Here is a 72,089-nt window from a genome sequence, read left to right as displayed (position 1 = left end):
AACCCTCTTCCTTTCTCTTCCTTTCTTCTTATTAATATTTATTTGAGAGGCAGGCATATAGACAGAACAGGTACACCACGGCCTCCAGACACATGTGCCCCCTTGTGCATTTGGCTTACGTGGGTCCTGGGGAATCGAACCTGGGTCCTTTGGCTTTGCAGGCAAGCGCTTTAACCACTAAGCCATCTCTCCAGCCCAGTTCTGTTTCTGTCTACTGTATCTACATAAAAGATATATTCTTCACAGCTGCTCTTGCCGCCTGAGTTGCCAGGCTCCCATCATTTCCCAAGCGCCGGCCTGTTCCTTCCACCCACTGACGCTGCTCCTAGAGAAGTCTGAATCCAGCAGCTTCGTGGAAGTTTGAGCTAAAGGCATTGGCTTCCGGTGGTCAAGGCCAAGGACCCTGACTGGCTTCGAGCCAGGCAAGATTATTTTGAGACTTAAGCTGTGTGGGTTTTGTCTGGATGATTTTGGGAGTTTTGCTTTTGTTTTTAAATTTGCAGGGGATTTTGCAATCCTCTCAAGAAGCAAGGGTTACCCTTGCATGATTTCTTCTTACTGACATTCCTGTGGTACCAGGAAAAGAGGTCTTTTTTTTTTTTCCTTTTTTGACAACCATGTTTCTATTTATACTTAGCATTATTTATTGAGGCGAGTTTGGTAATAGTGGATTTCTAGCAAGAAACTTTAAAAATATCATCACATGTGCAGGTAAGCACAGCCCCCGTGAGCAGTAGCCAGGCCCTGTATAACATCAGGCCCATAAACCTTCTATTACGGATGGTGAAGGGGGACCTTATCCCTTCCTGAGGAGTTATTGGCAGTTATAGGTTGTTGGGGGATGGTGGTGTAGTCACTGGCATGTTGCATGTACTTTGGTTGTTCATGTGGGAAACCCTAATTAAACTCAGTCAGGGACACGCGCGCACACACACACACACACACACACACACACACACATATACGGGATTCAGTGATTCAGTGAGAAGAGGACAAGAGAAGGTAATGGGAAGTAATTAAGATCAAAATAAATTAAATACAAGTAAAACTTATCAACCCGATTTTGAAAGAAATTACCACATAGTTGCACATGCCTATAGTACCAGCTCCTGCCCCCCCCCCCCACCGAAAGGCTGATTTACAAAGACTGCCAAGAATTCAAGACCAGGGCTGGAGAGATGGCTTAGTGGCTAAGGCGCTTGCTTGCGAAGCCTAAGGATCCATGTTCTACTCTCCAGATCCCACATTAGCCAGATGCACAAAGGTGAGGCAAGCATAAGGCTGCACATGTCCACTAGGTGGCGCAAGCATCTGGAGTTCAATTGCGATGGCTGAGGCCCTGGAACGCCAATTGTCTGTCTTCTCCTCTCTCTCTCTCTCTCTCTCTCTCTCTTGCTCTCTCTCAAAAAAATTCAAGAACAGCTTGGGTCAGTCTGGATTATATATAGAGCGAGATCCTGTTTCAAAATATCAAAGGGAAAGATATTAGGGCATTGAGTAAAGCGATTCCCACACAAGTATGAAGACATGCGTTCAATCCCCAGAACTCATATCAGAATGCCAGGCACGGTGGCATGCACCTGTAATCTTAGCACTGGGGAGGTGGGCACAGGGAATCCACAGTGCTTACTGCTAGTCTAGCCAAGTTGGTGAGTTCTAGGTTCAACAATAGACCCAATCTCAAAAAAAATTAGGTCAAAAGCAATTGAAGAAGACACCTAAAACCAACCTCTGCTTTACATGCATGTATACACTGCACAACACCCACATCACACCTGTGCCCACGTGCATGAGAATACATGTAAGTACATGCATACACATGCAAATGCATCACATGTATGACATGCCAAAGAAACTCAAAGGGGCAAAACAATCACCATATGGACAGTGAATAAAAAATGTGGGATGGAGAGATGGCTTAGAGGTTAAGGCACTTGCCTACAAAACCTAAGGAACCAGGTTCGACTCCCCAGGACCCATGTAAGTCAGATGCACAAGGTGGCACATGCACTTGGAGTTTGTTTGCAGTGGCCAGAGGCCCTGGCATGCCCAAACTCTGTTTCTCTCAGATAGGTAAGTAAATAAATAAAAAAATATTTTTTTAAAAAATCTATCATACCTGTCTTCAATCACATCCATCTTCATAGGTAGCAATGTCATCATGACCGATTTCTTTTATTTGCAAGCAGAGAGAGAGAGAGAGAGAGGGAGAGAGGAGACAGACAGAAGGAGAATGGGTGGGCCAAGGCCTCCAGACATTGCAAACTAATTCCAGATGTATGCACCCCTTGTGCATCTGGCTTATGTGGGTCCTGGGGAAATCAAACTTGGGTCATTTGGCTTCGCAGGCAAGTGCCTTAACCACTAAGCCATCTCTTCAGTCCCCATCATGACCAATTTTAATCTATTTTATTTATATCAGAGAGAGAGAGAGAGAGAGAGAGAGAGAGAGAGAGGATGGGCATTCCAGGGCCTACAACCACTGTAAAGGGACTCCAGATGCATGTGCCACCTTGTGCATCTGGCTTACGTAGGTCCTGGGGAATTGAACCTGGGTCCTTTGGCTTGGTAGGCAAATGCCTTAACCACTAAGCCATCTCTCTAGCCCTCATCATGACCAATTTTAACACCACTTGGTAACAGAGTTGAGGCTAATAGAATGGTTGGCAAGGATATATGTTGCCGGGGGGCAGTGTGGGGGGGAGCATGGTGGTGCTCAAAGGTTGTTTAGTTCAGTGGTTGGTTACATCTGTGGTAATGCTTTGCCTTCAACCCTTAACCGATTCTAACTGAGCACGGGGCATTCTGTCAGAGATGTTTGAATGTGGGTCTAGGTATCATGTGACAGTCTTCATTCCACTCCCCTGGATCTGTCATTAGCTGGAGGATAATGGTCCCCTTAGCCGAAGACACAGATGATTCATCTCTGTGGGCGGGGCTGAACAGACATGCATGATGAATGTTTCTTTCCACTTGAGACCACAGAGAGATGACGTTTTAAAAATTCGTGATTGGAATACATGCTGTTTTAGATTATGATTGATTGCTTGTGATTTCAAACCTGGCCCCGATTCTGTCCCTCCAGCTTCCCTGCTGTCCAGCAGCTCTAATCAAGAGCTGGGGGGTTCTATTTCCTACCCTTGCAATCCAGGCTGGCCTCTGCCTTGCTCTGGCCACTCGAATGCACCGGAAGTCACCGCTGAATCCAAGCCTGAGCCTCAAGTGTGTATTTCCACTTTCCCTCTTGAACCGACGCTGCTAGCTGAGAGCCGGTCAGCATGTGGGAGGATGAGAGATTGTACAGTCAGGAGGAAGTGTCCCAGGGGAGGCCATCCTAGGCCACCCATCCCAGACCAGCCGTCGCTCGGCTCGCTTGCACACTCACGGTAAATGGTAGCCTTTTGAAGAGACTACACCTCGAGGGAGTTTATTGTGAAACAAATAGCAATACAGAGCAATAGCTCCATCCTCGTGTTTGTTTCTGACAGCAAGCAGCTCAGAGTCGTCAGATTTGAAAGCCAGTTCCAACATGGACGCTCATTGCTTTCTTTACGCTAACTGCATACTTTATGGCTAATGTATCTGTCACATTATTTAACTCTTTCTCTCTCTCCTCTTTATTTATTTATTTGCTTATTTGAAACAGGTTTTTTTTTTTTTTGCAGTCAGGTTAGCATTACTGGCAGAAATCACCCAACCAAGAGCAGCTTTCGGGGGGGAAAAAGGATGTGTTTTAGCTTACAGATTCTAGGGGAAGTTCCACGATGGCAGGGGAAAATGGTGGTATGACACCTGGCTTTTCTTTCTCTTTAATGGTAGTTTTATTTTTATTTTCCTTGAGACAGGCTGTTGCTATATAGCTCAGATTGGCCCTGGATTCAAAGTCCTCATGTCTTAGCCTCCTGAGTGCTGGGATTACAAACATATACCACTATGCCCTGCTTCTTAATGGTAAATTAAAAAACAGTAATCAACAACCTATGCTGGGCATGCTGGCACATGTCTATAGTCCCAACACTTGGGAGGCAGAGGTAGGAGTATCACTGTGAGTTCAAGGCCACTCTGAGAGTACATAGTAAACTCCAGATCAGCCTGGGCTAGAGCCAGACCCTACCTCATAAAACAAAACAAAACAAAAAATCAACAACCTATCATTTGCCATATTGGCTCTCAACCTACCCAAGCTCTTTGTTAAATAGGTATTTTTTTAAATTTATTTTTATTTTTATTTATTTATTTGAGAGTGACAGACAGAGAGAGAGAGAGGCAGAGAGAGAGAGAGAGAGAGAGAGAGAGAGAGAGAGAGAGAGAGAGAGGGAGGGAGAGAGAGAGAGAGAGAGAGAGAGAGAGAGAGAGAGAGAGAGAGAATGGGCGTGCCAGGGCTTCCAGCCACTGCAAACGAACTCCAGATGCGTGTGCCCCCTTGTGCATCTGGTTAATGTGGGACCTGGGGAACCGAGCCTCGAACCAGGGTCCTTAGGCTTCACAGGCAAGCGCTTAACCACTAAGTCATTTCTCCAGCCCAAATAGGTAGTTTTTAGTATCTCATTTTTATTTATTTACTAGAGGGAGAGAGAGGAAAAAAAAATGGGCACAGCGGGGCCTCTAGCCACTGCAAAGGAGCTCTAGACACATGCACCACCATGTGAAGCTGGTTTACATCGGTTCTGGGGAATTGAACCTGGGTCCTTAGGCTTCACAGGCAAGTGCCTTAAGCACTAAGCCATCTCTCCAGGCCCCCAAGCTCGTTTTGAAAGCATCAATTGTTCCTTGTTAGATTAGAAAAGGTGAATTCAGAGGAAGGATTGGCAAACACTGACTGCAAAGGCCCAGCTAGGAAACATAGCACGTCGGGCTCTGCAGGCCACAGCCCCTTTGACAACTAGTCAGCTCTGCTGTGGGACCGCTGAAGCAGCCACGGACAACATGTCAACAAATGAGTGTGGCCGTGTTCCAGTGAAAATTAATTACAAAAACAGGCAGTGGACTGGATTCAGCCCACAGGCCGCAGCTTGCTGACCTCTGATCTAGAGCAATATGTAACTATGCAAAAATCTCTTCACCATACCGCAACTTGATTATAATTCATCTCCATCTCTCTGGGGGGGGGGTAGGGAGAGAAAGCACATTGATATTCTGGAGCAGAAGAAAAGGGAGGGGGATGTGGCTCAGGTGGTAGGGTGCCTGCCTACCATATGCAAAGCCCTGGGTTTGATCCCCAACCCTGCAGGAAGCCAGGCATGACTATGGTCCGAGCACCAGGGACATGGACACAGGAAGATCAGAAGTTCAAGGTTATCTTCAGCTACATAGTGAGTTCAAAGCCAGGCTGGGCTATGTGAGACCCTGTCTCAAACACAGCAAAGGGGCTAGGGATGTAGCTTAATTGCTACAGGGCATGCCTGACGTTCAGAAACCCTGGCCCTGTGTACAGAACCAGGCTGGGGCTAGAGAGACGGGGTCCGTGGCTTAAAGTACTTCCTGCATCAGCATGGGGATCCGAGGGGACCTAAAACTCTTAACACGGCCTGATTTCAAATCTCCAGATCCCAGGTTGCTGGGGCACACCTAGAAACCTGGTTGCTACCTAGCATGTTGGAGGACAGCCTGGGCTACTGTCTAAAACAAGCAAACACAGCAACAACAAAACCCAGAAATGCTGGGTAGGGAATTGCTCAAAATGAGCATAACTAAGCAAGTTACATCCCCTCTAACCATTCTCTTCCTCGGCTGCTTGTTTAGCTAATGCCAGAGGCCGCACGACATAAGCAACGTCTCATTGGTTTGGTTTCATTTTCCAGCCTCTAATCTCTAATACTCATTTAGCAGATCCACACTATATGTCACAGTCAGGATGGGGTTCCACTTGTACTTTGCCTGCTTGGAGTTCCCTGAGTGTATTGTGTTATTTCACGCCTCCCTAACTCTGCACACAATGTTCCTTTTGCCTGGAACACTCTTAAGGCCTCTCTTCTCACTGGCTAACGCCTACTCACTGATCAGAGCTGAGCACACGGATACTGCCTCTTGGAAGACTTCTCCCCAAAGCACCTCCACCTCCGGCCACATGCTCTGTCTCTCAGCGTTCATTCTGCCAACCCAACAATTAAAGCGGCACATGCCCTTATGGGACCGGGCACTTACTAAGTGCCCGACACTGTTACACGCTGTCATTGAGCTGAAATTATCGCTCTACTTGTGTCTCAAGCATACATTTAGAAATACTTATTGCCTGCAAAGCCAAAGGACCCAGGTTCGATTCCCCAGGACCCACGTTAGCCAGATGCACAAGAGGGCGCATGCTTCTGGAGTTTGTTTGCAGTGGCTGGAGACCCTGGAGTGCCCATTCTCTCTCTCACCTTCTCTCTCTTACTTTCTCTGTCAAATAAAGAAATTAGTATTTTAAAAAGAAATACTTATTGAGCACTTTGGAACCGTTGAGCAAAAAAAATAACCCCCCCCCCAAAAAAAGATGGACAAAACAGTAATTTGTCATATAGACTGTATGCCCACTGAGGGTTCATACTACAAATTCTTTCTGCAGTGTCCAGAGCAGAGTTTACATGAATGAATGAAAATAGCCAGCGCTCTCAGCCCTTTATATGCCTCAACTCATTAAGCAACAATGTAGGGTAGCCGGTCTAATTATCACCACGTCACATATCAAGAACGGAAGGTGCCAAGAATTCTTTGGTAACTTTCCCAAGGTCACACAGCTAGTATGCAATAGGGCTGGTCCCACCAGCTACTTTTATAAGCACTGGATGAAGGGAAAGCTGGCGTGATTCAGCCTAAATCCATTTCCATCCTGAGAGAAGCATTCAAAGGATGCAGCTTTGAGGATGGGCTGGGCCCAGTGTTGGTGGCTGAGTTCTTGGACTTCATGAGTCTGTTGACGAGAATGCACTCGAGCGCTCAGTGCAGTGAGTTGCCTGCGGGACCTCCGGGATTTGTTCTGTTGTTCACATTTACTCTCATAAAAAAGGTGGGGGAGCTGGAGAGATGGCTTAGCGGTTAAGGCATTTGCCTGCAAAACCAAAGGATCCTGGTTCGATTCTTCAGGACCCACGTAAGTCAGATGCACGAGGGGGCGCATACAACTGGAGTCCCTTTGCAGTGGCTGGAGGCCCTGGCGTGCCCATTCTCTCCTCCTCCTCTCTTTCTCACTCTCCAATAAATAAATACATAAAATTATATATATATTTTTAAATGGCTGTGATGGTAGCAGGGTGCCTGCTAGCCTGGGTGCACTGATCGGTCCTCCCTGTCAGCAGGCAGGATCATGTGACAGAAGTCCATGCTTGCCTAGTCCGATGGACATCTCAGCAAGTGAGCGTTTGGAACCAGACTTCCTAAGACTTTCCATGCAGATGCTGAGCCTGGCTGGGCATACGTGCTTTTTGTAAAAACTGAGACCAGCCAATCACGGTGTGTGTGTGGAGGGGCTGATGAGTAGGAAGAAGCTCTGGAAATTTCTATGGAGCTTTCCTGGGCAGAACACCTCAGTGAGGGAGACAAGGGCAGGGACAGACAAGGACTGGTGTGCAGCCGTCTCAGCCCAGACCTCCTGTTCTGTCGAAAGACAAAGAGCAGATATTTGGAATAGAATTTTGTTTCTGAAACAAATACCGGCTTGGAAAATATTAAAGTTTTGAGCATTAGGACATTTAGGAAAATAAAATGATTGCAGAGCTGCAGGTCTTTAATATTTGTAGTCCCTTTGAATACAAAACAAGCCAGTCTGTTCTCCTTCCCATTACAAATTAGGCAAAGAGGAGGAAGTGATGAGGCATTTCTTGGGAGCGTCCACTGATGGCTAGAGGCGCCCACGGTAGGGCGGGTCTCACAGGTGCGGTGGTTTGACTGTAGAATGAATTCCACAGCCTCGTGTGTTTGTGATCTCCCAGCTGGTGGAGCCTTTGGGAGGTGAAGGCTTGCGGCTTGCAGCATGTCACTGGGGATGGGGGCGGCTGGGATTTTATAGTCAAGGCCACTTGCCAGTGCTTAGAGCTCACTGTCTCCACTGTGTCCCTGCTGATAGGTGACAATATGAGCCAGCTCCCTGCTGGTGCCATGCTTCTTGTGCCATTGTGAAACTTCTCCTCGAAAATAGAAGCTGAGGGGGCTGGGGAGATGACTTAGCGGTTAAGGCATTTGCCTGCAAAGCCAAAGGATCCCAGCTCGATTCTCCAGGACCCATGTAAGCCAGATGCCCATGGCGGGGGGGGCGCATGCTTCTGGAGTTCATTTGCAGTAGCTGGAGGCCCTGGCGCACCCATTTTCTCCCTTTCTCTCTCTATATCTCTCTGCCTCTTTCTCTCTTAAATAAATAAATAAATAAATAAATAGAATATATTTTTTTTAAAAAAAAGAAAATGTAAGCTGAAACACTTCCATAAGCTACTATGGTCAAGTGTTTTAATTTTGTAAATTAAAATATTTTATTATTTATTTGAGAGAAAGAAGAGAGAGAAGAATGAGTTAGGATCTCTAGCCACTGCAAACAAACTCCAAAGGCATGTGCCACCTTGTGTACCTGGCTTACCTGGGTACTAGGGAATCGAACCTGGATCCTTAGGCTTCCCAGGCAAGTGCCTTAACTGTTAAGTTATCTCTCCAGCCATGGTTGGATGGTTTGTCTCAGCCATAAGAAGGTAACTGTGACAGCAGGTTTCCTATTTTCAGTCAAGAGGCATAACCGAGGCCAGATAGAAACCAAGGACTCAAGGACTGGCTTCTCTGAGAAACCATGAGCCCATGCTGAGCTGTACAAGAGTTTCTTCCTGGCCAAGAACCAATCCCTGGACTTCCCCTTCTCCAACAAAACACTGATTGCCTGCCGAGCAAACATCAGAAACGTCCATTTGACCTGTATTCATTTAAAGGCATCTTTGACACATACATTTTTCAGGGAACTGGGTAGAATTCATTGCACCTTACTCTCCAGTTAAAATGATGCAGTTGGGCTGGAGAGATGGCTTAGTGGTTAAGGCATATGACTGCAAAGCCTGAGGACCCAGGTTCAATTCCCCAGGTCCCATGTAAGCCAGATGTACATGGTGGCACATGAGTCTGGAGTTCATTTGCAGTGGCTGGAGGCCCTGGCGTGCCCGTTATCACTCTATCTTTCTCTCTCTCCCTCTCTTTGTCTCAAATAAACAAATAAAATAGATAAATAATTTTTTCTAAAAAGATGCAGTCATTGCATTTATGTACTTTAATACATTAATTTCCACTTGTATCCTTGTGAAAACTTTGCATTTTCCCACCTAGACCGTAAACTCCCTGAGGGTCAAGACCATTTTGTACTTGTTGGACTCTTCCATAAACCAAACATGGCACAGTGCCAGGTGGCAGAGGGGGATGGGCACAGGACCCAGAGAGTTTTGGTTTCTCTCTGCCCCTCCCCCCGCTGCCCCCGTCTCGGGAGAGCTGGTCGGCAGCACTTCGGTCTGAGATACAATTTCTCCGTCCTTAGATCGCCTCACTTGCCTCCCGGTTGTTGGGGAGGATCAAAGATAATGCACGTGAAAGTATTTTGTAAACCAAGGTTTGCTAGAGACTGAAATGTAAGGAATCCTCAGAGAGGTGCTTAGTAAATATCTGATTGATTTTTTTAAAATATTTTTATTTTTTATTTATTTATTTGAGAGCGACAGACAGAGAAAGAGGCAGATAGAGGGAGAGAGAATGGGCGCGCCAGGGCTTCCAACCTCTGCAAACGAACTCCAGACGCGTGCGCCCCCTTGTGCATCTGGCTAACGTGGGACCTGGGGAACCGAGCCTCGAACCTGGGTCCTTAGGCTTCACAGGCAAGCGCTTAACCGCTAAGCCATCTCTCCAGCCCCTGATTGATTTTTAATGATAAAGTATTGTCCTCCCTTTTCTCCTCTGCATCTAGTTCCTTTAAGGTTTTCATTTCTTCGGATTTAATTTTATCTGAGTAGCGAGGCCACTTTGCATCTTCCTGATAGTGTGTGTGTTTTTACCCCATAGTCATCCTGAAATTTAAGCAAAAAAAAGTCACAAAGCCACAGCAATACACACAGACTTGCGGGAGTTGATGCGATCCTACCTGACTGTGGTCTTAGGGGTTTTCTTTTTTTTTTTTTTTAATTTTTTAAAATTTATTTATTTGAGAGCGACAGACACAGAGAGAAAGACAGATAGAGGGAGAGAGAGAGAATGGGCGTGCCAGGGCTTCCAGCCTCTGCAAACGAACTCCAGACGTGTGCGCCCCCTTGTGCATCTGGCTAACGTGGGACCCGGGGAACCGAGCCTTGAACCGGGGTCCTTAGGCTTCACAGGCAAGTGCTTAACCACTAAGCCATCTCTCCAGCCCCTTAGGGGTTTTCTTGTTCTCCTACACTGCTAATGTTGTACCCCAGGCAAGCGTGATGCATGTGTCTTACTGTAGCATAGTTGATACGTGAGAGTGGTTAGAGATGGTTGTTCTAAGTCCAGGCCAGTTGAGAGAGGGAGAAACGTGGTACCTTACGTGGGAGATTTCACAGAGGTGAAACTCTAACAGCCTCTTAGACTGATTCATTCATTTATCGTTTTTGTTCTATACTTATTCTCGGCAAGGAAGACAATCTTGACTGTAATAGAGCTCTACATGCTACATAGAGAATTGCATATAGAATATACATGCAGAAAAATATCTCAAACATCGCCATTTCTCTAAGTGCTTCTGGAAAGTATAAAATTTAGTTCCTGGGCTGGAGAGATGGCTTAGTGGTTAAGGCATATGCCTGCAAAGCCTGAGGACCCAGGTTCGATTCCCCAGGTCCCATGTAAGCCAGATGCACATGGTAGCACATGAGTCTGGAGTTCGTTTGCAGTGGCTGGAGGCCCTGGCGTGCCCATTCTATCTCTCCCTCCCTCCCCCTCTCTCTCTTTCTCTCTTTGTCTGTTGCTCTCAAATAAATAAGTAAATAAAATAAACAAAAAAATTTTAAATTTAGTTCCTTCTAGAGTCCATTCTCTCCTAACGAGAAGAAAAGCAAACAGAAATGCAAAGAAATGAAATAACTTGCATATTCTAGAGATGAGTTTATATTTGATTCCTCCCCTAGTCCTCTGGGCCAAATGTCGTGAAAGTGAAAATAACTAGATTTTGTAGAACTGACAAAAACCAAACAACCAGGAAACCAGCTTGAGTTCTGGTAGGAAACAGCGTCTCTCCCTGAAGCCGTCCAATATTGGTGTATTCAGATGCTATCTATGAAACTTCCGTGGGCCTGTTTCTTCCAAGGTCAGTCATAACGTGAGAGCTATAGGACTTACGTACAGGTTCAAAGCAGACTGTCAACATACCAAACTTGGGCCAGTTGTGAGCTCCACCGAGGACCATATTTCTGAAGTCCCTTTTAAGAGGCAATACTCCACACAGGAATTAGCTGACTTGACACAGTGCATTTTTCTTTTAAAATTTTTCTTACGTACACGTGTACGCTGTGTGTGTCTGGGTGTGCATGCTTATATGTGTGGAGAGCCCACATGGAAGTGCATGAGTGTATAGTCTCCCACTACTTCTCAGAACGTGATTTATTGAGACAAATTCTCTCACGAGACCCAAAGCTCACTAGCCAGGGAGCCCTGGGGATGCCCTCTCTCCTCCTCAAGCCAAGGTGCAAACTGCAATGCCGGGCATTTATGCAGGTGACATGAGTGGGACCCGAACTCAGGTCCTCATGTTTGTGTGCCAGTTTTCAGGGGGCTGGAGAGATGGCTGAGCAGTTAAGGCATTTTGCCTGCAAAGCCAAAGGTCCCCAGTTCGATTCCCCAGGACCCATGTAAGCCAGATGCATAAGGTGGCGCATGCATCTGGAGTTCATTTGCAGTGGCTGGAGGCCCTGGCGTGCCCATTCTCTCTCTCTCTCTGTCTCTTTCTTTCTTTCTCTCTTTCTTTCAAAAAAAAAGTTTTCAGAAGCCTCGGAACCTATTTTCTTGTAGTAACTTGTTATAAAAAGGGTTAAACGTGCACAAAAACAGAAATCATAATAAAAACAAACTCAATTCCCCTTGTTATGAAGCCATCATCCAGCTTTATTTATTTATTTGTTGATTTTTTTTTTAATTTATTTGAGAGAGGGAGAGAGAATGGGCGCGCCAGGGCCTCCGGCCACTGCAAACGAACTCCAGATGCATGCGACCCCTTGTGCATCTGGCTAACATGGGTCCTGGGGAGTCAAGCCTCGAACCGGGGTCCTTAGGCTTCACAGGCAAGTGCTTAACCGCAAAGCCACCTCTCCAGCCCTCCAGCTTTAACTGGCAGCAGCCAGCTGATCTTATAAACCTCTTCTTCCTTTGATGGTAGTGCCATGGGTGAAGCCCACAGCCTCTTTACATTGACCAGGCACACTACCACTTAGTGACACCCGCCAACTCCCAAAGTTTCATTTTAAACAATGTTAGTATTGGGATTTTTTTTTTTTAAAGATTTTTATTGATTTATTTGAGAGTGACAGAGAGAGAAAGAGGCAGATAGAGAGTGAGAGAGAGAATGGGCGCGCCAAGGCTAACAGCCACTGCAAAGGAACTCCAGATGCGTGCGCCCGCTTGTGCATCTGGCTAACATGGGTCCTGGGGAATCGAGCCTCGAACCGGGGTCCTTAGGCTTCACAGGCAAGCGCTTAACCACTACGCCATCTCTCCAGCCCTGGGATTTTTTTTAATTAAAAAATTATTTGTAAGCTGAGAGAGGGAGAGAGAGACAGGCAGACCCAAGAGAATGTGGGTACCACAGAGCTCCTAGCACTGCGAACTCCAGACACACGCGCTACCTTGTATACCTGGCTTTATATGTGGGCACTGGGGAATCAAACCTGAGTAATCAGGCTTTGCAGGCAAGTGCCTTAAATGCTGAGCCACCTCTCCAGCCCAGGAAAATTGTACTCAAACTAAATACCAATACATGTCACTGCTCAAACCTGGTAGCAAGCTTATTTACCTATATTTTTCTCTAATAATTGTATTTTTGACATTTTCTTTCTCACTCTCAAATTTTCTACTCCTGGGGCTTACTGGGGGCCAAATTGTTTTCATAGTCAAACCAGAAGCAAAATACGTAAGAGGAGGATCGGTAGATTTAAAATTGACTAATTTGGGCTGAGAGATGGCTTAGCAGTTAAGGTACTGCCCTGCAAAGCCTAAGGATCTATGCTTGACTCTCCAGCTCTCACGGAAGCCAGACACACACAAGTGAGGCAAGCGTAAGGCCGCACATGCCCACTAGGTGGCACAAGTGTCTGGAGTTCCACTGCAGTGGCTGAGGCCCTGGCACACTAATTCTCTTTCTCTCTCCCTCTCTGTTTCTCTCTCTGAAAATAAAAAATAAAAAATTGACCAATTGATTGATTATTCTTTTATGACACCTAACACGTCACCTGAAGAGCTGAGGAAGAGGGTGACAGGAAGGCAGCCATTTCCACAAGCAGGGCTGGTTCAGTGGATAAAGCACTGAGTACCTGAGTTCAGCTCCCCAGGCCCCGCATAAAAGTTGGAGGACGCTGTGGCAGGTCTCTGTAATCCCAGGAAAGGAGGTAGAGATGGGAGACTTTTCTAGAAGCTCACAAACAGGGCAGTGAACAATAAGAGGTCTGCCTCAAGATCAGGTGAAGGGTGATGACCTACCAGAAAGTTGTCCTCTAACACACACATACACACACACACACACACACACACACACACACACACACACTTTTTACATTAATTTTTAAAATATTTAATTTATTTATTAGAGAAAGAGAGAGAGAGAATGGAAGCACCAGGGTCCCCAGCCACTGCAAATGAACTCCAGACACAAGCACCCCTTTGTGCATCTGGCTTACATGGGTCCTGGGAAGTATAACCTAGGTCCTTTTGCTTTGCAGGCAAGTGCCTTAACCGCTAAACCATCTCTCCAGCCCTAAGTTAATTTTTTTTTTTGGTTTATTTTTATTTATTTATTTGAGAGTGACAGACAGAGAGAGAAAGAGGCAGATAGAGAGAGAGAAAGAGAATGGGTGCGCCAGGGCCTCCAGCCACTGCAAATGAACTCCAGATGTGTGCGCCTCCTTCTGCATCTGGCTAACGTGGGACCTGGGGAATCGAGCCTTGAACTGGGCTCCTTAGGCTTCACAGGCAAGTGCTTAAGCACTAAGCCATCTCTCCAGCCCCCTAAGTTAAAAGTTTTAAAGAAATGATTCTTTGTCTTTTTGCCCCAACAATAGAAGAGGAGAAGCAATTGCTATAAAGGTGCACACAGCAATCACAACACTAAAGGGACAAAGCACCAAGGACAGATATCATAACCCAAACATTTCAAAGTAGGGAGTTGCTTGTGCACAATAGGCTATCTATTTACTTCATGTGTTACCTGATGGTTTCTTGTTCACAATAGGTTGTTTATCTACTTCGATTGTGTTTTTCCCCCCTGCAGAATGCAGTTTGCTTTATAGAATTATTCTAAGACTTATCAAAATGTATGCCAATTTATAGTCAAATCCTACCCATAAGAGTTCTAAAATAATAATCTTAAGTAAGAGACGAACACAATGAAGTTGGGTAGAAGTTTCGTGGCTTTTGTCAAAGCCCTGGCTTCACCTTTTACACTGTTCCCCCCTTGGTTAAAAACAGCAACAGTTTGAGCTAACTGGTAGCTCTTGTACCATTTGCTTAATTTCAGGATCCTTGATTGTCCTTGGGAACAAGTGCACTGCTGTGACCTGGAGTGGAAGGTGTAATTTGGAACCAGAGAAAGACACAAAAGGTCTCTTTCAGAGCAGTATGTTCGCAGAAATATAGAATTATATAAAAAGATGAATAATTTCGCCATGGAAATCTAAAGCTACATTTCCTTTACAAGTCCCTTAAAGAGCCATATAAGAAATTGCACACAACTCAAGCCTTCCATAGAAGAAGGTTTTCAGTCTCATTTAAGACCAAATGCAGGGCACTCGGGAGGCAGAGGTAGGAGGATCGTTGTGAGTTCGAGGCCACCCTGAGACTCCATAGTGAATTCCAGGTCAGCCTGAGCTACAGTGAGACTAGCTCGAAAAACCAAAACAACAAAAAACAAAGAACAAATTCAGGGCTGAAGGGATGGCTTAGCATTTAAGGCGTTTAGCTGCAAAGCCAAAAGATCCTGGTTCGATTCTCCAGGACCCACGTAAGCCAGATGCACAAGGGGGCTCACACATCTGGAGTTCGTTTGCAGTGGCTGGAGGTCCTGGCGGGCCCATTCTCTCTCTTTCTCTCTCTCTCTGCCTCCTTCTCTCTCTCAAATAAAGAAAGAAAGAAAGAACAAATGCAAGTCTGGGGTGATAGCCTAGTTGGTAAAGTCTTTGCTTTACAAACATGAGGACCTGACTTTGATGTCAGAATCCCCATGTAAACAAACAAACAGGCCTGACATGGTGCCCGCACTTGGAAGGAGAATGGGGGGCTAGTGGTCAGCCGGTCTAACCTGCTTGGTGAGTTCCAGACGAACAACTTGTGCATGAGGAAGGTTGCAGTCAGGTTTGCATTGCTGGTAGGAATCACCCAACCAAGGGCAGCTTGTGGGAAAAAGAGGTTTATTTTGGCTTACAGGCTCGAGGGGAAGCTCCATGATGGCAGGGGAAAACAATGGCATGAGCAGAGGGTGGACATCACCCCCTGGCCAACATCAGGTGGACAATAGCAACAGGAGAGTGTGCCAAACACTGGCATGGGGAAACTGGCTACAGCACCCATAAGCCCGCCCCCAACAATACACTCCCTCCAGGTGGCATTAATTCCCAAATCTCCATCAGCTGGGGATCTAGCATTCGGAACACCTAAGTTTATGGGGGACACCTGAATCAAACCACCACAAGGAAAGACATCCATGATTACACACACACGCACACACACATGCACACACGCAGTGGGAATAGTTTTATAATTTGAATGTGAAATGTTCCCTGCAGGTTCCTGTGCCTGAATGTTGGTTCCCAGCAGGTGAAACTGTTTTGGGAGGCCGGGGGACCTTTTGGAGGTGGGCTTACCTGGCCAGCCCATGGAGATGCTAGGGGCCTCTCTGCTTCCTGGGTGCCACCGTGGTGTGACTGACCACCACGTGTTCCATCTATCGCCATGAGCTTTGCCATGCCTTTTGCACCATGATGTACTGGAAGCCAAAGTAAGCCTCTCTTCATTTAAGTTGCTTTGGCCAGGGATTTGTCTCAGGAAAAAAAAAAGCTAACTAGTGCAGACAGGAATCCACAAAATGTCTCATAGTGTTATTTGTCATTCATTTCATGATTTTTTTTTTTTTTTTTTTTGCATTCAGTAGATGTAGAGAATAGTAAGGATAAAGGCTAAATACCTATTATAATTCACTCCCATGTGGGCATTGGTTTTTTTTTTTTTTTTTTTTTTGAGGCAGACTTTCACACTGTAGCCCAGGCTGACTTTGAATCATGGTAATCCTCCTGACCTGGTCTCCCCAGGGCTGAGATTACATGCACTGAGATTCATGTGAGCTTTGGAATTCTGGGATGATAGTTTTCTTCTTCCTCCTCTTTCTATTATTTTTTAATTTTTTTTTTTTTGTTTTGTTTTTTTGAGGTAGGGTCTTGCTGTAGCCCAGACTGACCTGGAATTTCCTATGGAGTCTCAGGGTGGCCTCGAACTCACAGTGATCCTCCCACCTCCGCCTCCCAAATACTGGGATTAAAGGAGTGCGCCACCACACCCAATCTCCTTTTCTTCCAATAGACAGACCAGGAAAGGAATCTGAGAACTCAGTGTGAACATCTCGGCTGGATCCGAGAAGGATCACTTCTAGTGGAGGCTGTGTAAGATAGTTGGCGATGGCTTTGCTGCTGTCTATGGATGATGCTGAAGAAAATGAGGAAAGCAAGCCTCTTTAATTATCACATGCCACCAATGACCTGATCTATTATGTCACTACTGAAAAACTAAATTACATTTCTTCCTCAGCATATCGACTGTGAACCTCTGAGACACAGGTACATGATTATATCAGAAAAAGAAATTGAAGAGAAGAAAACACTGATGGGGAAGCTTTGTACTTTACAGAAAAAGAGCTGGGGGAAAAAATGATCATGTCAGTAAGTGTAAGGAAAGGGGGAAAGAGGAAGTCACAATGACGTATACTAAGTAGTAAACACAAAATGGAAGGAATAGAAATAAATGCAAATTGGAATGAGTTGAATTTCCCTTTCAAAATATCGGTGGGAAGGGGCTGGGGAAATGGCCTAGCGGTTATAGCATTGGCCTGAGAAGCCTAAGGACCTGGGTTCGATTCCCCAGGACCCACATTAGCCAGATGCACAAGGGGGCACATGTGTCTGGAGTTCGTATGTAGTGGCTGGAGGCCCTGGCGTGCCCATTCTCTCTCTCTCTCTCATAAATAAATAAATAAATAAATAAATAAATAAATAAATAAAATGAAAAAAAAGTGTTGGTGGGGAGGGGTCAGGGAACACCACACCTCAGTAGCCTGAGGAGTTCGCTTATTAATTTAAGGACCTTGACTGAGGCAAACCCAGGCTTCGTGACTTTATGGCATCAGTGCAAAAAAGAATTTCAGAATCAGTCAGAATGAAGCAGAATTGGAATTCATTAAATATATTTTCTCATACATTTTAAGCACAGGGGTGAAGAGAAAGAGAGGCACTCTAAAAGAAAATCTTTCCAAAGCATGGGCATGGGCTTTTCTGAGAGTGGCCATTTATTAAGAGGCATTTTAAGCATAGATTTTTTAAAAAATTTATTTATTTTTTTATTTGAGAGTGACAGACACAGAGAGAAAGACAGATAGAGGGAGAGAGAGAGAATGGGCGTGCCAGGGCTTCCAGCCACTGCAAACGAACTCCAGACGCGTGCGCCCCCTTGTGCATCTGGCTAACTGGGACCTGGGGAACCGAGCCTCGAACCGGGGTCCTTAGGCTTCACAGGCAAGCGCTTAACCGCTAAGCCATCTCTCCAGCCCTTAAGCATAGATTTTAAACGTGGAGGTTAAGGAGAGCAGGTGCTTGGAAGAAAAGCAGGCCACATTCTGGGTGGGGTGTGTCCTTGTCAGGGGAGAGCTGCAGCTGAGCGTCTTAGCACCAGCCGTCCTTGCCAGTCTGGTGGCTCTGGAATGATATCTCAAAAGCTGGCCAAGAAACTTCCCTTTTCTTTTCTCTCTTTCTCCTTTTTTTCTTAAAGAAAATATTTTATTTATGGGCTGGTGGGATGGCTTAGCGGTGAAGGTGCTTGCCTGCAAAGCCTAAGGACCCATGTTCAACTCTCCAGGTCCCACATCAGCCAGACACACTAGGAGACACTAGCATGCAAGGTCACACATGCCCACTAGATGGCGCATTCGTCTGGAGTTTGATTGCAGTGGCTGGAGGCCCTGGCATGCCAATTCTCTCTCTCTCATAAAAAAAGTTGCAAATTTTTTTTAAATGCATGTTTTTTGCTTTTCAAGATAGGTGTTTTTAATTGATATTTTATTTTATTTATTTATTTAACAGAAAAAGAGGGAGAGAGAGAGAGAGAGAATGGGTACTACAGGTCCTCCAACCTCTGCAAACGAACACATGTGCCCCCTTGTGCATCTGGCTAACGTGGGTCCTGGGGAATCAAACCAGGGTCCTTTGGCTTTACAGGCAAATGTCTTAGGTGTCAAAGGTGAGATAAGAGGCAGAGGCAGAGGCAGCCCCAGAAACCTGAGGGCCAGCTACTCTTGTGTCTGTGGGGGCCAAGCAGAAAAGAGATCCTGTCTCAGGGGAGTGCTCAGCACTGCAATATCTCTATCACACTGTCCAAGGCTCAGGGTCCATTGTAGAAGAGGTGGCAGAAAGAATGTAAGAGCCAAAGGAAGGGTAGGACTCCTTACAACATGCTCCTCCAGACACAAAATGGCCTGGACATCCATGACCTCACAGTGCCTGACACTACCTACACAAGACCATCATAATATGAGGAAAAGATCATGACATCAAAATAAAAGAAAGACTGATTGAGATGGGGAGGGGATATGACGGAGAGTGGAGTTTCAAAGGGGAAAGTGGTGGGAGGGAATTACCATGGGATATTGTCTATTATTATGGAAGTTGTCAATAAAATAAAAGATTTAAATTTAAATTAAAAAGAGAGAGAGACCCTGTCTCAAACAAAGCGGAAGGTGATGACCAATGCCCAAAATTGTCCTCTGACATCTCTGACCTCTCCATGTGTGTGCCAAGTTCTCTCTCTCTCTCTCTCTCTCTCTCTCTCTCTCTCTCTCTCACATACACACACGTGCGTGTGCAAGAAATCAAAATCAGGAAATAACTGATAGAGGAGATTTCTGCCAGGCAAAGACAAGATCAGGAGCAGCACTTGTATTAAATTCAAAGTGCCTAGTACTCAAAAGGAGAAACGGAGGGACAGGCAGAGATAACTGGATGTCCACATCAGTGCATTTGCTGCGAGTTAGTTTTGGGTGGTCATGTGTCCAGAGTTAAGAATATTAATTTCTATGTCCCAGCTATAGCACTCCTAGGCATATATCCTAAGGACTCATCTCATTTCCTTAGAAGTACATGCTCAAGCATGTTTATTGCTGCTCAACTTATAATAGCTGGGAAATGGAACCAGCCTAGATGTCCCTCAACTGATGAGTGGATAATGAAGATGTGGCACATTTATACAATGGAGTTCTACTCAGCGGTAAAGAAAAATGAAGTTATGAAATTTGCAGAAAAAATGGATGGATCTGGAAAGGATTATACTAAGTGAGGTAACCCAGGCCCAGAAAGCCAAGCGCCACATGTTCTCTCTCATATGTGGACCCTAGCTACAGATGACTGGGCTTCTGCGTGAGAATGAAAATACTTAGTAGCAGAGGCCAGTAAGTTAAAAAGGAGATATAAAGGGAAGAGAAAGGAAGGGAGGAGGGTACTTAATAGGTTGGTATTGTATACATGTAAGTACAATGATTGAGATGGGGAGATAATATGATGAAGAATGGAATTTCAAAGAGGAAAGTGCCGGGGGTGGGGAGGTATTACCATGGGATATTTTTAATAATTATGGAAAATGTTAATAAAAATTGTGAAAATAAAAAATAAATAAATAAAAATATAATATAGTAAAAAAAGTATATTAATTTCTGCTGGGCGTGGTGGCACGTGCCTTTAATCCCAGCACTCGGGAGGCAGAGGTAGAGGATCACCGTGAGTTCGAGGCCACCCTGAGACTCCATAGTGAATTCCAGGTTTGCCTGGGCCAGAGTGAGACCCTACCTTGAAAAACCAAAAAAAAAAAGAATATTAATTTCTCCTTCCCATCCCATCTGTGTTATTTGCAGAACTAGAGATTGAACTGCGGTTCTTCTCATGAACTCAAGTGCTCTACCACTGAGCTGCAACCCCAACCCCATTACAAGTAGGGGTAGACAGTTTGTTTTATTTTTTATTTTTTTATTTTTTTAAATTTATTTATTTAGCCGGGCGTGGTGGCACACGCCTTTAATCCCAGCACACGAGAGGCAGAGGTAGGAGGATCACTGAGAGTTCGAGGCCACCCTGAGACTACATAGTGAATTCCAGGTCAGCCTGAGCCAGAGTGAGACCCTACCTCGAAAAACAAAACAAAACAAAACAAAAAAAAACAAACAAAAAAATTTATTTATTTGAGAGTGACAGAGAGAGAGAGAGATTGAGAATGGGCACACCAAGGCTTCCAGCCACTGCAAACGAACTCCAGATGCGTGCGCCCCCTTGTCCATCTGGCTAAGGGGGGGGTCCTGGGGAACCAAGCCTCGAACCGGGGTCCTTAGGCTTCACAGGCAAGCGCTTAACCACTAAGCCATCTCTCCAGCCCAAGACAGTTCATTTTAAACCAGTTTAGGTTAGTAGGTGGGGCCTGCTAAGGTCTATGTCATGGGAAGCCATTCCTATTGACCTTCCCTCTTTTTTTTAAAAAAATATATTTTTATTTATTTATTTGAGAGAGGGCAAAAGGGAGAGAGAGAAAGGGAGAGAGAATGGCCACTCCAGGGCTTCCAGCCACTTCTAACAAACTCCAGATGCATGCGCCACCTTGTGCATCTGGCTTATGTGGGTCCTGGGGAATTGAACCGAGGTCCTTTGGCTTTGCAGGCAAGTGCCTTAACCGCTAAGCCATCTCTCCAGCCCGGCCCCCCTCCGCTTTCCTCTTTCTCCTGGAATAGGCATATGACAACGGACACTGCAGGAGCCATCCAGCAACTATGACTTGTAGACTGGGGGACACATATGAAAGGTGGCAGAATAGAAAGAACTAAACTCATGGGGCTGGAGAGATGGCTTAGCGGTTAAGCACTTGCCTGTGAAGCCTAAGGACCCTGGTTCGAGGCTCGGTTCCCCAGGTCCCACGTTAGCCAGATGCACAAGGGGGCGCACGCATCTGGAGTTCGTTTGCAGAGGCTGGAAGCCCTGGCGTGCCCATTCTCTCTCTCTCCCTCTACCTGTCTTTCTCTCTGTGTCTGTCGCTCTCAAATAAAGAAAGAAAGAAAGAAAGAAAGAAAGAAAGAAAGAAAGAAAGAAAGAAAGAAAGAAAGAAAGAAAGAACTAAACTCACATGACCTTACAGCCACTAAAGCAGCCCAGAAGCTCCTATCTCCAATTAGCTTTTATGTTTGAGATCAATACATTTATATTTATTGAAGCCAACATTCTTTGAGTACCCTTTTATTGACAGGGACCCCTCATTCCTATGACATACAAATGAACACGAGAAGGTGTAATAATCATCAGCTATTTACATTACAATGAAAGCACAAAATTAAGGTTAAAAAAAAAAAACCCGAAAGACGAGGGGTATTTGAAGAAATGACAACCACAGCGGTTGATTCCTTTCAGAACCTGCTAGAACATGACATCACAGCAAGCCTGTATGTGAAAGGCCAGTCAGGGAACCGAAAGCTCATTGTCTGCACAGATAGCTGAGTATGTTCGTGCTTAGTAAACAGTATATAAACCGTATAGTTATATCTTAAAAGGGAACATGCAACCTTGTATGTGGAATGTTCACAAGATCCAAGTGGAAAATAGTTGGCCATAAAAGGTGAAAGCATATTGTGATAGAGGGGAAGGAAACAGATCTATACTCTCCAGCTTGCTGGCAAAGTGAACCTTGGTAAGTTGTGGAGCCTTTCTGGGCTGCAGCTCTTTTATTTATTTATTTGTTTATTTGTTTGTTTATTTATTTATTTATTCTTTTATGAGAGAGAGAGAGAGAGAGAGAATGGGCATGTCAGGGCCTCTAGCTACTGCAAACGAACCCCAGACACATGCGCCACCATGTGCATCTGGCTTATGTGGGACCTGGAGAATTGAACCTGGGTCATTAGGCTACTCAAGCACGTGCCTTAAATACTAAGCCATCTCTCCAGCCCTAGGCTGCATTTATTTATCTGTTGACTGGAGAATTATAATAGCCAGAATTTCTGTCTTATCTTATTATTATTATTATTATTATTTGAGCTAGGGTCTCATGTAGTTCATGCTGGCATCAACTTTGCTATATATAGCTGAGGATGACCTTGAACTTCTAATCCTCCTGCCTCCACCTCTCCAATGCTGGGATTGTAGATATGTACCCCCATACCCAGTTTATGCGGTGCTAGGAATTGAATTCAGGGTTTCATGCACGCTAAGCAAGCAAACTACCTTCTAGGCCACATCCACAGCCCCAGAAATTTTCTCCGATCTCTCTGATCCTCCCAGTCCAGCTGGCATTTTCTAGCCTGATGTCTACTGACTTCAAACTGCTAGTGTGGCAGGTGACCAGCTCTGGGTGGAGGGGTCAGACCCTCTGATGCCAGTCACTGCTGCACATTGAAAGGGCCAGTGGCAGGCTAGAAGGTTACAGCAGTTCTCAAATTGGTCCCAACTGAGCAGGGAACTCGGGCTGACTACCACAGAGTTCAAGAGCACCAAAAGAATGTTAAATGGATGGATTGTTACTCACAGGAAAAGAAACAGGCACCATGTTTCCAATTATTTTTCATTTCAGACAACAGCTAGCTGTTTCTGCTGGCTGGCACAGTCACTGAACGGAGAACAGTACTGAGTAAGCCCTGAGGAAGAAGAAAGAACGTGGGCCAGTGGATTTTTTTTTTTTTTTAATACAGCCCAAGCTTTATTTTTGCTTATTGCTGGCAAGCTAATGTGAGGGACAGTAGAAAACAATGGACAAAAACTTCGTCATAAGGCTTCAGACAAGAAGTCTTTATAGCCCCTCAAAACCCGACAAGGATCATCTGTGACTTAGGACAGGACTTCTAATTTTAGCTGTTGGTTAGAACAAGAAAAATGCAAATATAAATCTACCAAGAGAAGAGCACAAAACATTTTTGTCACAAAATTAAAATATCGAAGTATTTTCAACACTTAAAAGTGCGTACATTGGGGGCTGGAGAGATGGCTTAGCGGTTAAGGAGCTTGCCTGCAAAGCCTAAGGACCCAGGTTAGATTCCCCAGGACCTACATAAGCTAGATGCACAAGGTGGCACACGTGTCTGGAGTTTGTTCGCAGTGGTTTGAGGTCCTGATGTGCCCATTCTCTCTCTATAAAATAAAATAAAGTAAGTGGGTAAATAGAAACTGGATATGGTGGTACATGCTTTCAATCCAAGCACGCGTGAGACAGATAAAAGAATCATCATGACTTCAAGGTTAGCCTGGACCACAGAGTGAGTTCCAGGTCGGCCTGGGCTACAGTGAGACTATGCCTCAAAAACAAAAAGTACTCCTCTTACTCAAAAATAAGTAAAAAGGGCTGGAGAGACGGCAGTTCAGGCACTTGCCTGCAAAGCCAAAGGACCCAGGTTCAATTCCCCAGGACCCACATAAGCCAGATACACAAAGTGGTTCATGTGTCTGGAGTTCATTTGCAGTGGCTGGAGATTCTGGTGCATCTCTTTCTCTCTCTTTCTCTGCCTCTCCCTCTCAAATAAATAAATATAAACAAATACTAAAAAGATAAGCAAATGTAGCCATATGCACAACAGACAGAGAGCCCCAACTACTTAGGAGCTGATGCAGGAGGATTGCTTGAACTCAAGGGGTTCACAGCTACCCTGAACAACAGTAAGATCTTATCTCAAAACCCATCTCCACCACCAATAACAACAACAACAAAAAAACAAACAAACAGTGCTTGCTTATGTCTGTATTCTTTGTTCAAATCTAGGCAAGCACTGTGATTTATGAAAATATGTGAATGTATTAGGAACACTTTCTTGTATACCTTAACTTAGTTCATATAAGTGAATTACAAACAAATAGGATATGCTATAAATTATAAGTATTCATTACCTTGATATATTCTTTGATCAACAATAATAAAAATATGACTTGAGCCGGACATAGCAGCACACACACCTTTAATCCCAGCACTCGGGAGGCAGAGGTATTTCTCTGTCTTGTTGTATATTTTGTATTTTAAGACAGGGTCTTGCTACGCAGCCCAGGTTGGCCTCGAACTCGCAATTGCCCTGAGTCCACCTTCCAGTGGCCGGGATGTCATGTATGCGCTGCCGTGCCTCGTTAGTTCGTTTGGTTTTGTGGCACTTGGAATTGAACTCGGGATCTCCTGACCGCTGGATGAGCTCTCCACACCTAAATTACCCCTTAGCCCATGAAAATGATATTGTTCTGAAAAAATATCCTAAGACGGCCTGAGCTTGTCTGAGCAAGTAAGGCAGAGTCACCTTGCATTCCCTCTCTCAAAACGGAGCTCAGATGTCTCCTGCTGTCCTTGTCCTTGACAGGCACGTGAGGAAGGAATTTTCAATGGTTAGGAGGAACAGAGAAGGTAGGAAAATGCAGCCTATGAAATCAGGAATCTCTCTTCCATGGACTTTTTTTTTTTTGAAGTAGGGTCTCGCTCTAGCGCAAGCTGACCTGGAACTCACTATGTAGTCTCAGGGTGGCCTCGAACTCATGGCGATCCTCCTACCTCTGCCTCCCGAGTGCTGGGATTAAAGGTGTGCGCACCACGCCTGGCTTCCACGGACCTTTGAGAACCCCTTTGAATCTTTCTTGTCCTTGCCATTCGTTTTCCTGTCACCAGGCAGGAAGCTTGAACTGCCTGTTAAGATTTCCATCTGCCTTTCTAAGAGGTGTGGGATGGTGCTGTGGGAAGCGTGGGCCGAGGGGTTAGAACTAGTGCTTCAAAGGTCTCAGAGAAGGAAGGGAAAGTGAACCCGGATAACTAACTTCAATTCCCACTGTCTTCCTCAAATAGCATTGCTGGTTGCACGATCCCTGAGGAGTTGAAGACTACGTTTTCCTTTCTCGTGTCTATGGATGTGTGATCACGCGTGCGTGTCAGTGCGTGTGTGCTATGGTAAGTGTGTGCAGGTAGCGGACAACTTTTGGGTGTCACTCCTCGCCTTCCGCTTTGTTTGAAGCAAGATCTTTCAGTCACTGCTCTGTTGACCAGACTAGCTGTTCTGTGAACTTCCAGGATCCTTTTTCTACTTTCCATTTCACTGAAGGCCTACTAGGAGCACACGCTACTGCCACAGCTTCCGAATTTTGGGTGGGGTCTGAAGATCTGATCTGGGGATCTCACCCTTGGGTGGCAAGTGCATTATCCATTGAGTCATCTCCCCAGCCCAAAGACTACAGTTTTCTTTTGTTTAAAGAAACTTCCTTTTTTTTTTTGTTTGTGTTTATTTATTTTATCTATTTGAGAGCAACAGACAGAGAGAAAGAGGCAGAGAGACAGAAAATGGGCGCCCCCGGGCCTCCAGCCACTGCAAATAAACACCAGATACATGTGCCACCTTGTGCATCTGGCTTACGTGGGTCCTGGGGAATTGAGCCTCGAACCGGGGTTCTTAGGCTTCATAGGCAAGTGCTTAACTGCTAAGCCATCTCTCTAGCCCTATAGTTTTCTTTTTTAATTATTTTATTTATATATTTAATTTCTCTATTTATTTACTGAGGAGAGAGAGAGAGAATGGGCACGCCAGGGCCTCTAGCCACTGCAAACGAACTCCAGACGCATGTGCCACCTTGTGCATCTGGCTTATGTGGGACCTGGAAGATTGAACCTGGGTCCTTAGGCTTTGCAGACAAACAAGAGCTAAGCCATCTCTCCAGCCCAAGATTATAGTTGCCTAACCTTAACTCACAGCATCATTCAGACACTCTGATGGATCCTTCCACTTTCTGGTCAATAAAGAAATTCACATCAACCCAAATCCAGTGAGTCATGAAGCATGACCCAAGAATCAACTAGCTTAGTATTTCTCCCTTTGTAAGGCTGGCTTCTAAGTCAACTACTTCCTCCCGCCCACATAGTTACAGATATTTTTGTTCTACTGTGTCTAATGTATGAGTGCGTGTCTGTGAGAATGTCCAAAACGTGTGTGCATAGGTAGTGTTCAAATAGTGCAGTATGCACACGTTTAAAGAAAATGCTGATCTGTCAATTTATCCAAGACCAGGACAACCAAAACAAATATATTATTATATGAGCCATCTGGTTTTTTAAAAAATATTTTATTTTTATTTATTTATTTGAGAGCAACAGAGAGAGAGAGAGAGAGACAGAGAGAGACAGAGAGAGAATGGGTGCGCCAGGGCCTCTAGCCGCTGCAAATAAACTCCAGATGCGTGTGCCCCCTTGTGCATCTGGCTAACATGGGTCCTGGGGAATCGAGAGCCTGGAACCGGAGTCCTTAGGCTTCACAGGCAAGTGCTTAACCGCTACGCCATCTCTCCAGCCCCTGGGTTTTATTTTTAGCATCAACTAATTTTTATTCAACTTTTACCTATTTGACTGTCCTTTCTCCTATACTGGGGGATCCAGCTCTCCTCTTACATTTGGGTCGTTCGTCACAGATGTCAATAGTCCTTGGGGGGTGGGGGTGGAAGTGAAAACACCAGGAAGGTCTCATACACGTGGCTCCTCCCCCACTCCTCTGCATTTTGCAGTTTCCTGAGAAGTCTAGCTCGTGTCCATCAGAACCTTTCCTATTAGATGCAACTGTGCAGGAGGCATTTCTACGGCCTTCCATGTGGTAAAGAGAGGTGACGCCCTCAGTGTGTTTATGAATTAACGAAGCAGGCCCGAGCCTTACGCTCAGAGGCTGGTCCTTGCCACGGGTCAGAGACGAAGAGTTCACCCTCCTGTGTCTCTCACTCCAGCTCATCTCCACCTGGCCCCAGCCTACCAAGCTGCAGCGTCCCTTCTCCATTGGTCCCACTGGTCCATTCTCTGCTCCTCTGATACATCCAGTACATTGCTGGGAGCTTCCTCCAGCTGTAGTTACCCACAATATCCTTTCTTCATTTCTATAAACCCAGCCTACCTATCTTTTTTTTTTTTTCCCCTGAGGCAAGCCCAACAGACTACCTTGTTTAGAATTTATTTGAGAGAGAGAGAGAGAATTGGTGCTCCAGGGTCTCCAGCCACTACAGTCAAACTCCAGCTACATGTGCCCCCTGTATGCATGTATCTGGCTTCCGAGGGACCCGGGGAGTAGAACATGAGTCCTTAGGCTTAGCAGTCAGGCGCCTTAATCACTGAGCTATGTCTCCAGCCTCACCCTACCTGTTCCTTATTCTATAAACCCATCCTATCTATTCTGTACCAACTTCATGTTTTTCATTGTGAAAAATATTGAATTGCCAGGCGTGGTGGCGCACGCCTTTAATCCCAGCACTCGGGAGGCAGAGGTAGGAGGATCGCTGTGAGTTCGAGGCCACCCTGAGACTCCATAGTGAATTCCGGGTCAGCCTGGGCTAGAGTGAGACCCTACCTCGAAAAAAAAAAAAATATTGAATGATGCCACACATGTTTAATCCCAGCACTTGGGAGGCAGAGGTAGGAGGATGGCCATGAGTTCTAGGCTACCCTGAGACTACATAGTGAATTCCAGCTCAGCCTGGGTTAGAGTGAAACTCTATATCAAAAAAAAAAAAAAAAAGAAAGAAAGAAAAGAAAAGAAGGAAAGAAAGAGAAAAAAATATATTGAATGAATACTTCCCTGGAAAAAGAGAGTCAAACAATACAGAAGTCTATGTACAGAAAGAAAATTTTTTTAAGGAAAATAACTGATAGAAGCACCCTGGCACTTCTTCCCCTCACCACCCCCTACCAAGCGCAGCGGTTTCGCATACTGGAACCTTACTTCCCATGGTGGTGGTGTTGGGAGGGTTTAGAACCTATGCACCACCTCCTAAGTGCTCTTGTCTCTCCCTCAGGGACTGGGTTCCTTCCTGCCCTAGGGGCATGTTAGAAAGTTGATCCAGTCCTCTGCCCTCTCTGACATCTTACAAGACCTCATGAGGTCCTGGACAGAAGCTCAGCAGGTGCCAGCACCACGATGGTGGACTTCCCAGCCCCTAGAATGGTGAGCTAAATGAACTTCCTTGCTTTATAAATTAACTTGTATGTGCTATTTTGTGATAGCATTAGACAATGGACAAAGATATCTTGCTAAGTAGCTATCCAGTTTCTTCCCCTGCAACACACACACATACACATAATTATACATATCTGAAATTATACATACATACATACACATATATATAATATATAATATGCATATATTATATATTATATTATTATATATAATATTATATATATGAAATTATACATAAATTATACATATGAAATTATACATACATATATAATATATAATATACATATATTATATTATTACATATATAATATACATATATAATATATATGAAATTATACATATATATTATATAATAATATATAATATACATATATTATATTATATACATATATATAATATATATGCATAATATATACACATATATTATATTATAACATATATAATATACATATATATAATATATATATTAGCTTTTCTTTTGTTTGTAGGTGAGTGGGGAGGGGTTATATATATGCTCTGTACTACACAGACTTCCTCTTTTCCAGGACCTATGTTCAAGTTCCTCTCTCCCCTGAAGCTTCCGCCACTGACTGGGCCTCCAGTCACCTCCTCTCCCTACCAGCCTGCCTAGCATTTTAAGCACTTGGCAGCCACAGCCCTCTATTGACTTCTGATTCATCTCTGTATGGTGCGGGCAGCTTAGGTTTTTCATGTGGGAGTGCCTTATCACTGGAATGTAGCCTTTGAGGGTAGAAATGTTATCTTGATCTTTTGCTGTGTTTAGAATTGTACTGTGCACAAAATAGGCATTCGATACAATTCAACTGAATGGGTGCACTTCAGTTCCTGTTTCCTAATCTAAGTCAGAAAAACTCTGCTAGATGAGGAGAAAAAAAAAAAAAATGAAATGAACTGAGATTAAAGACTTCTGCATTTTCGTGACCTCTCTAAGACTTCTCCCTTCGCTCCTCCATTGTAGGTGGGAGGAGCTCTCCAAGTGGAAACTCTGGGACCAGTTAAGAGACCCCAGGCCCAATTTCTTCTCTTAGACCAAGGACAGCTCCATCACTCACAATCCACCAGGAAGGAGCCTTCTTGAAGCACAAGGGAGGTTGATAGCCCAGGCGGACAGAGGCAAGGCTGTAAAGGAAGCTCAAACCATACAAGGGAAGATTCTGTAAGACCTTTTAAACTTCTAAAATTTCACCTCTCATAGGACCAATTCTCAGTGGAATCAGTCACTCTAGAGTCGAACTTGGCATTCCTTTAAAACGTAGTCTCTCAGCATGAATCATACTTGGAGTTGTATCTAAACAGTGCTTCTTGAACAAGTTACTTAATCTGTCTGGGCCCCCAAATTTCTTTCTATCTCCAGAACAAGTGTAACATCCGAGCCTGTTTTTTTTTTTTTTTCTGGATTCTGAACAAGTACAACGTACAACAAAATCTGGCTTACACAAAGTCTGCAAAAAACGTTCACTACGGTGAGGGTGGCCACATTTCTGCTGCACCAGCAGTTTTTCTGCCTAGGATTTTAGCCACCAAAGGCACACGGAACTCTCTCGAGCTGTTGAGATCGTGAGAATTCTGAGTGCTGTTTTTTGAGACATTCTATTCGATTCCTTCATTCCTGTTACAATGGATTTGTTTAGGATCTTTATTAAACTTTCTGCTACTTGAAATAAATAGCTTATTACATGGAAAAATCTCTTTTTGTTGGAAATTTAATCTGAAACAGTATTAGTCATGATTTATGGGAATATCCCCTTTGATATCTTACATGTCTCCTACTAATAATCTCAATTCTTAAGTCCAAATAACCATCTTAACAATTAATATTTAATAACTAAGGATACTGTCGTATCAAAAAAGTTGCTATTTGTACCCAAGGATAACTTCTAAATCTCTGAACAGTTTTTGCTCAAAACAGTTGAAATTAATTCTAGCTAAATACATGTGGTAGTTTGAATGGATGGCCCCCAATATATTCAGGATTTTATTAAAGTTTGTAACTTAGATCTGCAGCCACGTGGCTGGAGGAGGTGTCACTGTGGGTGGAATCTAGGGTCCATCCCTAAGGTGTGGGGCTGGATTTTGAATTCCAGTCTAAAGACACGAAAAGTGCCTACGCTTTGCCTGGAGTTCCTAAGTGTTTGCTTGCTGGTGGTGGCTTATGGCTGCTCTCTCTCTCTCTCTCTCTCTCTCTCTCTCTCTCTGTCTCCTTGGTCTTATGAAAGAGGGACAACTTCTTCTGCCATTATGGAACTTCCCCTGGGTCTGTGAGCTTCAATAAATCACTTCCTCCATAACTGTGCCTGGTCTGGAAGTTCATCTCAGCAAACCTGAAGCTGTCTGCTACAATAAGTAGAGGCTTAGAACAGGGCAGATAACCACAATAGTTGACTTAAAACTATTCATTTTTATACAGTTCTTGGAGGCACTGTGAATATATACCAAGGATATCAGAAACACTGAGAAGGTATTTCAGACACAAAGGCACTTGGCATCCATTGAGGACGAACGTTGGGTTGAATTATTCAGTTATTCAATTGTTTGCTTCATCCAAGCAATGTCTATAATAAATTAATCTAGCCTTTTAAAATAATCAATGCATGTCTAGCAGCGTAGCAGCTAAGAGCATAGGATCTGAGGTCAAAAACACGAGGATTTAAATTCCCAATGGTAAAGTTGGGGAGATGGCTCGGGGAAGTAAGAGCACCTGCCTGAAAGCATGAAGGTCTGGGAGAACCTGATTTCGATACCCAGCCCTCATGTCAAAAGCCGGACATAGTTACGCACACCTGTAACCCCATCCCAAGGGTGGTGGAGCCTGGAGAATCACGGGGACCCAATGAGTTACCAGTCTGACCAAGATGGCAGCTCTGGGTTCTGTTAGAGACTGCAGCTGAAGGAAACAAAGTGGAAAGAGTGACAGAGGAAGACAATGGCATCCTCCTCTGGCCTCCCCATGCGTGGGCATGGGCCCACATTTGCACACACACGTGCATACACTGTAAATATATGCACCATACTGCACACACTATATACATGCAAAAAAAAAATCCTCATGTGGTCACTTCCTATGTAGGTGAACTTGGGCAAATTACTCACCTCTCTCAACTTCATTTTCATCTTTTCAATATACTTCTCTAGCTTGGCAGGCTAAAATGATACAGAATGTGCCAACAGTTTGACCTGGTGCTTAGTGAGTAGACATTGGATTGCTACTTAAAAAATGTTTTTTATTTATGAGAGAAAGAAGGGGGGATGGGTACATTAGGGCCTCCTGCCACTGCAAACACACTCCAGACACATAAGTCATTTTATACATCCAGCTTTATGTGGGCACTAGGGAATTAGACCCAGAATGTCAGGCTTTATTTATTTATTTTTTTTCTTTTTCAACCTACTTCAGGCTATAGGCAGTGCTCTCAATATTGCCCATCCCAGAGTCTCTCGGCGTGAACTCAGCGAATCTACTTTGTTCCTAAAAATAATTAATAAATAGGGCTGGGGAAGTAGCTCAGTCACCTTGGCATGCATGAGGCTGTGGTTCAACCCTCAGAACCACCTAAACTCGAGCCGGCCTGTAATCCCCACACTCAGGGGGGTGGAGGCAGGAGGACCAGGAGTTCAAGGTCACCATTGTTATGTTGAATGTGAGGTCAGCTTGGGCTACGTGAGAACCTGTCCCAAAGCTTCAAAACCTAAATAAAACACAATAGGAAAGCACTCCAGTTTCTCAGCCATGATAATACACAAATAAAAATATCAGGTGGTAGGTCTGGAGAGATGGCTTAGCGGTTAAGGCACATGCCTGTGAAGCCTAAGGATCCCGGTTTGGTTCTCCAGGACCCATGTAAGCCAGATGCACATGGTGGTGTGTATGTCTGGAGTTCGTTTGCAGTGGCTAGAGTCCCTGGTGTGACCATTCCCCCCACCTTCCCCTCTCTCTGTCTCTAATAAGTAAATAAAAATAAATAACATCTTTTAAAAAATATATCAGGTGGTGGCCAGGGCTATGGAGGACAGCAAAGTGGGGACCCCTAAATGGGGAAAAAGGTTAGCAAAAATAAGCAAACATTAAAGGAGCCCTTAAGGAGGCGACTTAGTCACAGTGTATACATATGGATGCTAGTAAGGTGTTGGGACAAGTTAGCCTCCACCGTTAACATGATGGTCACCATCACGGCACAAGGGACCCAATCTAACACCAGGCAGGAAGAGAGAAGAAGGGGTACTTGGGAGTGAAGGGAGACTGAGCCTTGGGGCCTGGTGAGCCGTAGGGCCAGCAATCTATCATCCGTGACCTATGGGGCTGAAGGCAGGGTCCAGAGAAACCTGGAAACGCACGCTGACTGTGGAGGCTCAATCATGCAGCAGTTTTGTTTAGTTAAATAAAAATGAACAACTACATTATATAAAGCATGTAACCTAAATGTGGATAACCCAAAAGATTTAGGAAAAATAAGCCCTTTATAACCCCATTAGCCATGCATTTACGATCAGTCTCTGGGTCAATTTCTTCCTCATCTGTCTTTTTTTTGGTTTTTCGAGGTAGGCTCTCACTCTAGCTCAGGCTGACCTGGAATTCACTCTGCATTCTCAGGTTGGCCTCGAACTCACGGCAATCCTCCTACCTCTGCCTCCCGAGTGCTGGGATTAAAGGCATGCGCCACCACGCCCGGCTTCCTCATCTTTTTGTATGCATATTTATTTATTTATTTGCATTTTTATGAGAGAGAGAATGAATTGGCACCCCAGGACCTCTAGCCACTGCTATCTAACTCCAGATACATGCACCACCTTGTACACATGTGTGACCCTATGTGCATGTGTCCCTTTGCGTGTCTGGCTTACACAGGTTTTAGGGAGTCAAATCTGGGTCCTTAGGCTTCACAGGCAAGCACTTTAACTACCAAGCCATCCCAATAACCCTTGTATGCATGTTTAAAGCCAACTGAAACCATAGTGTCCACGATTGTGAATCCTGTTCTTTTAAATATAGCATTGTCTCAGAAGCGTTTTCCTTGCTGCTAACCAGCTCTTCATATTTTAACAAGTGAATAATACAATATTAATAATACAATAACAAGTGAATAATACATCATTAAGATAATAAACAGTAATTTACTTAATTGAACTGTCTTATATTGTTAGATGTTTAGAATCTTTCCGACTTCTTGATATTATAAACATCATTATGAGTAGACATTTTCCTGCATATTTTAGATCTTCTTAGAATTGACTTTCAGAATTTTCAAAAGATAAAATGTTCTAGGACATGAACATTTTTATAACTCTTCATGGTTACTGCCAAATAGCTTTTCAAATTGTTTGTCATGCCCGGTCCTGAGACTGGTGTATGTGAGACGCGAACTCACTGTGCTCTTGAAAATGCTGGATTGTTTAATTATGTCTTTCTGATGAATAGTCTCCAGTACAGCAAAGGAGGAAGGGGTAATGACAAAATGAGCTAGTCTTGCTGCTTGATATAAGATTAGCAAAGGCCTTTCGACAAAGGTGGGGCATTGAGCTGTGTGTGTGGTGATATGTACCTATAATCTCAGCTACAAGGACAAGGGGTGGGGGCAGAGGCAGGGGAATCACAAGTTTAGAACTGTCTCAGAATTTAAAAAAAAAAAAAAAGTAAGATAAATGAAAAAGGCTGGTGATGTAGCTTAGTGGTATATGCCCAGCATGCTTCCGACCTTGGGTTCAACCCCAACTACCTCAAAATAATAATAGTAATAGTATTTGACTAAGAGCTGAGGGAAGTGAAGAACAAGGTTTGCAGTGGCTGGAGGCCCTGGTGCACCCATTATCTCTCTCTCTCTCTCTCTATCTGCCTCTTTCTCTCTCTGTCTGTCGCTCTCAAACAAATAAATAAAATTTAAAAAATTAAAAAAAAAGAATATTCTGTACTGAGCAAGGTGAGAAGACACCACGTGGTTTTGAAGCATGTGTTTTTGAAGCAGGGGGGAATCAGAAGCTAGCTTTCTGTTCTTTATGATTCAATTTCTATATGATTTCAATTTCTGATGTGTTCAGAATGGACTAACCACGCTCAAAGCCAAACTCAGCGTCTGTCCCAGCAAACCTCCTACGTGCTCAGCATCTCGGGCCTCCGACTCACGGATGCTAACACCTCAGTCACATCTACACCTCGAAACCAAGGGTCTGCACGCCCGACCACCGCTCCCCTCAAGTCTCTACAAACCCCTCATTCCCACAGCCCCGACACGAACCCATCTCCCGTAATCTTTCCCTCCCCTCCTAGGACACCCCAGGGCTGTCAGGCTGGTCCTGTCCGGGGCTGCTCTGTCTCTCTGTGGTCACCAGGCTCTTGACCACTGGCAAGAGTCCACAATCCTCAGAATGAAAGTCAAGCTCCGTCACAATTCCATTCTAATCTACTAGTGAAAATTCACCTCTCGCAGGGCGTGGTAGTGCACGCCTTTCATCCCAGCACTCGGGAGGCAGAGGTAGGAGGATCACTGTGAGTTCAAAGCCACCCTGAGAACACATAGTGAATTCCAGGTCAGCCTGGGGTACAGTGAGATCCTACCTTTGAAAAAATAAAATCTCACCTCTCATTATTACTTGGAAGTATGGTATATTACTATCTAACAAGCACCTTGATCCAGCTTAGCACTTCTTTTTTTTTTTTTTTTTAACAATTTTAGTTTTATTTATTTATTTGAGAGAGAGAAAATGAGGCAGAGGGGGAGAGAGAGAGAGAATGGGCACACCAGGGCCTCCAGCCACTGCAAACGAACTCCAGATGCATGTGCCCCCTTGTGCATCTGGCTAATGTGGGTCCTGGGGAGTTGAACTGAGGTCCTTTGGCTTTGCAGGCAAGTGCCTTAGCCACTAAAAGCTTGGCACTTTTTACTATACACCTTTGCTTACACCATCTCTTCTTCCCCGCACCTTCTGTTTAAAAAACAATGCCTCCCAAATATCACTTTCCAGCATCTCCCCCCACCAAGAAGGCCTACTCATGCCTCCAGAACCACCTCAAACAACCCTTTCTTCTTTTATTTTTGTATTTCTTCTTAATGAGAGACAGCAAGAGAGAGACAGAGAGAGAGAAAGAGAATTGTTTCACCAGGGCCCCCAGCCACTGCAATCGAACTCCAGGCACTTGTGCCACCTAGTGGACATGTGGGACCTTGTGTGTTTGCGTCACCTGTGCATCTGGCTTACGTGGGATCTGGGCACTCAAACATGGGTCCCTAGGCTTTGCAGGCAAGCGCCTTAACCACTAAGCCATCTCTCCAGCCCCACAAAGTCATCTTTTTTTTTTTTTTTTTTTGGTTTTCGAGGGGTAGGGTCTCACTCTAGCCCAGACTGACCTAGAATTCACTCTGTAGTCTCAGGGTGGCCTCGAACTCACAGCAATCCTCCTACCTCTGCCTCCCGAGTGCTGGGATTAAAGGCATGCGCCACCATGCCCGGCCAAAGTCATCTTTTATATCCCTTGCTAGAATTCCACTGACTTCTTTTGGGGTTCCTATAATACTATTACTACTCCATACTCTGTACCATGGTACCATATCCACCATGGATTTATGAATGTGCTTTCTTTCCTTCTAGGTGATAATATAACAGGGGTCAAAAAACTAGAATTCTTCTAGAAAAATTCCATACTGGGAGGGAAGATGAGCCACCCACAGTAGCCCTGATGTCAGAAGAAACACTTGCCTCCCAAGAGAAGGACTGTCTACACAGGCAGATTTCTTAGGGTTTATTTCATCTTTTGTATTTTTTCTTTTCTTTTCTTTCTTTCTCTCCCTCCCTCCCTCCCTCCCTCCCTCCCTTCTTTCCTTCTTTCCTTCCTTCCTTCCTTTCTTGTTGTTGTTTCAAGGTAGGGCCTCACTTTACCTCAGGCTGACCTGGAACTCACTCTGTAGTCCCAGGCGGGCCTCGAACTCATGGCGCTCCTCTGCCTCCTCATGAGTGCTGGGATTGGAGGACTATGCGCCACCTGCTCTATTTCATCTGCTCCGTAACTTGTGATACCACCATGAGCAACACTCAGACAGATGCAGATTTCCGCCCCCCACCCCCAGCTTTGCCCAAAGCTAGAAATAGATTGCCTTGTCCACTTCTCCACATATTGTGTTTTTTTTTTTTTTTTTTTCCTTAAGGCCAGAGAGCATTCAGACCCAAAGCCAGTGTGACAGTAAGTCTTTGGAGGATCCGTGTCATTTTCATCCTTATAGCTCTCACAGCACTTATTCCAGTCCCTTCCTTCCACCTTTCCTTCCTTCCTTCCACTATTAGACACAGTAAGTGTCTACTAAATATTTGTGGAGCTCAAATTCCCCAAGGCCTCATTGCTAAGTCAATTGGGAGACAGCTGGGACTCGGGCCATTGAGCTTGCAGCTCCCCAATACCTTTTTTTTTTAAAAATTAATTAATTAATTTATTTGATAGCAACAGACAGAGAGAAAGAGGCAGATAGAGAGAGAGAGAGAGAGAGAGAGAGAATGGGCGTGCCAGGGCCTCCAGCCACTGCAAATGAACTCCAGATGCATGTGCCCCCTTGTACATCTGGCTCACGTGGGTCCTGGGGAATTGAGCCTTGAACCGGGGTCCTTAAGGCTTCACAGGCAAGCGCTTAACCACTAAGCCATCTCTCCAGCCCTCCCCAATACCTTTTGAGTCTAGATCTTTCAGTCAGCTTAGGTGAAGTACCGCTGAAGCCGGTGAGGAATTCTTAAGGAAGAATGACTAAGCAAAAAACAAGGGCTGGAATTTATTTTCCGTGTAGCTATTTATGCCAACAGGAACATTTGACTAAGAATTTGAATTTCAAAAGCAACAACAACAACAAAAATGGCATATGTACCTGAAGGAACTTTTTTAGCTTCAAATTTGACATTTGAGTTGAACTAAGCAGCAGTCGAATTACAACGCTTCCTGATATGCCGTAACGTTGTGCTCCACAAGAAAAATAAGAGAGAATTAAATATGCGGATTGCTGTTGCCTTTTTTTTTTTTCTTAGTAGCTCCTAATAATGCTGCTAGCCCCCGGGAATATGACTGGGAATGTAGCTCTGTAGTCAAGGATAATTCCCAGCTATCCCAGTCAAGTTTTCCAATCATGAAACAAACAGCTGCGGGAACAAACGTGTTCTAGGCTGGGCTTCTTATTCCAAAGTTGACATCACTTAAGTAAATGATCTTCACGAGACCTTTTCTACACAAGGATATGTCAAAGAAGAGTTCAAATGAAGTCACAGCACTGTACAGTGTCAGGACTGCTAGCATTAGTGATGCAGACATGAGTGTTCCTTATGTTGTTATTGTTTATTTTTATTTATTGATTTGAGAGCGACAAAGAGGCAGAGAGAGAGAGAGACAGAGAATGGGCGTGCCAGGGCCTCCAGTCACTGCAAACGAACTCCAGATGCATGCGCCCCTTGTGCATCTGGCTAACATGGGTCCTGGGGAATCGAACCTGGGTCCCAAGGCTTTGCAGGCAAGCAAGTGCTTAACTGCTAAGCCATCTCTCCAGCCCATGGGAAAAACTAACTCTTTTATCTTTTTAAATTTATTTATTTATTTGACAGAGAAAGAGGGATGGGGGAAGAGAGAGAGAGAATGGGCATGCCAGGGCCTCCAGCTACTGCAAACGAACTCCAGATGCGTGCGCCCCCTTGTGCATCTGGCTAACGTGGGTCCTGGGGATTCGAACCCTGGGTCCTTTGGCTTTGCAGGCAAATGCCTTAACCACTAAGCCATCCCTCCAGCTCAAGAAACACTGACTATGAATGATGCCTTCTCTCCTCGGTCTGTGTTTCCGCCGGCTGCAAGAGACAAGAGGGAGAACTGCTGTGAAGAATGTCTCACTGATGTTTCCACAAACTCAAAGGAAGTGGGATGCAATGCAAGCCTTGTACTTTCTTGCCAGGGTGGGAAGGAGGGGGTCAGGGAAAGGATGAGAGTGGAACATGAATTCAACTCGCTGTACACCACCTCGCAGGAAGCCTCACCTCCGGGGCCAGCCATGCACCCCATGACTAGAAACACGGGACTGGAGAGGGAAAAGGAAGCTCTAAGCCAGCTGCGTCTCCTCCTGTCCTTGATGAGTAACCCCCCACCCAAAAAAACCCTCACCAACAAGGAGTATTTAAGAAACCGTCCCATAAGTCATGTTCACCAATGACCACCTAAATTCTTTCGTAATTTTAAAAAAATTTATTTATTTATTTGAGAGAAAGAGGCAGAGAGAGAGGGAGAGACAGAGAGAGAGAGAGAGGGAGAGAATAGGTGCACCAGGGCATCCAGCCACTGCAGATGAACTCCAGACACATGTGCCACCTTGTGCATCTGGTTTACATGGGTCCTGGGGAATCAAACCTGGGTCCATTGGCTTTGCAGGCAAGTGCCTTAACCACTAGACAATCCCTCTAGCTCCTAAATTCTTCTTATCCTTTTTTTATTTTTTATTTTTGGTTTATTGAGATAGGTCTCACTCTAGCCCAGGCTGACCTGGAATTCACTATGTAGTTTCAGGGTGACCTCAAACTCAAGGCGATCCTCCTACCTCTGCCTCCTGAATGATGGGATTAAGGGCACAAGCCACCATGCCTGGCCTAAATTCTATTTTAAAATATTTTTTATTTATTTATTAAATTTTGTGTTTATTTTTATTTATTTATTTGAGAGTGACAGAGAGAGAAAGAGGCAGATAGAGAGAGAGAGAATGGGCACGCCAGGGCCTCCAGCCACTGCAAACAAACTCCAGATGTGTGCGCCCCCTTGTGCATCTGGCTAATGTGGGTTCTGGGGAATTAAGCCTCGAATCGGGGTTCTTAGGCTTCACAGGCAAGTGCTTAACCGCTAAGCCATCTCTCCAGCCCTATTTTTATTTATTTATTAGAGAAAGAGTGAATGGGTGCACCAGGGCTTCCAGCCACTGGAAATGAATTCCAAACACATGTGCCACCATGTGCATCTGGTTTACATTTTTTAAAAATATTTTATTTTTACTTATTTATGAGAGAGAGAGGGAATGGGAGGGACCACCTGCATTCTATCTTGCTGAACTGCATGGACCATTTTTCTTCATGCTCTACAGTGGAGTCATGGAAACAGCTAATTATCATAACAATTTCTGGAGAACATAGGTTATGTTTCTGGGCTGGGGGGGGGGAAGGACATAGAATAATGGATAAGATTTGAGGCTTGGAGACAGATTTGGGCTTAAGCCACAACTGTGTGATCACAGGCAATTTACTTAAGCTCTCTAAGCCTCAATTTCCTCACCAATAATGTAGGGATGATAATACCATTCAGCTGATCAAATTACTGTGAGGAATAGTCTAGAGCTACGGATGTCCAATACAAATATAACACAAGCCACAATATGAACCACATGTGTAATTTAAATTTTTCTAGTAGCTCGTGAGGAAAAGAAGAGAAAAGAAAAGAAACAGGTGAAGTTAACTTTGGTACTATACTTTAGTTACATGCACCAAACATTTCAACACAAACAAAATATTAAGATATCTTACATTCTAAGTCTTTGAACTCTAATGTAGATTTTAATTATTTATTTACTTGGTGGTGGGGAGATAGAAAGAGAGAATGAGAATGGGCACACCAGGACTTATAGCCACTGCAAATGAACTCCAGATGCATGTGCCACCTTGTGCATCTGGCTTACGTGGGCACTGGGGAATCAAATCTGGGTCCATAGGCTTGGCAGGCAAGTGTCTTAACTGATAAGCCATCTCTCCAGCCCCTATTTCTATTATTTACTTGTGTGTGTGTGTGTGTGTGCCTTTTGTACATGTGTATGGACACATGCATACCTTGCTATGCATGTGGAGGTCAAAGGACAGTCTTAATGTGGTCGTCTCTCCTCCTACCCTGTTTTAGACAGGGGCTCTTGCTATTTTGCTCTTAAGAAGGCCAGACTACTGGGCCATGCATTTAAGGGTTCACCTAATCCCACCTTCCAACGCTGTAGGCACTTTGGGGATTACAGATGCATGTACCACTTTTGCACCCAGCTTCCTATGTGGGAGCTGGGAATTTGAACTCCAGCTGGCAGGTTTGCGGAGCAAGTGCCTTTAATTACTGAGCAGTCTCTCCAGCCCCCAATATGCACCTATACATATGGTGTGTCTTGATTCAGACAATCCTTATTTCAGGCCCTTGAAATCCAAATGAGGTTAGTGGGGAATGTACTTTTAGAGGAATGCTATGAAATACTTAGCCTTATGTTAGGCATATAGTAAATGCCCGGAGAAGCACCAATGTTAACCTTGCTGGACTCCTGAATGATCTCACCGCTTCTGCACACCATCGATGGTGCTCAGAAATACTTGGAAAGGCTGGATGTTCAATGTTGAGCCCTCAGTTACCTTGACGGCAACTTCCTTATGGTCACATATATTTGTTGAATGAAAAACACAAAACGTGGCTTGAGTGGGTGTGTGGGGAATACATAACCTGTGAGCTCCAGCAACCTTCAGAAAGCCTGCTCACTCAACCCAGGACAAGGCATGGCGACTCGTCTGTCATCTTCTCATATCAATGCAACGTTTGCTAATGCAGCCACACGTTCCTTATTTTCCTGCTTCTAGACAACGAGGTGCGAAGCAACACATTGTGATTAAAAGATCACTCGTGGGGCTGGAGAGGTGGTTAGCGATTAAGGTGCTTTCCTGCAGAGCCTAGGGACTGAGTTCGATTCCCTAGTCCCCTTGTAAAGCCAGATGCACAAGGTGGCACATGTGGCTGGAGTTTATTTGCAGTGGCTAGAGTCCCTGGCATGCCCTTTCTCTAATCCTCTCTCTCTCCACCATCCTCTCTCTCTATATACGCCTGTTTCTTTCTCTCATTCTCTCGCAAATAAATAACTAAAATAAACTTTTTTTATTTTTTATTTTTAGGTTTTTCGAGGTAGGGTCTCACTCCAGCCCAGGCTGACCTGGAATTCACTATGGATTCTCAAGGTAGCCTTGAACTCACGGCGATCCTCCTACCTCGGCCTCCCGAGTGCTGGGTTTAAAGGCGTGCGCCACCATGCCCGGCCTAAAATAAAGTTTTAAAAAGTTGACTTGTCAAAGTGATATGAACAACAATCCAATGTTCAGCCATAACTGGGACATCTATAATTCCCTCACCCCAGAAGGCTCAGGGGATGTCGTGGAAGAAAAACAGGGGTTGTGGGGGGGAAATGATAGAACCAGAGGAAGTAGGGAAATGGTATAGAATACCAATTTCCAGAATGATGTGATCATTGCATTCACAGTCATGATGATTACCTGAATAAGATCTGCACATGATTGGGCCTGCTGATCCCCTGTAGTGGAGAGGGGAGGAGTTCACAAGGCTGCATCCTTCCCTGAGGATCCATACGTAGCTAATGGTTGCTGGGAGAGGGAGAGACGTTTTCTTTAGTGGTGTGACCACTGGTAAGGTACCGGTGTTTCTGCATACAATTCCTCACCCATGCTCCTGGAAGCAATGTTAATGTGACTCACTGCGTCATCTACATAAAACCACCAGGGCAATCACACTATTACACATAACACACAAGAAGTAGAAACAACCCAAATTCCCATCAGCCAATGAAGGCGGGGCAAACTGTGGTAGGTTCAAACAGTGGGATAGTATCTATTCACAAGAAGCGATGGAAGACTTGGATGGATCTTGAAACATAGGTGAAGTGAAAGAGATCAATCACAAAAGGCCATGCTGCATGAATCCACTCACACAAGATGTTCACCGTGACCAACCCACAGCCAGAACACAGAGGACTGGATGAGATGCTTTAGCTCAAGTGGTTGACTGGAGGCAAGACAAAAGAAATAAGTGTGGCTGCTAGCAGGCCTGGGGCTACTTTCTGGGATGAGAGAAATGTTCTAGAACTGGAATGGTTGTACCACATTGTGAAGATAGTAAATGAAAACCAATCAACTGCTCCACAACAACAAAAAAAGCTGATTTGTTGTTCAAAGCAAGTATGATCACACAGTCAAAAGACTGCCAGAGCCCCAGAATAGACATGAGTTTGTATGATTCTGAAAATAGAAGCGATTACTCATGACCAAAATATTATTGGATAAGATATCATCTTTGGGCTGGAGAGATGGCTTAGCGGTTAAGGCACTTGCCTGCGAAGCCTAAGAACCCAGGTTCAATTTCCCCAGTACCAACATAAGCCAGATACACAAGGTGGCACATTGCATCTGGAGTTTCGTTTGCAATGGCTAGAGGCCCTGGTATGCCCATTCTCTCTATATATGCCTCTCTCTCTCTCCTTCCTGCCCATCTCTCTTTCAAATAAATAAATAAAATATTAAAAAGACACCATCTTTAACTACATCGCATTTCATGATCAGCCTTCCTCTTGCCTGTAAATGAGAATTGTTTCAAAGTTAGTCCGTGCATTTACTGCCAAGTGGACACACGACACACAGGCACGGGATGGGTGAGGAGTTTCTGAATGAAGGGGCTCAAGATGCTCTTGTGACCCACCCCCATCTCACCCTTGGCATCAGCCCTATACCTCTGCCTTCCACTAGCCCTACTGAGAGCTCTGGAGCCAGGCAACCCAGGCAGAAGTCTCCTTCTCACTCGCTTTGTGACTTCAGGCAGCCGTGCCTCCGATTTCCTTTGTGAGGGGGGTGACAGGATGCGAACCTGAGTGTTGTGAAGTGAGCGCTGTGATTCTAAGAAGCATGTCTGGGGGCTGGAGAGATGGCTCAGCAGTTAAAGTGCTTGCCTGCAAAGTCCAAGGACACATGTTCAACTCTCTGCGTCCCAAGTAAGCCAGATGCACAGTGACGTCACACGTGGGCACAAGGGGGCGCACGTGTCTGGAGTTCAATTGTGCTGGCTGGAGGCCCTGGCATGCCAATATTCTCTCTCTCTCTCCCTCTCTCTCTCTCTCTCTCTCTCTCTTACACACACACACACTAGCATAAAAAAGACAGTCTGGCTGGAGAGATGGCTTAGTGGTTAAGGCATTTGCCTGCAAAGCCAAAGGACCCCGGTTTGCTTCTCCAGGACCCACGTAAGCCAGATGTACAAGGAGGTGGAGCATGCATCTGGAGTTTGTTTGCAGTGGCTGAAGGTCACACCCTTTCTCTCTCCCTCTCCTTGAGTCTTTCTCTTTCTCAAATAAAAATTTTTTTTTAAAAAGGCAGTCTGTTGGGCTTGCCTCAAGAATCAAACAGACAAAACAAAAGAGTGCCTGGCTACATCTGTGTTTTATAGATAGAGACAGGGCTGGAGAGATGGCTTAGCAGTTAAGGCACATGCCTGCGAAGCCTAAGGACCCAGGTTCGATTCTCCAGAACCCACGTCAGCCAGATGCACATGGTGGTGCACGCGTCTGGAATTTGTTTGCAGTGGCTAGAAGCCCTGGCATGTGCCCTTTCTCACACACTCTCTTTATCTCTTTGTCTGTAATAAATAAATAAAATAATAAATCTTTCAAAAATATATATATAGAGAGAGACAGACAGACAGACAGAAATGAGGGCTGAGGAGAGGGCCCCATGGGTAAAGTGTTTGCCTTGCAAACATGAGGACCTGAGTGGGATCCCCATAGTTATGAAACATGGCAAGAGTGGTGGTATGTTCATAATCCCAGCAATGGGGAGGCCAAGACACGAGAATCCTTGGAGCTCACTGGCACGTCAACCTAGCCTAACTGGTAAGCTTCAAGCCAAAGAGACTATTTCAAAACGAGCTGGATGGCATTCCGGAGATCATCCTCTGGCCTCCACACACGTGCACCCAGGTGAACTTTCTCTCTCACACACATATATACGTGCACACGCAAAATCACATGTGCAAAGTACATACCTATATACATATGTTCAGAAAGGAAGAAAGGAAGGGAGGGAGGGAGGGAGGGAGGGAAGGAGGGAGGGAGAGATAAATGAAAATTTTAACTCTGTCCCTATACCAGGTACAGCTTGCTTTCTTTCTGCTGCCTAGAACAACCCCTCCCCCCAGCTCCTTCCTTCTTTCCCATTAGTACTTTGTTCAAATGTCACTTAGTGACCAAGCTTGTACTATTCCTACCTCTGCCCATGTCCCTTGCTCAACTTTTATGAGCACACAGGGATCCAATTTCTGGTCGCCTCTCATTCAAAGAACCAGAATGGGCTGGGAAGATGGCTCAGCTATTAAAGGCGCTTGCTTGCAAAGCCTGTCCACCTGGGTTCGATTCCCTGGTACCCACATAAAGCCAGACCTGGAGTTTGTTTGTAGCAGTCTTTCTCCCTCTCTCTCCTCGCAAAATGACAAATAAAATAAAATTAAAAACCAGAATGGGGCTGAAGAGGTGGCTTAGCGGTTAAGCACTTGCCTGTGAAGCTAAGGACCTCGGTTCGAGGCTCGGTTCCCCAGGACCCACGTTAGCCAGATGCACAAGGGGGCGCACGCATCTGGAGTTCGTTTGCAGTGGCTGGAAGCCCTGGCGTGCCCATTCTCTCTCTCTGTCTATCTGCCTCTTTCTCTCTGTCTATCTGTCACTCTCAAATAAATAACTAAAAATAGACAAAAAATTAATTAAAAAAAAAAACCAGAATGGTGGCTGACAGGAGGCGGCAGCACAGCCTATTTTCTGAATGAATGCACAGATAGCAGTGTCTTCCGGGCTGTGCCACCAGGGAGCTGGATGGCAGTGAGCTGTTCCTTTCACTGGTCCCCCTTTCGTGCCGTTTCTACAGTACCACGGGCTGCTGTCCTAGTCAACGTGATGAGAAAATAAGAACAGAAAGACTAGAGCGTATCTAGACCCGCGGGAGGAGAGCCAGCGGCTTTCTCGTCAGTGACCAGCCAAGGCCTCTGGAGGATCCTATGCATCAGGCTGCAACCGTAGGTCACCGAGGGAAGAGCGGAAGGGCGCCTCTAGGGACTGGGTGTGGTGGCGCACGCCTAATCGGATTGTCATGAGTTCGAGGCCACCCTGAGATTACATAGTGAATTCCAGGTCAGCCAGGCCTGGAGGGAGGCCCTACCTTGAAAACCCCCAAAAATACAAGGCTGGAGAGATGGCTTAATGGTTAAGGCGTTTGCCTGCAAAGCCAGAGGATCCCGGTTTGATTCCCCAGGACCCACGTAAACCCGATGCACAAAGAGGCACACGCGTCTGGAGTTCGTTTGCAGTGGCTGGAGGCCCCGGCGCGCCCATTCTCTCTCTCTCTCTCCCCTGCCTTTCTGCCTGTCTCAAATAAATAAATAAGTGAAATATTTTAAAAACAATAAATAAAGAAAGAAATTTTTTTTAGAAAAGGCTCTCAGGCACAGACTCGATGTTTAATGTGTGCGCAGGTTCCCAAGAGGTCCCTCCTCCGCCCTCCCGCATGCTGGAGCTCAAACCCAGGGCCTTGGACCTGCGAGGCAAGTCTCCCGACTATGGCTGCATGCATCCCTGTCCCTACAAGATGTTTTAATAAGATCTTAAGTGTTGTGCAATACGTGTCCCTACTTATGGGTACAATGAGGTACTTTTCCATGGCAAGAGGCCTGTTTCCAGGCAGGGCAAACAGAAAGGGCTACGGAAGGTTGTCTGCCCACATCTACGACTGCAGCATGGCTAAGCAGGTGGCCACAGGGCATGTGAGTCCTTGGGCAGAGAAAGAGAGAGAGAGAGAGAGAGAGAGAGAGAGCGCCTGCAGTCAGTGGCCTTCCTCATTCCCTACGAGGCCCTCTGGCATCCTTACAAAGATTACAGGGTCCCATAGATGAGTCCTCTAGACTTCAGAGAGCTGTTTTATAACCTTGCCCTAGCCACTAGTTTAGGGAGAAAGTGGGCTCTAATTATCTTGGGGAGTCCTCCGCACCTTGTTTCAATCTCTCTCTCTTTCTTCCTTGTACTCTGAGGCCAGACTGCTCGCTCCTGTCCAGAGAAAAACAAGTGATGAATCACCACTCCCTTGGGAAATGTATCACACCCACCCCCTTCTAGGAGTTTTGCATTTAAAACAAAAGGTCAATAAGAAGAGAAAGAAATATTAATGACGATGTGTTTCATGACGGTAATAATACTGACAATGATGACACTGATAGCTCCTAAGAGCAGCTATTATTTTTGAGTGTTTATCGTGTGTCATATATACTAAGGATGGACATGATCATCTATCTACAACTCCAAAACATTGAGAGGCAGGTACACCACAGCCAGTTATAAAGACAAGGAATGAAAATATTCACATAAGGGCTGGAGGGATGGCTTAATGGTTAAGCGCTTGCCTGTGAAGCCTAAGGACCCCGGTTCGAGGCTCGGTTCCCCAGGTCCCACGTTAGCCAGATGCACAAGGGGGCGCACGCGTCTGAAGTTCGTTTGCAGAGGCTGGAAGCCCTGGCGCGCCCATTCTCTCTCTCTCCCTCTATCTGTCTTTCTCTCTGTGTCTGTCGCTCTCAAATAAATAAATAAATAAATAATTTAAAAAAGAAAATACTCACATAAATAAGCAAGTGGCTTAGAACTCTCTCTCAAATTTTTGTTCCAGAGCTGGACATGGTGGCATACACCTTTAATTCTCGCACTCAGGAGGCAGGGTAAAAAAAAAAAAAAAAAAAAAGAGGGTGAAAGAGTTTCTGTGAGTTCAAGGCCAGCTTGGGTTTCCAGAGTGAGTCCCAGGTCAGCTTGGGCTAGAGTAAGACCTTACCTTGAAAAAAAAACAGAAACAATCTTTTTGGCTTTTTGCTCCAAGAAATGGCATAGTAGCTGGGGATGGGTGGTTGGTGGAATACGGGTGTGCTGGGCACAAGACCCTGGGTTTGATGCACTGCACTGAATAAACTGAGCCTCGTGGCCCACCCCTGGGATTCCAGCGCTCACAAGGTGGAGGCGTATTGCACTGACCTTCACGTTGCTGGGACAAGACTCTTGACCAAAAGCAACGAAGAGGAAGAAAGGTTTTATTTTGGCTAACAGTCTTGGGGGGAAGCGTGGAGAACAGCAGCGACAGCGTGCAGTGAGCTTTGACATGGGGGTACTGGCTACAATACTCCAAAGCCTGCCCCCAGAAACACACCTCCTCCAGCAAGCCTCCACCTCTGTCATTGCCACCAGCTGGGGACCAAGCATTCAAAAGACACGTGAGTTGAGCTAGGGAGATGGCTCAGAAGTTAAGGATGCTAGCTTGCAACGTCTGTCTGCCCAGGTTTGATTCCCCGGTTCCCATGTAAAGGCCGATGCACAAATTGACACGTGCATCTGGAGTTTGCAGCAGCAGCAGCAGGAAGCTGTGGCACACCCACTCTCTCTCTCTCTCCTATCTCTCTCTCTCCCTCTGCAAATAAAATATATATATATATATAATACTATGAGTTTAGGAAAGACATCTGATTCAAACCACAAGACAAGGGGATCAAAAGTCCAAGGTCATCCTTGAATACATAATGAGTTTGAAGTCAGCCTGGACAACATTGAAAACCCTTTTTCAAAAAGAAATTAAAAAGAAACAAAACAGCCTAAGAGGGCTGGAGAAATGGCTTAGTGGTTAAGCGCTTGCCTGTGAAGCCTAAGGACCCCAGTTCGAGGCTTGATTCCCCAGGACCCACGTAAGCCAGATGCACAAAGGGGCGCACGCGTCTGGAGTTCGTTTTCAGTGGCTGGAGGCCCTGGCGCGCCCATTCTCTCTCTCTCTATCCGCCTCTTTCTCTCTTTCTCTCTGTCACTCTCAAATAAATAAAATAAACAAAAAAATTTTTTAAAAGAAAAACAGCCTAAGAAATAAAGAACTTTAGCCTGGGCATGGTGGCATACACCTTTAATCCCAGCACATGGGAGCCAGTGGTAGGAGGATCTCTGTGAGTTCGAGGCCACCCTGAGACGACATAGTGAATTCCAGGTTAGCCTGGGCTACAGGGAGACCCTACCTCGAAAAACCAAAAATAATAATAGTAATACTACTAATAATAAATAAACCCAACAACAAGAAAAAGAGATTCTGTCATATTATTCAAATGAGTGGATTTCTAAGGCGCGCTGACTCTGTACTGTAGGGAAAGAGCAGAGGAGACACTCACAGGGACTGTATCTGAGGCAGCCTAGGTTCCAACCCTGACCTGAAACTCTGGAGGCTCCCAGGGGAAAGACCCAGAAGGACACAGCAGCTCTGTGTCTGGGATGATGGTTGGGCAGCCTGTGGCAAGACCCCATCCCTTCACCCCAGCTCTCAGGAGCCTGTCGGAGGCTGTGGGTTTGAACTGCTGTAAATCCCTTAGTAAGCATGAGAAGCCTCATCCTGCCCTTCAAGCCCCTCCTACCCCCCCTCTGTTTTCTCTGTTTTTATTGAAAAGGTGATATAGGAGACTCCCCAAATTCTAAGAGATTGCCTTGAAGTTTTGCTCATTCTGACAGTCCTACGTGGAAAGGCCACTGCTCTGAATCAGATCTGGGGTTTTGTCACAGAGTAGCTCTGTGACTTTAATAAAGTTACATAACTGCCCTTTGCCGTAGTTTTCCCAAATATAAAATGGAGGAGTGAGGCCAGATGAACTTTCGGATCTCTCTACTCCAACTGTGGACAGTTTGGGCTTTCATAACACTCAGAAAGAATTGTGAATTAAAAAGTATCTATAAAACAATGTTTACGAAGTTAGGTGACTTCCTAGACTAGATTAGGGAACTTTGTTTCACATATAAACAGCATTACAATTAAAAAAAAAAAACTCCAGGAATTTTTTAAGCAGCTACCAAAATTACTCCCTCCAAAAAAAAAAAAAAACAACTATATAACTCACTACCTTAATACCTTCACGAGTTCTCTTCATACAAATAGTCATAATTGAAAACAGCACTTATAAGTAACACATTAAGTTAGATAAGGCCGTTCTAATCTTTGTTGGTATATGTTTAATTCGCAATGTAAATATGTGAATGTTCTATCTGTGAAGGTTTTCCATGCAGTTTTTATAATTTTGTTAAGTTTTCTCTACAAGAAAGTGAAGGGGGGGGGGGACAAAGAAATACAGGAGCAGTTCGAGCTGCCATATCAGATTAGCAGAAATGCGTCACTGTAAATGTCTAAAAAAATGTCACTGAGAGTGATAGTGAATCAGTCCCTCTTCTGCCCTACCTCTTTCCATGTAACCTGGAATGACCTTTCTAAAGGTGACTTGACAATACTAATCAGGAGCTTAAAAATGTTCTTTCCTCTTAGTCAGTTAATTCCACTTCAGGAAACTTATACCAAGACCTGTACACAGAGCTGGGCATGTAGTGCCCTTGGCACAGTGTTTGCCCAGCAGGAAGCTCTGGGTTCAATCCCCAGCGCCACATAAACTGGGTGTGGTGACACGTGCCTATCATCCCCGCCCTTGGGAGGTGGGGACAGGAAGATTAAGAGTAACACATTAAGGCTGGCCTAGGCTATAGATAAGTTCAAGACCAGTCTGAAATACATGTCTCAAAAAAATATAGATGGGGGTGCTGGAAAGATGGCTTAGCAGTTAAGGCATTTGTCTGCAAAGCCAAAGGATCCCGGTTCGATTCCCCAGGACCCACGTAAGCCAGATACACAAGGGGGCATATGCAGTTGGAGTTCGTTTTCAGTGGCTGAAGGCCCTGGCATGCCCATTCTCTCCCTCTCTCTTTCTCTGCCTCTTTCTCTGTATCAAGTACATAAATAAATAAATAAATAAAATAGAGAGACAGACAGATGAGGGCTGGAGAAATTGCTTAGTGATTAAGGTGCTTGCCTGCAAAGCCTAAGGTCCCAGACTCAATTCCCCAGTATCCACATAAGCCAGATGCATAAGGTGGCACATGTCTGGAATTCATTTGCAGTGGCTGGAGGCCTTGGCACACCCATTCTCTCTCTCTCTTCTGTCTCTCTTTCTCTTTAAAAAAAGAAAGGACCACCGGGCGTGGTGGCACACACCTTTAATCCCAGCACTCGGGAGGCAGAGGTAGGAGGATCGCCATGAGTTCAAGGGCACCCTGAGACTCCATAGTGAATTCCAGGTCAGCCTGGGCCAGAGTGAGATTCTACCTCGAAAAACAACAACAACAACAAAAAAGGACGTCATAAAGTACCTGGCATAAGGACTAAATACATCAAATGACTCTTGAAAAAGAAGCATCTAAATATATATATATATGAATAATAACAAGAGTGCAAACACTTTGAGGCAGCATTCCACATGATTGTGATGAGCTGGAGGCCATTTCAATGACCAGAAATACAAGAAGAGCTAAGTAAGCAATACTAAGCATATGTTAAGTAGATGAATGTACTAATATATATTTACCACTTGTGTGTTTATGAATATAGATGCTTCTTCTGCCACAGCCAGATCACAGTATAGATACCATAGGTACTCATTGCTACTTAGTGTCTGGGTCTTTTCCGTGGACAGAGGAGGCAGGACATGACTGTTCACAGGCATTCATGCCATCAGTTCATCTCAGTAACATCTAACTCGAATTCGGGACTGTACCTAACCTCTCATGGTGACCTCTGTAGGATGTTCCCCTCAGGCTGAGAATCCAGGGTTTCAAGGACACCAAGTATTCTAGAACCAGAGTATCCCATAATAGCTATCTCTAACCACTTAGCATTGGGGCCCACTTAGTTTGCTAAAAGAGTGATGTTGGCACTGCCTCCAGCATTAAGACTGCCAGGCAATGTTCAAGCACGGTTTTTCTGCGGGGCTGGGGAAGTGGCTCAATCAGTAAAGGACTTGCTGTGCAAATTTGAGGACCTGACTTCAGATATCCAGCACCCACTTAACAGAGCATGGCAGAGTCTGTCTGCAATCTGAGCCCAAGAGGAACTAAGACAGGAGAATTCCTAAGGGTTACTGAATAACTGGTTTAGACGAACAGGTGAGCTCTGGATTCACTGAGAGGTCCTGTCTCAAAACACCAAGGTGGAGGGCTAGAGGGATGGCTTAGTGCTTAAGCTGTTTGCCTGCAAAGCCAAAGGTCCCAGGTTCGATTCCCCAGGACCCATGTAAGCCAGATGCACAAGGTGGTGCATGTGTCTGGAGTTCGTTTGTTTGTGGTGGCTGAAGACCCTGGCACGCCCATTCACTCTCTCTCTCTGCCGCTTCCTCTCTTTCTCAAATAAATAAATTTAAAATTGGAAAAAAAAAATTTTTAAAACTAAGGTGGAGAATAATTGAGGAAGGCAAAGGATGTTAAGTTTTGGTTTCCACTCATCTACACACACACATACTCTGTCTCTTTCTCTCTCTCACTCTCTCTCACACACACATATACACATATGACATACATGCACAGAAAAAGAAAAGTAAGGAACTGAGAAGATGGCTCAGTAGTTAAAGGCACTTGCCTGCAAAACCGCCAGCCCTGGTTAAATTCCCATGCCATCCACATAAGCCAGACACAAAAATTGGTAAAAGTGTTTGATTTTTTTAAATGCATTTGTCTTATTTTTCTGACTTTTATTTATTTACTTGATACAGAGAGAATGGGTATGCTAGGGCCTCTATCCACTGCAAATGAGCTCCAGATGCATGTGCTACCTTGTGCATCTGGCTTTACAGAGGTCTTGGGGAAATCAAACCTGAGTCCTTTGGCTTTGCAGGCAAGTGCCTTAACTGCTAAGCCATCCCTCCATCCTTGGTGTTTGTCTGTAGTGGCAAGAAGCCCTGGTGTACCCCCTCTCAGCCCCATGCATACAATAACTAAATAAATGAATAAATATATATATTTTTGGTTTTTTGAGGTAGGCTCTCTCTTTAGCACAGGCTGACCTGGAATTCACTATGGAGTCTCAGGGTGGCCTTGAACTCACAACAATCCTCCTACCTCTGCCTCCCAAGTGCTGGGATTAAAGGCATGCACCACCATGCCCAGCTTTTATATATATATCCTCCTCGGTTGTTTCTATTGTTTTTACCTGTGATAAATTCTACAGCTCATTCAATCATTGTCTATCTAAATTCCATGGTCTGGCTGTGCTGACTTCACTGTGTAAATGAACCACAGGCTGTTAGTCTTCCATTAGTTGTTTTTGTTTTTTTGGGATAGGGTCTCACTCTAGCCCAGGCTGACCTGCAATTCACTATGGAGTCTCAGGGTGCCCACGAACTCATGGCCATCCTCCTACCTCTGCCTCCTGAGTGCTGGGATTAAAGGTGTGCGCCACCATGCCAGGCAGTCTTCCATTAATTGGTATTTGGGCTGTTACTAGTTCTTTGCTATTGTGAATAGTTCCTGTCCTGTGACTTTGTATTTTATTCACATGTGGATCTAAAAAGATTCTCTGTGGAAATATATAAGGGAGTGTCCATCACCTACAGTAGCAAGGGTGCTATCTGTGACCATTAGGATGCATCTAAACAAGTTAGAGTGAATTTATAAACAATACCACAGGGCTGGAGAGATGCCTTGGCACTTAAGGTGCTTGGCTGAGAAGCCTAAGGACTCATGTTTGACTCTCCAGGTCCCACGTAAGCCAGATGCACAGTGATGCAAGCGTGCAAGGTTGCACATGCACACAAGGGGGCGCACGCATCTGGAGTTTGATTGCAGTGGCCAGAGGCCACTCTCTCACTTTCTCATTAAAAAAAAGAGAGAGGGCTGGAGAGATGGCTTAGCGGTTAAGCGCTTGCCTGTGAAGCCTAAGGACCCCGGTTCGAGGCTCGGTTCCCCAGGTCCCACGTTAGCCAGATGCACAAGGGGGCGCACGCGTCTGGAGTTCGTTTGCAGAGGCTGGAAGCCCTGGCGCGCCCATTCTCTCTCTCTCCCTCTATCTGTCTTTCTCTGTGTCTGTCGCTCTCAAATAAATAAATAAATAAATAAAGTTTAAAAAAAAAAAAAAAAAAGAGAGACACTACCACAGATCAGAAACGGTGATAAAAATAATAAATGAGGGCCTGAGAGTTGGGCTGAGTAGCATAGAGTCTGTGTAGCATGTGTGAGGCCCTAAATTGAATCTCTAGCACCATAGCAAGTAAGTTAATATGATAAATAACACGAACAACAAAGGAACGCAGAGTCCTGGATTCAATGCCAATAATAATAATAATAATAATAATAATAATAATAATAATAGATATGTTCTCTAATATATCAAACATGCTTTAATTAATGAGTTTAAATGATAACTGGAAAAAAGAGCCACTCAAAATAACAAGACAGTTAATTGTGCTGATACACACCTATAATAATTCCAGCACCAGGAAGGCTGAAGCAGGAGGCCAGGGGCCGCCTCAGTGTCTCAAAAACAGCAATATTAGGAAGAAAACTCAGTATCAAAGGCCAATAAGCTAGAAAAGAGATATAAAGGGAAGAGAAAGGAAGGGAAGGGGTACTTAACGGGTTGGTACTGTATATATGTAAGTAGAAGAATAGATTAATGGGGGTGAAAAGGCCTAAAGTGAGGTCAGGGGAAGAGATCGAGTAAAGGAAAGGTAGAGGGAGGGCTAATCAAAATCTAAGAGGATATATAAATAAATCCTATGGAAATCTACTTTTTTGAAAATGGAACACTCAGGAACCGTAGATTGTTACTAGAAAATTTTCAGTGCCAGGGATGGGATACCTTCCAGTGAGTTGTTGGTCAGGGAGGTCCCTGATACCCCCAAAACATTACACGGCATTGCTGAAGCCCTTGGCTCCCCACCAGAAATAGATGGTAAGATCCTATTGCTGAAGACTCCACGTAGTTGGGCTGCAAGGCCACTGAGAAATCCTGCTGGAACTAAACTGATAACCTCCTCCATGTAGACCAGCTGACAGAAAGCTGGAAGAAGCCATTCTGCATGCAGTTCAATGGGAGAAAGAGAAATCACTGGTGAAGATACTCAACAGTGGACACTGCAAGTCCTATATTTGGCCAGCCAGGCCAAATGAGCCAGTGGGTGCAATAGTGGCATGTCTGTCATGGTAGAAACCAACTGCCCTCTAACTGGACTGGAGGCCTGCTCCATGGGAAGGAATATATCCTTGATATGGAAAACCTACAACAGGAGTAGTCATGAGCCCTAGGGGTGTAACGTCTGCTGCTGTGTGGCTAAATGTATATACTATGCTAATCAAACTGCCCAGTAAGCCCTTCTCTTAATATTCATACCCTTATATTAATGCTACTCTCACTTTTGGTAGAGAATCTTCTCTTTTCAGATGGCAGTGACTTGGGATGACTCAGAAGGCTTCATGGTGCTAGAAAGAAGTGACAGGAGTGCTCAGCATTGCAATATCTCTACCACAGCTACCAATGCTCAGGGTCCATTGTGGAAGAGGTGGCAGAAAGAATGCAAGAGACAAAGGAAGGGTAGGACTCCTTACAATGTGCTCCCCCAGACACAAAATGGCCTGGATATCCATGACTTCACAGTGTCTGACACTACCTACACAAGACCATCATAATAGTAGGAAAAGATCATGACATCAAAATAAAAGAGATAAGGCAAGAGACACACATAAAAGGGATACAAATTAGAAAGGAAGAAATCAAGTTATCATTATTTGCAGATGACATGATTCTATACATAAAGGACCCTAAAGACTCTACTAGCAAACTGTTAGAGCTGATAAAAACCTACAGCCATGTAGCAGGATACAAAATAAATACACAGAACTCAGTAGCCTTCATATATGCTAACAACAAACACAGAGGATGAAATCAGAGAATCACTCCCATTCACAATTGCATCCAAAAAAATAAAGTACCTTGGAATAAACCTAACCCAGAAAGTAAAGATTCTCTACAATGAGAACTTTAAAATACTCAAGCGAGAAATTGCAGAAGACACTAGAAAGTGGAGAAACATCCCTTGTTCCTGGATTAGAAGAATCAATATTGTGAAAATGGCAATCTTACCAAAAGCAATCTACACATTTAATGCAATGCCTATCAAAATTCCAAAGGCATTCTTCATGGAAATAGAAAAAACAATCCAAAAATTCATTTGCAATCACAAAAAACCTAGAATATCCAAAATAATACTGAGCAACAAAAACAAGGCTGGTGGTATCACCATACCTGATTTTAACCTATACTACATAGCCATAGTAACAAAAACAGCATGGTACTGGCACAAAAATAGACTTGTAGATCAGTGGAACAGAATAGAGGACCCAGATGTAAGTCCAGGTAGCTATAGCCACCTGATATTTGATAAAAATGCCAAAAATACTTATTGGAGAAAAGACAGCCTCTTCAGCAAATGGTGTTGGGAAAACTGGATATATATCTGTAGAAGGATGAAAACAGATTTTTCTCTCTCTCCATGCACAAGAATTAAGTCCAAATGGATTAAAGAGCTTAACATCAGACCTGAAACTCTGAAACTGCTAGAGGAAAAAGTAAGGGAAACCCTTCAACATATTGGTCTTGGCAAAGACTTTTTGAATACAATCCCAATTGCTCAGGCAATAAAACCACAGATTAACCACTAGGACCTCATGAAATTACAAAGATTTTGCACCGCAAAGGACACAGTGAAAAAAGCAAAGAGGCAACCTACAGAATGGGAAAAAATCTTCGCCAGCTATATATCTGATAGAGGATTAATATCTAGGATATACAAAGAATTCAAAAAGTTAAATAATAAGGAAGCAAACAAGCCAATCAAAAAATGGGCTATGGAGCTAAATAGAGCATTCTCAAAGGAAGAAATACAAATGGCATATAAGCATCTAAAAAAGTGTTCTACATCACTAGTCATCGGGGAAATGCAGATTAAAACTACATTGAGATTCCATCTCACTCCTGTCAGATTGGCTACCATCATGAAAACAAATGATTATAAATGTTGGCGGGGATGTGGAAAAAGAGGAACCCTTCTGCACTGCTGGTGGGAATGCAATCTGGTCCAGCCATTGTGGAAATCAGTGTGGAGGTTCCTAAAACAGCTAAAGATTGATCTACCATATGACCCAGCTATAGCGCTCCTAGGCATATATCTTAAGGACTCATCTCATTTCCTCAGAAGTATGTGCTCAACCATGTTTATTGCTGCTCAATTTATAATAGCTGGGAAATGGAACCAGCCTAGATGTCCCTCAACTGATGAATGGATAATGAAGATGTGGTATATTTATACATTGGAATTCTACTCAGTGGTAAAGAAAAATGAAGTTATGAAATTTGCAGAAAAATGGATGGATCTGGAAAGGATTATACTAAGTGAGGTAACCCAGGCCCAGAAAGCCAAGCACCACATGTTCTCCCTCATATGTGGATCCTAGCTACAGATGACTGGGCTTCTGCGTGAGAAGGAAAATACTTAGTAGCAGAGGCCAGTAAGTTAAAAAGGAGATATAAAGAGAAGAGAAAGGAAGGGAAGAGGGTACTGAATAGGTTGGTATTGTATATATGTAAGTAGAATGATTGAGATGGGGAGGTAATATGATGGAGAATGGAATTTCAAAGGGGAAAGTGCGGGGGGGCGAGGGTATTACCATGGGATATTTTTTTATAATCATGGAAAATGTTAATAAAAATTGTGAAAAGAAAAATAAATAAATAAAAGAGACACTGATTGAGAGGGAGAGGGTATGTGATGGAGAATGGAGTTTCAAAGGGTAAAGTGAGGGGGAGGGCATTAACATGGGATTTTGTTTACAATCATGGAAGTTGTTAATAAAGAAAATCATAATAAAAAAGAAAAAACCAGCAATATTAAGGCTGGGCATGGTGTCATAGTCCTTTAATCCCAGCACTCAGGAGGCAGAGGTAGGAGGATTTTCATGACTTCAAGGCCACTCTGAGACTACATAGTAAATTCCAGGTCAGCCTGGGCTAGAGTGAGATCCTACCTTGACCTTCCTCCCCCACCAAAAATAGTAACAACACAAACATCATTGGCACATACCAGAATAGTCAACTGTAGAAATGACAGGATTAAAATGTTACTGGTTTTCAATCATCATGAACTTCAAAAACCCCCAAATCTGAATGTGGCACAGCCTATAGATAAAAGCCAGAGGGACATGGGACATAGTAAACTATACCTTGAGGATGCCATTTTTATTTTTATTTATTTATTTACTTGTTTTTTTTTTTTTTTTTGTTTGTTTTTTGAGGTAGGGTTTCACTCTAGTCCAGGCTGACCTGGAATTCACTATGGAGTCTCAGGGTGGCCTTGAACTCACGGCGATCCTCCTAACTTTGCCTCCTGAGTGCTGGGATTAAAGGCGTGCGCCACCACGCCCGGCCCAAGGATGCAACTTTTCAAAGTCCAGGCTATTAGAAACTCTACCAGACAAACTACTTGCCAGGAGAAATGAACGGTAGCGTGGTCACACCCACATGCAGGTGCGTAGGGACATGGGCACGTGTGTTTTCGAAACAGGGTGTGCTAACATTGCCAAGGCTGGTCTCAGACGCCTGGGCTCAAATATTACTCTTGACTCAGTCTCTTAGGTGCTGGAATTACAGTGGTCCTCTCTCCCTTGGCGCTAAGATTAAAGACATGCACCATGCACAGTACATACGTATACACATACATCCATACATATATGTAGCTAGAGATGAAACCTAGAGCCTCTTAATGCAAAGCTGTGTTCTGCAACTGGACTACATCCTCAGCCAGGTGGTAATAAATATTAAAAGAGATTTAAGAAGGGATGAGTATGAAGCTCAGTTGGCAAGGCACTTGCCTAGAATGCCTGAAACCCTGGGTTCAATCTCTAGCACCACAGAAACCAGGCATGATAGTGCATGCCTATAAGAGGCAAGAGTATCAGGAGTTCAAGGTTATCCTCTGTCTTCAGCTACATAACAAGTTGCAAGCTAGCCTGGGCTACATGTGTCCCTGTCTCAAAAAAAAAAAAAAAAGGCCTGGAGAGATGGCTTGGCAGTTAAGCGCTTGCCTGTGAAGCCTGAGGACCCCGGTTCAAGGCTCGATTCCCCAGGACCCACATTAGCCAGATGCACAAGGGGGCGCACGTGTCTGGAGTCTGTTCGCAGCAGCTAGAGGCCCTGGTGCGCCCATTCACTCTCTCTCTCTCATTTTCTCTGTATCTGCCTCTTTTTCTCTCTGTCTGTCACTCTCAAATAAATAAATTAAAATAAACAAAAAAAATTTTAAAAAGACAGATTTAAGAGACATATTAGGCTAGGGACAGAGCATGCCTGCAGAGTGCTTGCCTAAAATGTGGGTGGTCCCGAGTTTCCAGCCTAAGCCCTGTACAAGTAGAGACAGAATAAAAAGACATGTTCACCACTCTCAGCATGTGAACCTTATCTGTGTCTCCTGCTTCAAGGAAGGAAACTATAAAAAGAAGTTAGAACGCTACTGAGAAAATTGGAACACTGAATATTTCATACCTGTTAACTTAAATGTGATCATGGTATTTTTTTTTCTTTTAAGAAAAATCTATTTTTATTTATTTATTTGCAAGGAGAGATTGAGCTTGACAGAATGAGTGCATTGGGGCTTCTTGCTACTGCAAACAGACTCCAGATGCACGCACCACTTTGCGCACATGGCTTTACATTAATTTATTTGAAAGAGGCAGAGAGAGAGAGAGAGAGAGAGAGAGAGAGAGGAGAGAATATGGGTGTGCCAGGGCCTCTAGTGCTAGAAACGAATTCCATATGCATGCACCACCTTGTGCATCTGGCTTATGTGGGTCCTGGGGAATTGAACCTAGGTCCTTAGGCTTTATAGGCAACTGCCTAAATCGCTAAGCCATCTCTCCAGCCCTTAAATTATATTTTCAAGTTGTTTATATTATTTATTTGAGAGAGAGAGAAATAAAGAGGCAAACAGAGATATAATGGGTGTGCCAGGGCCTCTAGCCACTACAAACGAACTCCAGACACATGTGCCACCTTGTGCATCTGGCTTTACAGACGTCATGAGGAACCGAACCTGGGTCTTCTGGGTTTGCAGGCAAGTTCCTTAACCATTAAGCCATCTCTCCAGCTCTATATTAACTTATCTATGGATGTAATGACACCATCTCTGATTTGCTTCAAAATAACATGAACAGGGCTGGCGATGTAGGTTAGTGCTTGCCAAACATGACTGAGTCTCTGGGTTTGATGCTCAATACTGAAAAAAATAAAATAAAATAACAAATAAACAGGGGCACACAGGGGATATTGATGGGCTAGCCATGGACTGGTAGATACAGGAGTTCATTATGTTGTTAAGTTTGGTTTATGTTTTAGGTTTTCTGTGTGTGTGCGTGCACGCTCATGTGTTGTATACTCACTATAAGAAAATAAAAGTCAGTCATGATGACTCACGCCTGTAATTGTAGCACTTGGGAGTCGGCTGCAGGAGGTTTGTCTCGAGGTCAATACCAACCAAGGCTACAGGGTGAAAAGCTTGCCTTTAAAAAAAAATAATAAGGAGAAAGGAAATCCCATAAACTGGCAATGGTGATTATGCTTGTGCGTTAAAATTATGGAGACTGGCTTAGTGGTTAAGGTGCTTGCCTGCAAAGCCTAAGGACCCAGGTTCAATTCCCCAGGATCCATGTAAACAAGATGCACAAGGTGGAGTTCGTTTGCAGCGGCTGGAGGCCCTGACGTGCCTATCCTCTCTCTATCTGCCTCTTTCTCTCTCTCTTTCTCCCTCCCCCCACCCAAATAAAAAAAATATGGAGATTTAGTGATGGTATTTTCTTCATTTTGCTCTACACTACACATTCTTTTTCTTTTAAACCCATTGTGGTTTCATTTTTCCCCCTTGCTAGAAATGAAATCCAGAGCCTCATGTCTGCTAAGCATAAGCTCTACACCGAGCTTTCGGCCCTACGTATATTCTTGATCAGCAGGAAAAATGTGTTTGAAAAGACAACTATTTTGTTTAGTAATACCATTTTACAATTCAACTCTAATTTTACTTCTGACGCAATGAATAAAGCAACTTTGTACTTTTTAAATATACTTGAGCAAGGTGAGTCCTATAATAAGTAATTACATGTAGTTTTTCAGTGATTAGAGAAAATAGTTTATGGAGATATAGCTCAAAAGTACAAGTTTGCAATTTAGAAATTTGGTCATTTGATTTAAAAGGATCACCTTAAATTACAGCCTGAGAGTAAACAGTTAACTCCCCCCCCCCCCCCGAACCTTCTTACATAACATAAAAACAACGGTTTTTTTGGCACAAAGTTTCTCCTCCAAAGTCACCTTTGTGCTGAAATCCAGCACCTCAGGTTTCCGTCAAATAACTTGCAGACATGAAAAGATTTCTTAACAAAATTTTCCTGCAATTTTACTGCAGTGTTAGATCTGACAATGTGGGAGAGTCCCTTTTTAAGATCGCAGAGGTCGCAAGGAATGCCTGTCTTTCCTAGTTTCTGATATCCAGCGAGACAAGCAGTTACCAAACTGAATCATTCTTTTTGTGTCTCTGAAATAAATGTAGGCTTTGACAGTGGGTACAATGAACCAAGATAGTTAATGGATATGTTTAGTGTATTAATAACCAGCAGGAAGTAGTATATGGTTAGAGACTCAATGAATCATTCCAAATCATCCTTTAGAAGCAATAAAAAGTTAAAATCAAACACTTGTTACAAACAAGCATATTTTATGATTATAAATTATTATATTGAATTTGCTATTATATTGTTATTGTTTTGTTATTTTTGTGTTTTACTCTAGCCCAGGCTGACCTGGAGTTCATTATGTTGGCTCATGGTGACCTCGAACTCATAGCAATCCTCCTACCTCTGCCTCCCTAGTGCTGGGATTAAGGGTGTGCGCCACCACGCCCGGCTATTATTATATTATTATAAATTATAAATTATGCATATAATTACATCATCTACATGCTCTATAATCAGATAGCTATCCTTTCTTCATTATTTTGAAGTAGTGATATTTTACTCATCTAATTTGCCTCATTCCTTTTGTTCATGTCATTTTTTTCCTAAATAAAAACCATTATGAAATCTGTTATCAAATATATTGACTGATAACCACTGAAGTACTTTTTGTTCTGAATGTTGACTTCAAAAAAAAAAAAAAAATCAGAGGTGGAAGCCATTATCCACGTGGTAAGGAAATTTTCTCATTCAATAGCTATCTAGAGGCAGATAATGTTGATTTGAGTTCATTTGTGTGTTTGAGTTTCCATGTACTCTTACGTGTATCACATAAATTCACTCTGTACATGCAACTACATTCCAGGCTTTGTGTCAAGTAATTTCATATATCATCTGAACTGTTTAGTGCAATAACCTTATGAAGCAAGTATTTTAGAAAAAAAAATGGGGGGAGCTGTGGGAATATTTTTAAAAAGAGAAAAAAAGGGAGGGCTAAAGATATAGCTCAGGGGTTGAGGGCCTGCCAGGCATGCACAAAGTCCTAGGTTTGATCCCCACTACAACAATTAAAAAAAAAATACACACAGGTATTAAATTACTTGTTCATGGTCACACAATAATCTAGTTAATCTTGTGTGTGTATAAGTGTGGGTGTGCATGCCACTGTGGGCATGTGGAAGTCAAAGGACAACTGTCAGGTCTCTGGCCTTATCTTCTAAGTCATTTCTGAGGCAGGATCTTTCATTCTTGTCATAGTTCACCACTATGTTTGCCAAGCTAGTTGATCTCCTAGCTTCTAGGAAATGCTCCTGTCTCCACTTCCCATGTCACCGTCAGTGCGCTGCGATTACATACAAAAGACCACCAAGGCTTCCCATTCTTACGTGGGCTTTGAGTCCAATATTCAGCCTTGCACAGCAAGCGCTTGATCCAATCATCTAGTTATTTTTAAATCTTGCATTACCATATTTAAGATATGACCGAAGGCGGCTGAGGATATTCGTGACAATCTTTGGTGTTGGGGGACCCAGCTTTAAGTCTGTCAGACCAGTTCCGTGGCTGATATCCACCTATCTGGTTACATAAACCGGACTCTCTTGCTCCCCGGAAGATGTACAAGCTGACCACGGGCACAGAGATGGAGCCAGCTGACTGGCAAACGCTTTCATGCAGACGTTAGCACCAGGTATCGGGAGCAGCAGGGCTCTTCCCAGCTTCTGCCTGGATATTTTAGCAAAATTAAAGGAAGCTAAGAGGACATCTTCAAGTCTGGGGACGCACAATAGTTGGATTTGGCAACAAACAAATGAAAGGTCAAGCTAAGAAATTTCAATCTTGACATCTTTCCAACAAGGGTCACTTGTTTCTGCCCCAGTGGACTCACCGTTTGGAATTAAAAACCTCAACTTTAGTAAATTATACGTTTGAAATGCTAGAGCTCTAATTAGATGTGCATCCAGACGCCAGGAGAACCTACTCCATTCATTTATTCTTAGCTTTATGAAAAACGGTTTGTTTGAAATGTGGTCCTTAAAAAAAATTTTTTTTTCCCTTCAGGTTTAAAGAATGGAATATGCAAGAAGATAATTTTCCCAATTCTAATGAGTCAGTGATACAATGGAAAAAATACGTTCATAAGAACACATTAACTTGGTAACTCAAAAATAATTCAGCGAAATGCCAAATCCAATGAGAAATATAAACCTAATTTCAGAAACAGACCCTCGTTCTAGCTACTGACACTCCAGAAACGTCTGGGTGAGCAGCCGTTGTGCATCACATAAACCATTCCTGCGAGGCAACGTGGGAGTTACAAGGACATTTTATTTGTGGGGACAATAAAGACAGGTGAGATGACACGTTGAAAGTAGACTTGAACTGAAGGATATTAGAAATAAATAGGTACGACCAAAATACAGCGTGACGAAACTAGCTCTCTTGCCTCCAGCCAAGCAAATGTTTCCAGGGTCCAGAAGCCAGGAAGATAGAAATGCGTAAGCACCCAGGCCCACAGAGCCAGTTGAATCCACGAAGCTTCCATAAATGACAAAACAAAACCCTGAAAACCCAGACAAGCCAAAGCCCCACCTACTTCCAAGGAAAAGAATGCATTGACCTTTTCGGCTCTACCACCTACCACGGAAATCCCAGCCTGCAGCTGATTTCAAAATTGCCAAACCTCCAAAAATTATGGGAGACAGTTATCTTCAAAACACACCCGCTTTGATCGCATAGGTCAAGGCCACGTTAGCCTAAGTAGTAATTATTGAGGAAGGGGTAATAGACTTTGTTCCTATAATGGCCAATTCTCTCTCAGTCAGATTCGCCACAGAGCCACCCCAACTCAGTTAGGAAGGCACAGTAGTATTGGCTTGCACTATTTAAAATTTTTTTTTTGTTTATTTGTATTTATTTGAGAGTGACAGAGAGAGAGAGAGAGAGAGAGAGAGAGAGAGAGAGAGAGAGAGAGAGAGAGAGAAATGGTGCACCAGGGCCTCCAGCCACTGAAAACACACTCCAGATGCGTGCATCCCCTTGTGCATCTGGCTAACGTGGGTCCATGGGGAATCGAGCCTCGAACTGGAGTCCTTAGGCTTCACAGGCAAGCGCTTAACTGCTAAGCCATCTCTCCAGTCTGGCTTGCACTATTTTTCAATTCAGGAAAGCTTGGACGATTGAAGCAATTATGTGCTTCAGACCTGCTTCACTCTATCTCTATTCTGGCTAATTTACAACGTATTTTAGGTAACTTGTTTCTTTCTTATGGTTTTACTTTTATCTTCTTTTTAGAAAAACTTAAACTAAGACTGAGGAGATGGGCTCAGCAGTTAAAGGCGCTCACTTGCAAAGCCTGCAAGCCTGGGGTTGGATTCCCTAAGACCCACACAAAGCCAGATGCAGAGAGTGGTGCATGTATCTGGAGTTCCTTTGCAAAAGCTAGAGGCCCCAGTGTGCCAATTCAGTTTCTGTGGGAAAACCTTGTATACCTAAAACATAGAAAATCAAAATCTAGATCAAACTCATGATTGTTGGCAGTTGTGTTAATGAACATTCAAATTTCACCAGACCGTTCCCTGACCGCCATAGAGACATGACCTACATCACGCTTCTTGGACCCCTATTACCATTTCTTCTCATTTGGATGCATGTCTGCTAAAGGGCAAGGAGATGTGAAAGGAAAATGAACGTGGACTCAGAATCCAGCTGTGCGGGCTTCAGTTCCTCGGGGCCAGGTGAAGGGATTGCGTGGTGCAATGTGTGTGTTGCTGCCAAATGTGCATGTGCCAGACGGATCGGGTTTTCCACTTTGAGGTTCAGTTAGTTATTCCAGGCAGGTTATTTAAATCCCATCTCTCTCTCTGCTCATTTGTTAAATGGCGGCGGTACTAGTAACAACCTTATAGAGTGTTTGTGAGGTTAAAGGTCTTAAAAGAGTTTGGGGGCTGGAGATATGGCTCAGCAGTTAAGGCACTTGCCTACAAAGCCTGATTCCCCCACGTACCCATGTAAAGCCAAACGCAGAGTGGTGCGTGCCTCTGGAGTCCATTTGCAGTGGCTGGAGGCCCTGGCACATCCATTCTCTCTTTCTTCTCTCTCTCTCTCTCTCTCTTTCTACTGGCAAATAAGTAAATCATTATTAAGAAAAAATAAGAGGGCTGGAGAAATGGCTTAGTGGTTACGGCATTTGTCTGCAAAGCCAAAGGATCCAGGTTCAATTCCCCAGGACCCATGTAAGCCAGATGCAGAAGGGACACATGCATCTGGAGTTCGTTTGCAGCAGCTAGAGGCCTTGGTGTGTCCATTCTCTTTCTGTCTGTCTCTCTTCTCTCTCTCTCTCTGCTTGCAAATCAATCAATCAATCATTCATGGCTGGGACATAATTTTAAAAAAGAGTTTAGAACACAGCTTCATAGAAACTAAGCACTCTGCACAGCCCAGCAACTAGTAGGACTAGCTGTGACGCCTTACGGACGGGGCTGGGGACGTGGCTCAGTTAGCAGTTTGCTTGCCTGGTGTTCACAAAGCCCTAGGTTCAATCCCTAGCACTACCCGAACCACGCGTGGTCGGGCACACCTGTAATCCCAGCCTTCATGAGGATCAAGGAGGTCAAAATCATCCCTGGCTATATATTGAATTTGAGACCAGCCTTGGCAACATGAAGCCTTATGTCAAAAATAAATAAATGAATAAATAATACAATTTTGCAAAGACATTCGGGATTTCATTCAACCTTCCTGAGATTCCTTCAGCTTAAAGGGATCACAGTCCCACTGTCTTTAGGAAAAGAGAATAAAGTCAAATAAAATAGGTAGAAATTGTTTTAGATATATAATCAAGTATCAGACATGTCCTCCAACCAAACAGAATTAGTTTCTTTCTGCCATCTTTTTTTTTTTTAAATTTTTTACTTATTTATTTGAGAGCGACAGACACAGAGAGAAAGACAGATAGAGGGAGAGAGAGAGAATGGGCGCGCCAGGGCTTCCAGCCTCTGCAAACGAACTCCAGACGCGTGCGCCCCCTTGTGCATCTGGCTAACGTGGGACCTGGGGAACCGAGCCTCGAACCGGGGTCCTTAGGCTTCACAGGCAAGCGCTTAACCGCTAAGCCATCTCTCCAGCCCTCTGCCATCTTTTAATAGCACTTCACACACACACACAAACACACACACACACACACACACACACACACACACGTACACATGCACACACACTAATGCTCCAGCTAATAGCACTTCTCACATTTTCTCATGCAGATCTGATTCCTGTCCAGCTCCCCCTACTTCCTAACAACACATCTCTCATCTATACCTGAGGCTCAGTGGACGATCCTGGCCAGCCTGAGACTACATAATGAATTCCAGGTCAGCCTGGGCTACAATGAGACCCTACTTCAAAAAAACAAAAAAAAAAGAATGATAATTAAAGTCAAGGATCTGACTTCCTGAAGTCATATTCTGGATCTGGTCTGTGAGGTACAAGACCACAGGCTAAACCACCCAATCCCTTTCTGCCTCATGTTCTTCATGAATAAAATGGAGCTAGTAGGATTGATGTTTTCAAAATGGAAACCCTGGAGCTCCCTTACGGCAGTATTGGCCATACTACGACCACACTGCATGAGCTTACTTTGAAGAATAGCCCTACTCTCCCTGGATAAGCGTGCTCACTCCGCACAGGCTAATCCTGAGGACACAGAAAACTGTGTGCCTTGGGTGGAGTTCTCACACAAGGAATTCATCAGCTTCTCCAAAGATTTCCTGATAAACATAAACAAACAAGTCATGATCTGATCTGATGTGGGCTTGTGATCTGTCTTAAGCTCAGACTCCCCATAGCTTTGAGTTCCAGGAACACTCTACTGCATCCCCCTGATTCTCCGTTAAATCATGTTTTGTGTGTTGCATGTTCATTTCACGTCCCCCCAGACAGCTCCTCACTTCCTTCACCCCACCGTTCGCCCTTCCATCCCAAATGCATCCAGCAGTCATTCCTGAGGGTCTACTGTGTGCTGGGCGCCCGTCTCTGGATCTCACACCACTGGGACCAAGGAATTTAGTATTTCCTGTGGTTGTCCATTTGAAAATGGCTATATATATTTAATTGCTGATAATTTCTAGGGCTGGGAAATTCTACGCACGCTCGTATCTTCTACTCACTGGCTCTCGATCCATCATTTGGAATTACTCAGAAGAAATTTAATCTTTCCACTGTGGGGCAGGTTTTAGAAGATGGGTCTCTTCACTGGCTGAAAACACGCCCACACATGACCTTGTAGCCTATGAATCCAACGCTGTTCACCATAACCTTTATCATTCTTTTTGTTCTCACTGGATATCTTCTGTTTATCAATAGCTCTGAAGCCCAGAACTCATAAAGCAAAACAACTGTGGTCTGATCACCAGTGAGCATTAGCGAACCAGCTCTCCCCTCTAATTCTATTAATACAGAAGATTGGCTATTTATTTTGTTTGGAAGGGACATCACAGGGTGTTGACTCACCATCTTACAATCAACGGGAGGCTCTAAATCTTCCTGGCATGTATGCCTACAAACCATCCTGTTTCCACTCTGTTCTTGTGACTAATTGAATTTGGGATCTTGGAGGACTTGGTACTTGTCCCCATTAGCTTTATATTGTTAGACGATTCACTATGAGGCTTGCTCGGGACTGGGTGGGAGATAATCCTGATTCTATATGCCAAGCTGATACCTCTGTTCGTGTGTGGACATTTGTCCAGCTTGATTTCCATGTTATCATCTTAGTCATCAGTAAAAGTGTCAAGGGGGTCAGGGCTGCAAACCACACTTACACCAGGTCCCTAGAGCTCTAAGACATGTCAGCATCTTAAAAAAATGAAATGAGGGCTAGAGAGATGGCTTAGTAGTTAAAGTGCTCGCCTGCAAAGCCAAAGGTCCCAGGTTCGATTCTCCAGGACCCATGTAAGCCAGATGCACAAGGTGGCGCATGTGTCTAGAGTTCATCTGCACTGACTGGAGCCCTGGCCTTCCCATTCTCTCCTTCTCTCTCTGTCTCTGTCTCTCTCCCCCTCTCTGTTTCTTTCTCTCATAGGTAAATCAGAACAAATTTTAAAAAATATTTTATTTTTATTTATTTATTTGAGAGAGAGAGAGAAAAAAAAATGGGCATGCCAGGGCCTCCAGCCACTGCAAACGAACTGCAAATGCATGCAACCACCTTGTGCATGTGGGCTTATGTGGGTCCTGGGGAGTCAAACTGGGGTCCTTAGGCTTTGCAGGCATGTACCTTAACCGCTAAGCCAGCTCTCCAGCCCAGAACAAAATATTTTAAAAATAAAATGAAAGAGGCCAAGCGTGGTGGCACACACCTTTAATCCCAGCACTCAGGAGGCAGAGATAGGAGGATCCCCATGAGTTCGAGGCCACCCTGAGAGTACATAATGAATTCCAGCTTGGGCTAGAGTGAAACCCTACGTTGAAACAAAACTTTAACCAGACAGCATTCGTTCAGTTGGTAACAATTTCCTGAATGTCTTCTAAGTGCTGAGCATACAGGGCTGAAGGGAACAAAATCCCTGCCCTCACTAGTCCTCCTTGTCAGCCTCAGAGCATTTAAAAGTCACCATGGAAACACAGCTCTGAGTGCTTCACTCAATTTAACTAAACAGGAAGCAGCACCATCCCATGAGCTGGGCTCCTGGACTGAATAAAAAGGAGAGAGAGCGCTGAGCACCAGCATTTACCTAGCTCTGCTGTGTGACTGGGAACGTAATGTGATCGGCCACCTCATGCTCGCTCCCGCCACCGAGCCAAGTCTGCCACGGTGGCTGTATCTCCTCAAACCGTGAATCAGGATAAATCCACTTTCCTTTAAGTGGCTTCTGGTGAGGCATTTGGTCACAGCAGTAGAAAAGTCCTTAATGTGGAGAGACAGACAATTCAGAAGACAGGTAAGTAACATTGAGTGTTATGAAGAACGGAAGCAGGGCTGAGGAGATGGCGCAGTGGATCATGTGCTCCATGCTTAAGCTGGAGTAGCACTGTTCAATGGCAGGCTTCTGTAATCCCAAGACGCTGAGGCTGACAGTGAAATTCGAGGGTGAATAACTAACAAAGGGCTGGAGAGATGGCTTAGTGGTTAAGGCGCTTGCCTGCAAAGCCAAAGGACCTCCGTTTGATTCTCCAGGACCCACCTAAGCTAGATGCACATGGTGGTGCATGCATCTGGAGTTCGTTTGCAGTGGCTGCAGGTCCTGGCGTGCCCATTCTCTCTCTCTCTCTCTCTCTCTCTCAAATAAATAAAAAAATTTAAAAACCCCACTTGATCAGGATGTATGATCCTTTAAAGAATAATAAAATAAGGCCTGGAGAGATGGCTCAGTGGTCAAAGGTGATTGCAATGCCTGATGGCCTAGGTTTGATTCCCCAATGCCTATGTAAAGCCAGACGCACAAATTGGCACATGAATATGGAGGTCATTTGCAGTGACAAGAGATCCTGTAGTCTTTCTCTCTCTTTCAAATAAAAAATTATTTCAAAAATGATAACAATTATGTAGATAGATAGATAGATAGATAGATAGATAGATAGATAGATAGATAGATAGACAGACTTTTATTTTTGTTTTGGATTTTTGAGGTAGTGTCTCGCTCTAGCCCCGGCTGACCTGGAATTCACCATGTAGTCTCAGGGTGTCTTGGAACTCACAGCACTCCTCCTACCTATGCCTCCCAGATGCTGAAATTAAAGGCATGTGCCACCATACCTGGCTTATAATAAAATAATTTTTCAAAATGAAAAACAAATTTAAGTAAGAGTCTAGAGGAGTTTGGAAGAAGGGATACAGGAGGGGCGGCGTGTGGCTGGGGGCTCACCTGCAGAGCCGTTTCTAAAGCCAGTGGAATGCACCGCTCCTGTCCTGCACTCTTGGTACGCTCCTAACCCAAGAAGTGCCTGAGAGTGGATAGCAAGTCCTTCTGAATCCTCAGCATCCCTTCTCTCTCTGCCGAGTCCCATTAAGAAAAACAAATCAATAGAACACAGATGAAGAATTTAGATTCTCGTGAGACAAAAAAGGAAATTTGCAAGAACATGGTTCCTCGGGAGACTGACCATTTCTTTGTACTCACAGGCTATCCAAACATTATGAGAACAAGCAGAAATGCAGGAGGGCCCGTCACATCTCCTGATGAGGACTTCCAGGGGAGAGGAATTCTTTCCAGTGTATTGTTCTTCACATACAATAAATGGTTGAAAGCAAAATAATAGTGAAAAACCAAAAAGCTACCCCTTACATATTCCAATTCAATGTTCTCAAGCATGGAGTCAGTTATGAGTCCAATTGCTTGTGAAGGCTCAAGAAGATGGGGTACTTGGATGACCCCAAAGCATGCCTCATCAGGGTACTGATTTCTGGACAAGAAGCCCATAGGAAACAACCTGGAAATTGGCCTTGATTAATTTCTGTTTCCTTACAATTCTAGGATTGGTAGCGTCTTCTAAACATTTTCTGTGTTGATTTATTTTTTTCAAGGTAGGGTCTCACTCTAGCCCAGGCTGACCTGGAATTCACAGTGTAGTCTCAAACTGGCCTTGAACTCACAGCCTACCTCTGCCTCCCAAGTGCTGGGATTAAAGACGTGTGACACCACGCTTGGACCCTTCGAAACATTTTTAATCTTTAAATCCATTTGATGATAGAGGGACTTCATACATGTTTGCTTAGTGACGTATTACTTGCACTCTTTGATTGGAAATTTATCTTCTATTTTCACCATGATATGTATACTCATTTATCGCGCATCGATTTTGTACTAAAGACCTTGGTGCTAGGAACACAAAGGTAAAGAGGTTAAATACAGAGCCCCAGCAGAGGGCCAGGTAAACTCGGGAGAACCCGCTCTGCTGACATAGCTCACTATGAAGAGGAAAGGAGAGGAACTGGGCAGTTGGTGCCAACCGCAGACACTTCCAAGATGTGAATGAGTTCATTTACCAAGTGTCTGGAGGTCTGCTTCAGGGGGTGGGGACAGAGCTTACGGCCACTGTGGACGTCCCAGAGGTGCCCCTGCGGGCCTGAAAGCAGTAAAACATAGCTGAAGCAGGGCACAGCATGGGTGGTCAGAGGTGAGCCCGGAAAAGCGAAGAGAACAGGATTATACGGAAATGTGCGCAGCAGCGGGTATTAGGGGAAAGAGAATTCACCGGAAGATGTGATCACTGTCTGTGTGTGATGAACACGTGTGTGTGCGTGCAGGTACAGGTGCATATAGAGGTCCGGAGGATACCACTGGGTGTCATTCCTTTTGGTGCGGTCCACTTTTTTTTTTTTTTTTTTTTGATACTGTTTATCACACTGCTCTAGAGCTAAGTAGACTGACGGCTGCACCAAGCCCAGGAATCATCTTCTGTCCCCACCCCCAGCACTTGGATTGCAAGCATGCTGGGATGGGGGTTGTTTTGTTTTGTATGCTGATTTTTAAAATATTTTATTTATTTATTTATCAGAGAGAGAATGGGCACAACAGAGCCTCCAGCTGCTGCAAATGAACTGCAGAGGCATGTGCCACCGTGTGCATCTGGCTTTACATGGGGATCAAATCTGGGTCCTTTGGCTTTGCAGGCAAACGCCTTAACTGCCATCTCTCCAGCTCTCTCTGTCTCTCTCTTTTAAATGTAAGTTCTAGGCAAGCCCTTTTCTGGCTGAGCTATCTCCTCACCCCCCCAGGTATGACTGATCCTATGGGCCCACTGTGCAGAGGGAGAGGTCAAGACTAGAGACTGGGTTTGGGGCCAGAACAACAGGGTGGATAGTAATACCACATACTAAGCAAGACGATGAATGTAAGATGGAGAACTCGTGGGGAGAGACAGTGAGGTGTTTGCCTTGGCCATGTTTGTTTGGAATGCCTGGGGAACATTCCCAGAGCAGCAGCAGGCAGCTGGATCTAGATTTCTCATGATACAGATTTCAGAAAATATTTATTTATTATTTACAGGAGAGAGGCGGATATATAGAGAGAGAATGGGCGTGCCAGGGCTTTCCAGCTGCTGCAAACAAACTCCAGACGCATGTGTCCCCTTGTGCATCTGGCTTACGTGGGTCCTGAGGAATCGAACCTGGGTCCTTTGGCTTTGCAGGCAAGAAGAGCCTTAACCGCTGAGCCATCTCTAGCCCTTGATACAGATTTTGACATCCTTAGCACAACACACAATAGGACTCATGAGATGAAGGAGATAGTGGGGAAAGCTGTGTCCTGGGAGAAAGAGGCACCCAGAGGAACACCGAGGCTCATAGAAAGGACTCCAACAGTGAGAAAGTGTAGTCAGAGACAGCAAGAAACAAGATGTACGAGGACCAGAACAGGGCAAAGTCTGTTTCAAATAAAGGCAAATGTTGAGAGATCAAATAAGACTGAGAAGGTCACAGATGCATCAAGGAGATATAGGACCAGTTAAGCCAGGAGCTGGGCCAGCGGAGGCAGAAGTCAGGTCAACGTGAGTTGAGAAGTAAATGGAATCAATGTGGG

This window comes from Jaculus jaculus, chromosome 10 (genome assembly GCF_020740685.1).
Source record: "Jaculus jaculus isolate mJacJac1 chromosome 10, mJacJac1.mat.Y.cur, whole genome shotgun sequence".
In the NCBI taxonomy this organism is placed as follows: domain Eukaryota; kingdom Metazoa; phylum Chordata; class Mammalia; order Rodentia; family Dipodidae; genus Jaculus; species Jaculus jaculus.
This window is presented reverse-complemented; position numbering follows the sequence as displayed.